This window comes from Nomascus leucogenys, chromosome 3, assembly GCF_006542625.1.
Source record: "Nomascus leucogenys isolate Asia chromosome 3, Asia_NLE_v1, whole genome shotgun sequence".
NCBI classification, from domain to species: domain Eukaryota; kingdom Metazoa; phylum Chordata; class Mammalia; order Primates; family Hylobatidae; genus Nomascus; species Nomascus leucogenys.
In genome coordinates, this window is record NC_044383.1 from 3442661 (window position 1) to 3514064 (window position 71404).

At 44.5% G+C, this 71404-nt stretch overlaps 2 protein-coding genes across 2 annotated transcripts; one reads left to right on the forward strand and one right to left on the reverse strand.

Annotated features, from left to right (window-relative positions):
* The first annotated feature begins 11673 nt into the window (after positions 1 to 11673).
* Positions 11674 to 55847, forward strand: C3H10orf143 (chromosome 3 C10orf143 homolog). Its single transcript, XM_030805308.1, has 4 exons — positions 11674 to 11800; positions 39862 to 40026; positions 40135 to 40197; positions 55360 to 55847. The coding sequence occupies exons 1-4, from the start codon at positions 11732 to 11734 to the stop codon at positions 55387 to 55389; spliced, it is 327 nt and encodes a 108-aa protein (XP_030661168.1). The 5' UTR covers positions 11674 to 11731; the 3' UTR covers positions 55390 to 55847.
* On the reverse strand, positions 14299 to 16772 carry LOC100584653 (melanoma inhibitory activity protein 2-like). The gene is made up of 2 exons (XM_012505667.2): positions 14958 to 16772; positions 14299 to 14828 (listed from the first exon to the last, which is right to left on the reverse strand). Exons 1-2 carry the CDS (start codon positions 16492 to 16494, stop codon positions 14299 to 14301), a joined length of 2067 nt encoding a protein of 688 aa, XP_012361121.2. The 5' UTR covers positions 16495 to 16772.
* Positions 55848 to 71404: the final 15557 nt, after the last annotated feature.

Sequence of the window (71404 nt, forward strand, 5' to 3'; positions counted from 1 at the left end):
CAAGTTCGAGACCAGCCTGACCAACATGGAGAAACCCCGTCTCTACTAAAAATACAAAATTAGCCAGGCATGGTGGCGCATGCCTGTAATCCTAGCTACTCGGGAGGCTGAGGCAGGAGAACTGCTTGAACCCAGGAGGCGGAGGTTGCGGTGAGCTGAGATTGTACCACTGCACTCCAGCCTGGGCAACAAGAGCAAAACTCCGTCAAAAAAAAAAAAAAAAAAAAAAAGAAAGAAAGTTGAAAAATGGTGGATTGTTACTTTCTTTTTTGTTTTAATGAAGTTTTCCTGGATTATTATACGGATTGCATTTAGAAAAGTCTTTCTCTTTTTTTAATCTCATATTTGTGAGCAGGTAGAAAAGTCTTAAACTGAGTCTTATAAAAGAAAATGCAGCCTAAGCTAAAATGATATTGGAACAAAACCATGACCCTCACCAAAACAAATGTGTGGCTTCCCTTGTAGGGAGAAGGGCATCCTTCAGGTTCTAATCCTCTTGGGCTGGAACTACTGCCCTGTCCACAGGGAGAGGAGAGGGCTAAAGACCGAGGCTAGACAGGAGAGACAAGAGACAGCAAAGCGTGAGACCCTCCGTAGACAGTCCTATGCAGCTATTCTTTAGTGACGCGATTTGAACATACAAGTGTCAGATGTCATGAGAAAATCACGAAGCAGCGCCTGTGTGGCTTGTGCATTCTCACCGACTTGTCTCACTTAACATCGAGCTGTGTCTGCTTCACTGGAGCCTCTCCTGCAGAGAGGGCGGGAGGGCAGGGGGACCCCTCCTAGAGGCCCCCCCGAGGGCTGGGCCTGAGCAGACACCCCACAGCTAACTGCTGAACTCACCCATCCCCTGGCCTCGAGCAGGCACCCACTCTGGGCCCTGCCAGTGCTGGGCATCAGGACACATAGATAAGCACACACAGGGCACCTGAGCTCCCTCAGCAAGTCCAGGTGAGCAAACGCGGATGGCTGGCAGAAGGGGGAGCTCCTTTGGAGGACCAAGTGCCAGGAGAGGTCAGAGGAGCAAGCCTGAGCCATGACGGGAAGTCCCCATGCAACACTGGCTGCACCTGGCAGGAGGAGAGAGGTGGAGAGGGCATGGCATGAAGCCAAGCCTGGAATGCACGGCCCTGGGGCCGTGCAGGCCCTGGCAACTGGCTGGTAAGCGGGACCAGCAAGGAGCCGCGTGGGGAGGCAGACAAAGCCCTTAATAGCACATGGCCCTGCACAAGCCACTTCAGACGCCGAATAAAGAGTACACAAGCGTGTGCAACAAGAGGCTCATGTCAGAAAGCCACGCCCTGGGCCTTGCACGTCACTCCTCAGCAGGGCGCCCAGAAAATGCCACTGGGAATTAGAGGCCTTTGGGGTAACTGACAAGCTAGAGCTGTGGGTTGCTGTTTTCGTTTGTTTTTGTCTAACTCACCTTGTTTTCAGGAAGACTTGCAGCTTAATAAGGGGGCTTTACATGGGAACGCAAAGGCTACTGGGTGCAGAAGGGTGGGAAACCAGATGGACTTGGTTGAATTCAGGTCTGCCACTTGGTGGCCTTGCAGCTGTGGACACCATGGGTAACTTCTCTCAGCCTCAGTTTTTTTTTGTCTGAACATGAGGATAGTCCTGTGGTATTTCTGTGATAATTAAATGAAATCAAAGGTGCCAGGCTAACTAGCAAAGTCTCTGTTGGCACACTTCTTTCCTGAGTGCCTGCAGTGTGCCTGGCTCTGGACAGCAGGGAACAAAGCACTCTAGGGGGTTGGGGAGAGAGTACAGAACATCAACTTGTGAACCCCGAATATCTGAGACAAGCCTCGGTTAATTTAGAAAGTTTATTTTTGCCAAGGTTGAGGATGCACGCCCGTGACACAGCCTCAGGAGGTCCTGATGACATGTGCCCAAGGTGGTCAGAGCACAGTTTGGTTTTATATATTTTAGGGAGATACATCAACATATGTAAGATGTACATCGGTTCAGTCCGGAAAGGCGGGACAACTCGAAGCGGGAGGGGGCTTCCAGGTCATAGGTGGATAAGAGACAAATGGTTGCATTCTTTTGAGTTTGTGATGAGCCTCTCCAAAGGAGGCAATCAGATATGCACTTATTTCAGTGAGCAGAGGGGCGACTGTGAATAGAAGGGGAGGCAGGTTTGCTCTAAGCAGTTCCCAGCTTGACTTTTCCCTTTGGTGATTTTGGGGCCCCAAGATTTACTTTTCTCTCACAAACCAGAAGAGAAACTTCCAGAGTGATGAGCACCCTGGAGAACTGGAATTGAGCCACACAGGCCAGCACCAGGTGGCTGCTTTAGCCTGGGTGGTCCACACGGCTTTGCTAGGAAGGGGACAGTTCAGTCAAAATCTAGAAAACAAGAAGCAAACGAGGTGTAGTTGAGGGATTGAGGGGTGATATGGTTTGGATGTTTGTCCCCTCCAAATCTCACGTTGAACTGTGACCACCAGTGCTGGAGGTGGGCCTACTGGGAGGAGCTTGGGTCTTACGGGTGGATCCCTCATTAATGTCTCCGTGCAGTCCTCCAGGTACCGAGTGAGTTCTGGCTCTAGGAGTTCATGCAAGAGCTGATTGTTTAAAGAGGCTGGCACCTCCTCCTCCCTCCTTGCCATGTGAGACCCCGCTGCCCCTTGGCCTTCTGCCATGATTGAAAGCTTCCTGAGGCCCCACTGGAAGCAGATGCTGACACCATGCTTCGTGTACAGCCTGTAGAACCATGAGACAAATAAACTGCTTTGTAAATACCCAGCCTCAGTATTCCTTTATAGCAGTGCAAAACAGACTAATCAAAGGGGGAAGCATTTCCAGGTAAAGACGATAACCAATTATTGTAATATCTAAAGAAACTGTAAATTTCAAAGGTGAAAACTAACCTTATTCTAGTGCCCAAGGAAGTGCTGGGAATGTTTAAATAAGAGGGCAGCAGGGAATGGAAGGAGCGTCTCTGAAATGCCTACTCCATGCCAGGCTCCCTACTACAGGCTTTACGTGTTATCTTGTACATCTCAGTAGTAAGATGAGCAGACATGGTGCTTTTTAAAAGACGTCATGGGAGTTTGAAAGGGGGAAGATTGGGTAAATGCAAGAACAGAAGTAATGGCTTTGCAACAGTTGAATCAAACTGCTCCTTGGCCCAGCCCCACCACACACACAGATCCCCCTTGGCATGGCCAAGATGAGTGTGTTCATTGGCAAATCAGCAGCCACTCTTGGAAGCTCTGACTTCTCTGGAAGGCAGATGACAGAAGCAGTCTATTTTATTCCTATTTTATACATGAGGGAACTGAGGCTCAGAAACAAACACTCATCATTTGAGTACAGGAGCCATTACCAAATCAAACCTCTCTGGAAACCTCCTGAACTCTATGTGATCCAGGAAGGGGAAAGACTATGTGCTCAGTTAGAGAAAGACTAGAGATAGTCACACCAGCTACCATTAGTTGAGAGCTTACCAGACACAGGGCTCACCACTCTGAAGTCACAGACAACATCTCACTTAAAACTCCAAAGTGGCCAGGTGTGGTGGCTCATGCCCATAGTCCCAGCACATTGGGAGGCCGAGGTGGGCAGATTAAGGGTCAAGAGTTTGAGACCAGCCTGGCTGACATGGTGAAACCCCATCTCTACTACGAATACAAAAATTAGCTGGGCGTGGTGGCAAGTGCCTGTAATCCCAGCTACTCAGGAGGCTGAAGCAGGAGAATCGCTTGAACCCGGGAGGCAGAGGTTGCAGTGAGCCGAGATCACACCACTGCACTCCAGCCTGGGCGACAGAGTAAGACTCGGTCTTGGGGAAAAACAAACAAACAAAAAAATCCAAAAGTATTCCACTGAGGTAGAAACTATTAGCATCCCAATTCTTAATTTTATTTCTCTAGTTTTTAGACAAGGTCTCCCTATGTTCTCCAGGCTAGAATGCAGTGGCCATTCACAGGTTACACCATAGCATACTATAGCCTCAAACTCCTGGGCTCAAGCAACCCTCCTGCCTCAGCCTCCTGAGTAGCTGGGACTACAGGTATGTGCCACCACGCCAGGTTTTATTATTCCAATTGTTGTGGGAAGTCAGGGACCCCGAACAGAGGGACTGGCTGGAGCCAAGGCAGAAGAACATAAATTGTGAAGATTTCATGGACATTTATCAGTTCCCAAAATTAATACTTTTATAATTTCTTACGCCTGTCTTTACTGCAATCTCTGAACATAAATTGTGAAGATTTCATGGATATTTATCACTTCCCTAATAATACTCTTATAATTTCTTATGCATGTCTTTAATCTCTTGATCCTGTTATCTTCGTAAGCTGAGAATGCACATCACCTCAGGACCACTATTGTACAAATTGATTGTAGAACATGTGTGTTTGAACAATATGAAATCTGATTGTAAAATATATGTGTTTGAACAATATGAAATCAGTGCACCCTGAAAAAGAACAGAATAACAGCGATTTTCAGGGAACAAGAGAAGATAACCACAAGGTCTGACTGCCTGCGGGGTTGGGCAGAATAGAGCCTTATTTTTCTTCTTGCAGAAAGCCTATAGACAGATGTGCGAGTAGGAGAAATATCGTTAATTCTTTTCACAGCAAGGAACAACCCTGGGGAAGGAATGCATTCCTGGGGGGAGGTCTATAGATGGCCGCTCTGGAAGTGTTTGTCTTATGCAGTTGAGATAAGGACTGAAATACGCCCTGGTCTCCTGCAGTGCCCTCAGGCTTACTAGGATTGGGAAATTCCAGCCTGGTAAATTGTAGTCAGACCAGTTGTCTGCTCTCGAGCCCTGTTTCCTGTTAAGATGTTGCCTGTTTCCTGTTAAGATCAAGACAATGCGTGTACAGTGGGACATCGACCCTCATCGGTAATTCTAATTTTGCCTTGCCTTGTGATCTTTATTGCCCTTTGAAGCATGTAATCTCTGTGACCTACTCTCTGTTTGTACACCCCCTCCCCTTTTAAAATCCCTAATAAAAACTTGCTGGTTTTGCAGCTCGGGGTCATCATCACGGTCCTATCAATATGTGATGACACCCCCAGAGGCCCAGCTGAAAATTTCTCTTTGTATTCTTTCTCTTTATTTCTCAGACCGGCCTACACTTAGGGAAAATAGAAGGAACCTACATTGAAATATCGGGGGCTGGTTCCCCTGATACCAATTTTATACACCAAAAAGGGGAAGGGGACTTAGAGGTTCAAGCAGCTTTGTCCAGGTGCTGGAAACTGACAGGGTGGGATTGAACTCAAATCACCTTCCACCTGAGACATACTTCCCTTGAAGGTGGTGTGCAAGATGACAGTTAGTGGTGCATAAACAGGTATTTATTTATTTATTTATGGCAGGGTCTTGTTGTGTTGCCCCAGCTGGAGTGCAGTGGCATGATCATGACTCACTGCGGCCTTGACCTTCTGGGCTCAAGTGATCCTCCCACCTCAGGCTCCTGAGTAGCTGGGACTACAGGTGCACGCCACCACACCAGTCTAATTTATATATATATATATTTTTTGTAGAAACCAGGCTCTCCCTATGTTGCCCAGGCTGGCCTAGAACTCCAGAGCTCAAGTGATCTCGCCACCTATTCCTCTCAAACTGCTGGGGTTACAGGTGTGTGTCACCATGCTGGGCCATGAGAAACAATTTTTATTTTATTTTTAGAGATGGGGTTTTGCTTTGTTGCCCATACTGGTCTTGAACTCCTGGGCTCAAGTGATCTGCCCTCCTCAACTTCCCAAAGTGCTGGGATTACAGGCATGAGCCACTGCACCTGGCTGAGAAACTTTTATTTTAATAATGTATTTTTTATTGTGGTAAAATATACGTAAGATGAAGTTTACCACCTTAACTATATTTAGGTATATGCTTTAGTAGTGTTAAGTACATTCACAATGTTGTGCAAACATCACCATCATTCAGCTCCAGAATGTTTTCATCTTCCCAAGCGAAAGCTCTGTACCCACTTAACAGTACCTTCCCATTCCTCCTCCTCCTCCCAGGCCCTGACAATCACCATTCAACTGTCTGTCTCCACACCTTTCACTACTCTAGGCAGCTCATATAAGTGGAATCATAGTTTGAACTCTTTATGATTAGCTTATTTCACTTAGCATTATGTCATCAAGGTTCATCCATGTTGTAAAATGTGCCAAAATTCCCTTCCTTTTTAAGGCTGTGTATTATTCTATCATATATATATACAGTAGAATATTATATATATACACATACAGACCACATTTTATTTATCCACTGATGGACATTTGGGTTGCTTCCAACTTTTGGCTATCGGGAATAATGCTGCTATGAACACGGGTGTACAAATGTCTGTTTTGAGTCCCTGCCTTCAGTTATTTTGTGTATATTCCCAGAAGTGGAATTGCTGGATTATATCATAATTTTATTTTTAATTTTTTGAAAAAGCACCATACCGTTTTCAACAGTGGCTACAGCATTTTACATTCCCACCAGCCATGCACAAGGGTTTCAATTTCTCCACACCCTAGCCAAAACTTGTCATTTTATTTATTTTTTTTTTGAGAGGGGGTCTTCATCTGTTGCCCAGGTTGGAGGAGTGCAGTGACACAATTTCAGCTCACTTGCAGCCTCGATCTTCCAGGCAATCTGCCCATCTCTCAGCCTCCTGAGTAGGTGGGACTACAGGCGGGAGCCACCATACCTGGTTAATTTTTGTATTTTTGTGTTTTTGTAGAGACGAGGTCTTGCCATGTTGCCCAGGCTGGTCTCAAACTCCTACACTCAAGTGATCCGCTCAGCTTAGCCTCACGAAGCTCTGAGATTTCAGGCACGAGCCACCCACCATGCCCGGTTTTTGTTCTTTTTTTGTTTTTTTTTTTGAGACGGAGTCTCGCTCTGTTGTCCAGGCTGGAGTGCAGTGGCACGATCTTGGCTCACTGCAACCTCTGCCTCCTGAGTTCAAGCGATTCTCCTGCTTCAGCTTCCCAAGTGCTGGGATTACAGGCCTGCACCACCACACCTAATTTTTGTATTTTTAGTAGAGACGGGGTTTCACCATGTTGGCCAGGTCTTGAACTCCTGGCCTCAAGTGATCTGCCTACCTCAGCCTCCCAAAGTGCTGGGATTACAGGCATAAGCCACAGTGCCTGGTCACTGTTTTTTTTTCTTTTTGATAATAGCCATCCTAATGGGTGTGAAGTGGTATCTCAATACGGGTTTGATTTGCATTTCCCTAATAACTGATGATATCTTCATGTGCTTATTGGCTATTTGTGTATCTTCTTTTGAGAACTGTCTGTTCAAGTTATTTGTCTATTTTTCTGTTTTGATTCTTTTTTGAGACAGGGTCTCACTTTGTTACCTCAGATAGAGTACAGTGGTGAGATCATGGTTCACTGCAGCCTCAAACTCCTGACCTCAAGTGATCCTCCCACCTCAGCCTCTCTAGCAAGAGGCTAATTTTTTGCTTTTTGGAGAGACAGGGTCTTGCTCTCTTGCCCACGCTGGTATTTGTCCATTTTTCAATCAGGTTTGTTGTTGTTGTTGTTGAGTTGTAGGCATTCTTTTTTTTTTTTTTTTTTTTTTTTTTTTTGAGATGGAGTCTCGCTCTGTCATCCAGGCTGGAGTGCAGTGGCGCAATCTTGGCTCACTGCAACCTCCGCCTCCCAGGTTCAAGCAGTTCTCCTGCCTCAGCCTCCTGAGTAGCTGGGACTACAGGCACACACCACCACGCCTGACTAATTTTTGTATTTTTAGTAGGGATGAGGTTTCACCATATTGGCCAGGATGGTCTCGATCTCCTGACCTCGTGATCCACCCGCCTTGGCTTCCCAAAGTGCTGGGATTATAGGAATGAGCCACCGCACCCGGCCAGGTATTCTTTATATAATCTGGATATTAACTCCTTTCAGATATGCTATTTGAAAATATTTTCCCCATTTCCTGGGCTGCCTTTTCACTGGATTATAGTGTCCTTTGATGTACAAAATTTTAAATTTTGATATAGTCCAAATTATCTATTTTTTTCTTTTGTTGACTGTGCTTTTGGTGTCATATGCAAGAATCCAATATCATGAAGTTTTCCCATATTTTCTTTACTTTTCTTTTTTTTTTTTTTTGAGACAGAGTCTTACTCTGTCACCCAGGCTGGAGTGCAGTGGTGTGGTCTCGGCTTACTGCAACCTCTGCCTCCCAGGTTCCAGAGATCCTCCTGCCTCAGCCTCCCGAGTAGCTGGGACTACAGGCACGTGCCGCCGCCACCACGCCTGGCTAATTTTTTGTATTTTAGTAGAGACAGGGTTTCACCATGGTGGCCAGGCCGGTCTCGATCTCCTGACCTCGTGATCCACCCGCCTTGGCCTCCCAAAGTGCTGGGATTACAGGTTGGAGCCACTGTGCGTGGCCAATTTTTCTTTCTTTTTTTTTTGAGATAGAGTTTTGTTTTGTCGCCTAGGCCTGGAGTGCAGTGGTGTGATCTTGACTCATTGCAACCTACGCCTCCAGGGTTTAAGCGATTCTCATGCCTCAGCCTCCCAAAAAGCTGGGATTACAGGCATGCGCCATCATGCCTGGCTAATTTTTGTATTTTTAGCAGAGACAGAGTTTTGCCATGTTGGCCAGCTGGTCTTGAACTCCTGGCCTCAGACAATCCACCTGTCTTGGCCTTCCAAAGTGCTGGGATTACAGGCATAAATCACTGTGCCTGACCTCCCATATTTTCTTCTAATAATTAATCCATTTAACATATTAAAATAGTGAGCATTCAAACCATCACTTTATAGATGTCACATATTATTTTTAAAGTTTTTGAAACTTAAGATATTGAGAATTTAAATAAATATACCATGTAAATAATAGGAGAGGTTTAGCATACATCTTGCAGTTACTATCCAAGTGACTGATGCTTGGTAAATACTGTGCTAAGCTAAACTGCATCCTTCTAAATATACCTATTGCTGTATCTTATTCCTAGGCTAAGTAGTCCCCCCCAGTACCGAATGGTTGCCTCGTGCATCCATTTAAGAAAGACAGCAGACCAAAACTGGAGTCACTAAATGCTAAGGATCCATGCCACCAAACTGAAATCTGGGTTGCTTACTTGTAAGATCTTCTGAGAAATGCCACTAAACTGAAATCTGGGTTGCTTACTTGTAAGATCTTCTGAGGAGAGAGATGAAAGCCAAATTACATTACACCAAGATTTCGCTTACACCTCTTTAAGGAAAGTAATCTTGAAATGGCTGATCTGCTATTTGTTCATTCTTCCTGCTTTCCTCCACTTTTTCCTGCCTGTCAAACTCACCCACTCGGTCCTCACTGGAGCACCTTTCTATCTTGTAGACTGCCTGGTGCATGCAATGCTAATAAAAGCCAATCAGATCTTTGAAACTAAATTTGTTGAAGTTTTGTTCTTATACACATCTGAAAAGCAGCCATAAGTATAAAGGCCAGTGATATAAAAAATGGGTAACAAAGCAAGTCATCTAAACTGCAAGACAAGCATTTTTAGAGGCCTACAACATACCTTATTTTCAATTCTGAAATGCAGAAAGTCCTCCAAATTAGTTTTTCCCCACTCTTGGAGTAAACTCATTTGAACTGATAAGAGACTATTTACAACCTTTATTTATTTATTGTATTTATTTTATTTGAGACAGGGTCTCACTCTATTGCCCAGGCTGGAGTGCTGTGGTGTGATCACAGCTAACTCACTGCAGCCTCAACCTTCCAGGCCCAAGCAATCTTCCCACCTCAGCTTTCTGAGTAGCTGGGACTACAGGTGGGTGCCATAGTGCCCGGCTAATTTTGTTATTTTTGGGGGTCTCACTGTGTTGCCTAGGCTGGTCTCAAACTCCTCGGTTCAAACAATCCTCCCTCTTTGGCCTTCCAAAGTACTGGGATTACAACTACTGTGCCTGGTCCTATTTACAACCTTTATATATCCCACTTAGGGTGAATATTTGTGAATACTCACACATTTCTGCTATAGAAACATTGTCTGACTATGGGGGCATACAATATATCTCACCTTTTTTAAATATTCAAAAAATTCTGAATTTCACAAACACATCTGGCCTGAAAGGTTTTTGATAAGGGACTGTGAATCAGTGGTGGCATAATTAGTCTTAGGAGTACTAATAGGAGAAATATAACATTTGTTGAGTACTTAGTTTGTGCCCAGCATTGTTCTAAGTATCTTCTAGGTAAATGCCTCATGTAATCCTCACAATCTCTATGCTTTATCATCCTATCCTTTATAAATGAGGAAACTGAGTGAGATTAACTATTTAATTTGCTGAGGATCACGCAGCAAATAGCCCGAAGAGGGATTCATGCGTTTCACCATAATGGTTAAGAACAGGGCTTTGTCAAAGGATACCTTCAACTGCAGCAGAATGATGGACTCAAATCACAGAGACACGACAAAGTGACCAGTAGTCAGTTGTGGGTTGGTTCAGAGGCTCAGGCTGTTCTGGCCCTAGATGCTTTCCTGCTTTCCTAGGGTTCCCACCAGCTGCCCTCATGGTGACAAAAAGGCTGCCGCAGCGCCAGGAAACTTACACTGGGCAAGGACAACAGGAAGAAAACAGTCCCCACCCACCCAACTCCCTTTTTAACTAGAAGATCTTTCCCAAAACTCTGCCTCAACAGATCTCGCTTACTTCTCCCTGGCCCGAACTAGGTCATGTGCCCATTGCTAGCCAATCGGTGGCGTACTAGGTCATGTGCCCATTGCTAGCCAATCGGTGGCAACGGACTGGCCCCGTTTTAATTTATCCAAAAAAGGCGCCGGTCTGGGCTGTTTGGAGCAGTCAAGGAAGCTCCGTGCTAAGGCAGGAGGGGCCTGGACATGCGGCTGCAGGAGTCCGGGCCTCGGTGCCCTACGATGAGGGCTCAGTGGTGCTCAGCACCGCGCCGGGCCAGAGACTGAGCCGCCGACGGCTGTTGGAGGGTTGGTTGGCTGAATCCCCGGCAGGGGCCAAGCGGAGCGAACATCACCGCGACAACCCCCTCCGGAGCACACGCTCCCGACAGTGGCTGCGCTTTTCCTATTCAGCACAACCCAAAGGCCCCGGCAGCTCAGCACCTGCGATTTCCTAGTGCTCTCCAGCCTACGGAGGAGCAGAAGTGCTTCCGGGGCCTCCCAACCAGCAGCCACCAGCCACCACTGCCGTGCGCCGCGCGGGGCTGGCCTGAAGGCTCTGCGTCTTCCCACCGCTGCAACAGCCTCTCCCACCCGGAAGCGAAGCAGCCTTATGGACCACAACTCCCAGAAACACCCGCTGTCTCGCTCAAGCTAATTGGCCCGCTGCGCCACCTATTAGCCAACCAGCCACAGGGAGACGGCTCCCCACGAGGCCTAATAACCAATCATAAGACAGAGGAGGCGGGCACTCCTCCTGCCGATCCACAGGCTGTTGTCAAAAGTTTGGCGGGATCCTGAAAGAATGCTTTCTTTAGAGCCCCACGGCTGCTCCTGTGAAGGGAGAAGCGACAAGCATGGATATGCAGGGACCTCTCTGCGAAGTAATGACTTGGGGCAGACGGACAACGCCCACAGCGTCCCAATAGTCTCATAAGACTCTGTTCTCTGCTACTCCTGCCTGCGGTCCTCGCCTTGGTGCTCTCGCGCTTCCCGCGGCGTCCCGCCCCTCCGTCTCCTTATTGGCTCCCCAGGGCCTTGTGCGGAAGAGGGCGTGGTGCGCGGGCCTCGGCCAGGCCTGAGAGGCCGGGAGGGTTTGACCCTGGGGCTTCATGGACAGCTTAGCGCTCGGCCGCTGGCGACGGCGGAGGGCGGAGGATCTGCAGGTTCCGGGGGACGTGGTGAGCCCCCGGGGCCTGGGCGTTAGGGACGGAAGGGCGGATGGCCCCTGGGCGGGTTCCCACCGCGCCTCGTGTTTGCCGGCGGGGCCCTGCCTGTGAGGAGGCCTGGCCCAAGACACTCGCACGCGCGCGCACCTCCCTGGGAGGGCGTGCCTGGGTGGGCGTGGCCCGTTGTGGGCGTGGCCTGTTAGGGCTGGGTTGTGACACCGCCCTCCCGGTTTCGCGCCTGCGCGGACGCGCGTGGAGCTCGGGCACCTTCCTGACCCACACGCTCACTGGGGCTCCAGACCCAGGCTCCCTAAAACATGGGCCGGGACTCACCGCAGGCCCTCGGGTGCTTGGTATCCGTGTCATGTCTTCTCCTGCCGTCTACACTTGACTGTTTCTGAGTCTCGTTCACTCAGCGCCTGCCGCGTGCCAGGCCCAGGGGCTGGGTGTTCGGGGACGGGTACGTGGGGAGCGAACAAGCGCAGAAAATTACCCGGCATTGAGCGTGTTAGTGCTTCTTGGGTTGAGTCCATTAACTGATGAGAAGAGGGTAAGATGAGATGGTAATGGGGAGACTTGCACAAGATCCCAGGGTGGGTGGGTAAGTCAGGTATGTGTGGGACTTGAAGGATGACCAGGGGGTAGGCAGGATGGGAGCTGACAAAAAACAGTGTTGGAGGAAGGAGCTTAGCGTCTTAGGGGAACTGAAAGAAGTACTGCAGGATTGGAGCTGGAAGACAGAGCTGCTTGGCATTACTGTATTTTATCTTCTACCTCTGCTTGCAAATTGGCCAGTTCTTACTCAACCTCATTTATTTCAAAGTTCCTCGCTAAGGGCAGCAGTGAGCAGCCAACATACCGCATATTTGCTTTTTTTTTTCTTCTAGAGCTACACAGGCTTGGTTAAGTGCAGGATCCGTCTTCCGGCACTTAAAAAATGCAGGCAGCATTTTTAAAGATGTATTTACTGCGCAGCGGGAATGACTAGCTTTCTACCCTGCACCATCTCTTTCCTCACCACCCACTGCCTGGCCGTGAAGCCAGTACCACTTAGGTTTCTGTCACAGCCGCACCCCTCCTCCAGGTACCAATTGTTATATTACTAGGGTGCAGGTTACCCCAGTAATATAGTAATAATATGGTATAGTAATGTAGTATAGTAATAGTATAGTACAGTAATATAGCAAGTTAGGGTATTTTTGTAACCAAGAGCCTTCAAAGCACGCTGGCCCTAACAAGATGGAAGTTTGATTCTCCTGCACAGAACAGCATGGAGGTGAGCAGTCCAGTGGGGTGGAATCCAGGGTCACTAAATATAGGCATAGGGCTGGTGGCACCCAGATCAGGGGACATGCAGGGACCTAGGTTCCTTCCCCTCACACCATCCCCTGGGTGTTACCCTCCTCTGCATAGCCAAGGGTGGCTCACCACTACTGTGCTACCAGACGGCAGGAGAACAAACAGAAAAGTGACATGATTATGCTGATGTGTTGAGACCTTACTCCACTGCCCTGGAAAATGAAAGGTGTGATCAGGGTGCAGGCAGGGAGGCAAGGCTTGTGGCTACAGTAGTATGTCAGAGGAGAAGTGGCAGAGGCTTGCACAAGAGAGGGCAGTGGGGTAGTGACACTAGACAGACGTGACTGTGTATTTAGAGGGAGAGCAGACAGTCTCACTGATGGAGTGGCAATGGCAGGGTAATGTGAAGGGTGGAGTCCAGGGTGATGCCGGGGTTGACTTGAGTCCTAGGAGGGCAGTACTGCTGTTCCTTGAGAGAAGAGTGGTGTGGAGGCAATGAAGAGCTCCTGTTAGGCTGTGCTGTGTTTTCTGCGACTTTGAGACATTTAGTGGAGACACGGCAAATACTGCTAGTGATTGAATGGTTATCATGTGGATTATCTGAATTTTTTTAATCAACTAAAATTTAATTAAGCATAAAGTTACTTTCACATTTGTCTACACCTACAGTAAATACAGTTGTTGGCATAAAGACACAGCCTTTAGAATTTAAAGCCTCCCACCTGCAGGATGACACATGTAAAACTCCCACTGTTGTTTCTATAATAGTGGATTAATCAAATTAAAATAGTTATACTATCTAGAATAAAATACAATGGAAATAATTTACTCATAAGATTCATATTTAAATAATCCTTATTTACAAAGTACTATCCTAAGAATTATAATTCCATTAAGTTTCAATTTGAGCAAAAGTGTAATCACTTAAGTAACAGCAGTTACTTAACATGAGATCAGTCAGAATTACTTTTGAAGAGAGCAAAAATATTGTCAGGTGTCTTGCTGCGGTTTTGGATGTTCAGTAGCAGGCTCATTTGAAGGCAGAATCAGCCCTGAAGGGAACTCACTTAAACCTTCAGAATGTGGGGGTTGGGGGGAAAAATCCAGGTCTTGAGAGGAAGGTAAGGAGGAAAACCCCTCGGTGGATAGACGTTTCTCATTGCAAATGGAGCGTGTGGCGGACCTGGGAAATCCCTTGGTGGACAATAACCTCAAGAAGCTCCAAACCTGGTTCCTGGAGGAGGTGGGGGGAAAGGAGGTCCTCTTCTCATGAACAGGCCCCTTGTATCCACCGGAAACAATGGGCCTCTGATTGGGGCAAGAGGTGGAGGAACAAAGCCAGGACCAGTTGCTTCATTTTCAGCAGGAAGAGATGAATCAGGCATATTTAAATTACCAAGATCATCTTTGGTGTCATTTCTACTGGATTCCATTTCTGAAGGCATTGACCCATCCATTTTATCCAAAGGAGGCATATTAAAACTTCTGAGTTCTGCTGCTCCAGACAGTCTACCAGAGTTAGAATAAAATCTGTCTTGCCTTTGTGGAGGAAGAGCTGAATCAAGATATGATTGCCCTGGTGGGGGAAACATCATCCTATGGTCCTGTTCCCTCGGAGGTGACAGGGACCCAGTGTCAGAAGGAGACCTGTGAGGATCGGTTAACCTCTCACAGCTTGATTCTCCTCTTTCCTTGGTAATCTGATGGTCCAGAGGATTCCCTGGGCCTCTTGAGCCTCTTCCTTCTCCCCCTGGAGGCAAAGGTGAGAGTCTGAGTGGACCCTCCAATAGAGTTGCGGGAGAGAGAAAAGCTCTCGTTTCAGATGAAGGCCAACCCAATGATGAAGGACCATATGGGGAATGCTCTCTGCCAAATGCTGTATTTGGAACATCAAGTACATAAGGACCTTTTTCTAAAAGTTCAAATTTAAACTCTGTTTCAGTTAATTTTTGTCTGTTGTGAGCATTTTCTTTCCTTAAATCATTGAGGTTTCTTTCAGCAGTCCAAGCTGCCAACCAATTATGATGTGCTTTTTTCCCATGGGAAATAACCTGCTGTTGATAATAATGAATAGTTATCTCCAATTCTTCTTCAAGATCTTTGGCTTGCTGTCTGTAGGTCTCTAGCTCTTTAGTGGCATGGCTGATCTTTTTGTCTACCTTAGAAAGTTTCTCTTCTTTCTCTAACTGGTTATTTTCCTCTACTGTTAATTTCCTGTAGAGTTTCATTTCATTTTCTTGATATGATTCAGTCATTACTTTAAGTTTCTGTTGAAGCTTCTGATTCTCACTTTCAAAATGTGTGTTTTCTGACTGCAAAGATGCTTGTTCAGTCTGAAGATTTTTAATATGCTCTGTAAGCTCTTCCTTTGTTTTATCAATTTCAGATAGCTGGATGTAAATTTGGTTTCTTTCTCCTTCTAAGGTTTTTAAAGAAGCATTTAACTTAGCAGCATGAATCAGTTTCTTCAAAGCTCCTTTTGGAGGATCATCTAAGTAAGCACCATCTTCTGATTCACTGTTCACTTCTAATTCTAAGTTATCATCATCCGTTACGTCTTCTCTAAGCCTAGCAGCCCAATCTTTCATCTTTAGCAAGCGTTCAGTCAGAGTCTTGATGCGATTTGCTTTATCATTTAGAACTTGTTCTGCATGTACTTTGGAGTCTTCACATGTTATTTTCTGTTTATTAAGTTCACTCACTTGTTCGTTCCATACTTCAGCTTCTTGGAAAAGCTGTTTCTGGCTTTCCTGAAGTTGAGAATTTTCATTCAAAGCATCTTTTATTGCTATCTTCAGTTGTTTTTCAGTCATTTGAAATCCCTTGAAGATCATTTTGGCTTCAGCTACTTGTGATTTGAGGGATTTTGACTTATCTGCTAGAGGCTGTATCCTTTTTGAAATATCCTCCATCAATTCATTTTGTTGAGAATGTTTAGATTTCTCTTCTTTTAACTCTTTTTCTAGGCAGAGGATTTCATGCTCAAGTTCAGAACTGGACCTGTTCAGCTTTTCACAGGTTGCCTCCAAACTTCGTGCTTCTGCTGCCGCCTTCTCAAAGCTGGCGTCCTCTAAAGATGACGCTACTTCATAGTCTTCATACTCTTTTTGAACAAGGCTAAATTTTTCAAGTAGTCTACATTTTTCTTCAATTAGTCCAGAAAGCATTATAGCAAGCTTTTTCTCTCTTCCCACATAAAGCTGACTCCTAACCGATCTAAAACTTCTCCACAGAAAAAGGAGAACAGCAAAAAATGCAGCAACAGCTGCACATATCACCAATTCACATGGAAAACCATGAGGATTCGAATCCAGTCTCATACTTTCAGGCAGCGCTGCCGCAACCCTGCGTAGCTCCCCCAGGACCAGCCCCAAGTACCGCTGAGGGGTAGCCCCTGGCTCCTCCATAGCGCCAAGGCTGCTCTGGCGGTCGCCGCAGTAACCCCGGCCACAACAAGCAGCGGAGACCTCGCAGCCTTCCTTCCATCCGGAACCCGAATCCGCAGCCGGCAACCGGAGCGGACCATTGTGGAGCCGGCTGCGGGGGGGAGCTGGGGGATGCGGGCCGCTCACAGGCCCACTCTGCCCACCCCAGCCCCCTTGTTACACTACATCCCGAGGTAGCACATGTTGGACCTGCGCAAGCCCCACCCCTCGATTTGGTTTTGGCCAGGCAGCCGTGGGGAGGTGGGGAGTTTTTTGTTTGTTTGTTTGTGTTTTTGTGGAGGGGGGACGGAGTCTCACTCTGTCGCCCCGGCCGGAGTGCAGTGGCATAATCTTGCCTCACTGCAACCTCTGCCTCCCGGGTTGAAGCGATTCTCCTGCCTCACCCTCCGGAGTAGCTAGAATTACAGGTGCCCACCACCATGCCCAGCTAACTTTTGTATTTTTAGTAGAGATGAGGTTTCACCATGTTGGCCAGACTGGTCTTGAACTCCTGACCTCAGGTGATCCGCCTGCCTCAGCCTCCCAAAGTGCTGGGATTACAGGCGTGAGACACCGTGCCCATCCTGGATTATCTGAATTTATAGCACAACACTGCTAAATTATTCCCATGATACAAAGGAGGCAACTGAAACACAGAGGGGGTAATTAACTGGCCTAAGGATACACAGCTAGTAAATGGTGGAACCAGGTCTTAAATCCAAGCCATCTGGCTCCAGAGCCTGCCCTCTTAACCACAGGGCTACACAGCTTCCCATGTGGCATTTGTGGAACTAAAATACAAAGCAGGCCGGGCGCAGTGGCCCATGCCTGTTATCCCAGCACTGTGGGAGGCCAAGGCAGGCTGATCACTTGAGGTCAGGAGTTCCAGATCAGCCCGGCCAACGTGGTGAAACCCTGTCTCTACTAAAAATACAAACATTAGCTGGGTTTGGTGGCACGCGCCTGTGATCCCAGCTACTCGGGAGGCTGAGACAGGAGAATTGCATGAACTCGTGAGGCAGAGGTTGCAGTGAGCCGAGATCACAGCACTGCATTCCAGCCTGGACGAAAGAGTGAGGCTCCGTCTCAAATAAAAAAGTAAAAATAAAATATACCCACAAAGCTTCACAATGAAGTCCTAAATTGGCCATCATAGAATGATGAAAAGTGTGATGCTGTGGGCTGTCAGGGAAGGGGAGCTAGAGGTCATTATTGATCAGAGCGAACAGGGAAGGTTTAATGGAAGACACCCTGAATGATCTATCAGGTTGGAATTGCTGAAATTGAGTGCCAGGCTTCAGGTTGCAATACTTCTTGACTGTTACCAAAGAATAATGAGTTGGGTATCTTATTGGCATGGTGTATATTGCCTCTTAATTTGATAAAGTTTTGTTTATGTTGTATTGTGTCCTAGTCTTTGATTTAATAATCCAGATTGAGTTCAATAAAGTATCCAAGTTCTACCAAGTTTTCTGTCCTCTCTCTGCCTCTCTGTGTATTTCTCTCTCACAGGCGTCTCCAGAATTTGGTTACTGAGGAACGGTAACTAGTTTCTTACTTCTGTTCACAGCCTAGAGGCTCTATACTCTGCACATAACCACCAGCAAAGTTTTGGAAAACACAGCAGCCAGGACCCATCTCTGTAGTGACTTTGCAGGTGATTCTCGGGCAGGGCCAGAGTGAAGCACCTCTGCTGTGATGTGAGTGTCTTATCACTGTGCATTTCCTTGCAGTCCAGTTAGCCAGCGTGGTCACATGTGTCATAGTTCAATGACAGTGGTGTTTTATCGTTTCCATTGGGCAGACATGTTTTGAGCACCTGCTGTGTCTCAAGCCCTGTCCTAGGCACCGGAGATGAGATGAAGAAAAGATGAGTTGAGGCCTTGCTTACGTTTATCCTGCAACTCATGACGAGGCTTACTCTGCAACTCCAGTGCTCGGCTTTTTACACAGTAAGTGCCCTGCTTACCACACCCTGGCCACACTCATGTGTTTCAGATTGAAAGTTGCCTGCCTAGAATGCCTGAAGCTCCATGTCCACTCAGTCTTTCATCTCTGCTGAGACTCTCCTCCCTAAAGAACTCACTGAAGACCAGGTTTCTTGGGTAGAGCAACATTTTAGATGGCTGGGCTGGAAAATCAAGTTGATATATTTTTTTTTCTGGTGTCATATGGGTTGATTCAAGATCCTTCTTTCTAGCTTTTTTTTTTTCTTTTTGAGACAGAGTCTTGCTCTGTTGCCCAGGTCGCAGTGCAGTGGAGCGGTGATGGCCACTGCAGCCTCCATCTCCTGGGTTCAAGTGATCCTCCTGCCTCAGCCTCCTGAGTAGCTGGGACTACAGGCAAGCATCACCACGCCCAGCTAATTTTTTAAAACTTTTTTTGTAGAGACGGGATCTTGCCATGTTGCCCAGGCTGGTCTCAAACTCCTGGGCTCAAGTGATCCACCTGCCTTGGACTCCCAAAGTTCTGGAATTACAGGCATGAGCCACTGCACCTGGCCTCATGTACAAGTATATATGTATGTATGTATGTATGTATGTATTTATTTATTTACTTATTGAGACAGAGTTTCGGTCTGTCACCCAGGCTGGAGTACAGCGGTGCCATCTGGGTTCACTGCAACCTCTGCCTCCTGGGTTCAAGTGATTCTTCTGCTTCAGCCTCCCACGTAGCTGGGACTACAGGCGTGTGCCAGCTAATTTTTCTAATTTTAGTAGAGATAAAACTAAATACCCAAAGGAAGAGGCAGAGAATAAAAAAATCAAGACTCAGCTGTGCGCGGTAGCTCAACACCTGTAATCCCAGCACTTTGGGAGGCCGAGGCAGGCAGATCACCTGAGGTCGGGAGTTCAAGACCAGTCTGACCAACATGGAGAAACCCCGTCTCTACTAAAAATACAAAATTAGCTGGGCGTAGTGGCGCATGCCTGTAATCTCAGCTACTTGGGAGGCTGAGGCAGGAGAATCGCTTGAACCCGGGAGGCAGAGGTTGCGGTGAGCCGAGATCGCGCCATTGCGCTCCAGCCTGGGTGGGCAACAAGAGCGAAACACAATCTTTAAAAAAAAAAAAAAAGACTCAATTATAAGTCCATCTATAAGAAACTCACTTTAAATATAAAGATACAATAGATTAAAAAAAGGATGCAAAAAAATCATGCTAATACTGACCAAAAGAAAGGTGGAGTTGCTATATTAATAAAAGACAAAGTCAATTTCAGGGTAAAGAATATTACCATGGATATAAAAGGTGATTTCATAGTGATTTAAAAAGTCAATTCACCAAGAGGACATAAAATTCATCAATGTTTATGCATCTAATAACAGAGCTTCAAAATACATGAAGCAAAAACTGATAGAACTGCAAGGAAAAATAGAAAAATCCACAATTATATTAGTAAGTTTCAGTATCTTCTCACAAAAATTGATAGATATATGAAGAAAATTATTAAGGATATAGAAAATTTAAAGTAAACTACTGGCCAGTGCAGTGGCTCACGCCTTTAATCCCAGCACTTTGGGAGGCCAAGGCAGGCGGATCACTTGAGGTCAGGAGTTTGAGACCAGCCTGGCTAACATGATGAAACCCCATCTCTACTAAGAATACAAAAAATTAGCTGGGTGTGATGGCAGGTGCCTATAATCCCAGCTACTCAAGAGGCTGAGGTGGGAGAACCACTGGAGGCAGAGGTTGCTGTGAGCTGAGATGGCGCCACTGCACTTCAGCTTGGGTGGCAGAGTGAGACTGTCTCAAAAAAAAAATAAAAATAAAAATAAAAACTATCAAACCACCTGACTTACTTGAAATTTATAGAACTCTTCACTCAAAAACAACAGAATACAAATTTCCCAAGACTAATTATATTTTGGGCCATAAAGGAAGCCTCAATAAACATAAGCTGGGACTACAGGCACGTGTCACCCCATCCCAGCTAATTTTTGTGTATTCTTGTAGAGACACATTTTCACCACGTTGTCCAGGCTGGTCTCAAACTCCTGGGCTCAAGCAATCTGCCTGGCTTCAGCCTCCCAAAGTGTTGGGATCACAGGCGTGAGCCACCGTGCCTGGCCTCAATTTTGTTTTCTGCCTGAAGGAATTTTTTTTAAACATTTCTTATAGGACAGGTTTGCTGGTGATAATTTTTTTTAACTTCTATATTCTGTAAAAGTCTTTTTTTTTTTGAGACGGAGTCTCACTCTGTCACCAGGCTGGAGTTGCAGAGAGTTCATTGCAACCACTTTCTCCTGGGTTCAAGAGATTCTCCTGCCTCAGCCTCCCAAGTAGCTGGGACTACAGTTGCCTGCCACCATAGCTAATTTTTGTATTTTTATAGAGATGGGATTTCACCATGTTGGCCAGGATGGTCTCAATCTCCTGACCTCATGATGCGCCCGCCTCCGCCTCCCAAAGCGCTGGGATTACAGGCATGAGCCACCGCGCCTGGCCAAAAAAATCTTAATTTTATCCTTATTTTGAAAGATATTTCCACTATGTGTGGAATTCTAAATTGATAGGTTTTTTTCTTTCAGTAATATAAAAATGTTGCTCCACTGTCTTGCCGCAGTTGCTTCCAATGAAAGATCTGCGGCCACCCTCTCTCTGTTCCTCAGTGTTGAACGTGTCTCTTGTCTCTGGCTGCCTTTAAGGTTGCCCTTGACCTGTGGCTTTGAACTGCTCATCACGTGCTCTCATATAGTTTTCTTCATGATTTTGTGCTTGGGTTATTGAGATTCTTGGATCTCTGGGTTTGTAGTTTTCATCAAATTTGGTACATTTTCAGCCTAGATAAATAGACAAGATTTTTTTTTTTTTTTTCCAGACAGAATCTCTGTTGCCCAGGCTGGAGTGCAGTGGCACGATCTTGGCTCACTGCAACCTCCGCCTCTCAGGTTCGAGTGATTCTTCTGCCTCAGCCTCCCAAGTAGCTGGGATTACAGGTGCGCTCCACCACACCCTGCTAATTTTTTGTATTTTTAGTCGCCACGGGGTTTCACCATGTTGGCCAGGCTGGTCTTGAACCTCTGACCTCAGGTGATCCACCCACCTCAGCTTCCCAAAATGCTGGGATTATAGACGTGAGCCACCATGCCCGGCCTCAGCTATTATAGCTTTCAGTATTTTTTCTGTCCCTTTTCTCCCCTCTCCTTCTACAACTCCCACTGCACATCTGTTAAGCTTCTTGATAGTTGTCCCACAGTTCCCTCACGCCATGTCTACTTTTAAAAATCTCTTTTCTGTGTTTGATTTCTGATAGTTTCTACTACTGTGCCTTCAAGTTCATGAATCTTTTTTTCTGCAACGTCTAGCCGTCCACTAATTACATCCAGTGCATTTTTAATCCCAGACAATATAGCATTTGATTTGGATCTCATAACATTTGATTTTTATCTTTTAAAAAATATCTTCCGTGTTTTGTTTAATATTTTGTACATATACAATTATATTAACTCTTTTAACGTTCTTCTCTGCTAAATTTAACATCTGTGTCTGTTCTTTGCCAGTTTTTGTTTTTGAGACAGAGTCTCCCTCTCTTGCCCAGGCTGGAGTGCAGTAGCTCACTGCAACCTTCGCCTCCCAGGTTCAAGCAATTCTCGTGCCTCAGCCTCCAGAGTAGCTGGGACTACAGGCACGTGCCACCACGCCCGGCCAATTTTTGTATTTTTAGTAGAGATGGGATTTCATCATGTTGGCCAGGCTGGTCTTGAACACCTGACCTCGTCATCCACCCGCCTCAGCCTCCCAAAGTGCTGGGATTACAGGTGTGAGCCACTGTGCCTGGCCCTATTTTGTCCATTTTTGGTCAGTTCATGCAGGAGAGTAAATCTTGTTGGTCCAGTTTGGCCCAAAGAGGAAGCTGGATAATACAGTTTGGGTCAGAGTTTAAAAGAAAATGAAGGCCAGGCTCAGTGGCTCACACCTGTAATCCCAGTTCTTTGGGAGGCTGAGTTGGGTGGATCACAAGGTCAGGAGTTCGAGACCAGCTTGGCCAACATGGTGAAACCCCGTCTCTACAAAAATACAAAAATTAGCCGGGTGTGGTGGCACGTGCCTGTAATCTCAGCTACTCAAGAGCCTGAGGTGGGAGAATCGCTTAAACCCGGGAGGCGGAGGTTGCAGTGAGCCCAGATCGCGCCACTGCATTCCAGCCTGGGTGACAGAGTGAGACTCTGTCTCAAAAAAAAAAAGAAAAAGAAAAAAAAATTAGGTCCAGCGTGGTGGCTGTAATCCCTGCACTTTGGGAGGCTGAGGCAGACGGATCACTTGAGGTCAGGAGTTCAAGACCAACCTGGGCAACATGGTGAAACCCCCGTCTCCACCAAAAAATACAAAAATTAGCTGGGCATTGTGTCACATGGCTGTAGTCCCCAGCTACGCAGGAGGCTGAGGCAGGAGAATCACTTGAACCCACGAGGCAGAGGTTGCACTGAGCCGAGATCATGCCTCTGCACTCCAGCCAGGCGACAGAGTGAGACCCTATCTCAAAAATAAAAATAAATAAATAAAAAAATAAATAAGCTGGGCACGGTGGCTCACGCTTGTAATCCCAGCACTTTGGGAGGCTGAGGCGAGCGGATCACGAGGTCAGGATATCGAGACCACGGTGAAACCCCGTCTCTACTAAAAATACAAAAAATTAGCCAGGCGTGGTGGCGGGCGCCTGTAGTCCCAGCTACTAGGAGAGGCTGAGGCAGGAGAATGGCGTGAATCCGGGAGGCGGAGGTTGCAGTGAGCCGAGATCGCGCCACTGCACTCCAGCCTGGGCGACAGAGCGAGACTCCGTCTCAAAAAAAAAATAATAATAAAATAAAATAAATAAATAAAAATAAAAGAAGAAGATTCAGAGTTAAATTTCCTTGTTTTACCCCATCGGTTGCAGATTTTATAGCTCATCTGCTGAGTAAGATCTTTGCCGTGAGAACTTAGTAAATAACCAGCTGATGATGATGCAACCCCTGACAGAAGCCCTTATTTTGCCTTTCTGTGGTCACTCTTCTCCTTCGAAATAATTATCACCCATTCCTCAAGAAACAAGGTATTTAATTCTCTCACCCATTTTGTATTTTGGAAACAATCTGTTGAGCTATGTTATACTGTTTGTTATACTCAGTTTAATGAGATTCCACTATCCTCCCATCTAGATATAGGAAATTGATCGATGATAATTCATCTTTGGTTACAACCCTAATACAGGTGTTCACTCTGCCAGTTATGCCTAGACTCAATCATTTCTTTTTTTTTTTTTTTGAGATGGAGTCTTGCTCTTTTGCCCAAGCTGGAGTGAAGTGGCATGATCTTGACTCACTGCAACCTCCGCCCCCGGGTTCAAGTGATTCTCATGCCTCCACCTCCCTAGTAGCTGGGATTTTACGGGCGTGCACTACTGCGCCCGGCTAATTTTTGTATTTTTAGTAGAGACGGGGTTTCTCCACGTTGGCCAGGCTGGTCTCGAACTCCTGATCTCAGTGATCCACCCGCCTCGGCCTCCCAAAGTGCTAGGATTACAGGCGTGAGCCACCACGCCCAGCCAATCATTTCTAATTTTTGGCAGGTTTCTTTATATATGACACAGAAAGTCACAATGAGGTTAGGATCGGCAAGGAGGCCATTTTCTGTGGTTAGCCACCTCTTCAGGTGTCTGTTGTGTCCAGCACTGACCCTGGAAGGACTCTGCCATGGTTTCTGGTTCTTTAATTACAAAGTGCCCAGAACTGAGTGGGGCACATAGTAGGTATTCAGGAAAGGCTTTTTGGTTGACTGACATGTGAGGGTGTGTGTGTGTTTAGCTGAGAATTGGTGAGAGGATGATTAAGCAAATGCATAAAATTGTTGGTATTTTCAAAACATCTTTGTTTAGGGAAAATTATAATTCATTTGGGGAAAACGCCATCAGCGTGCCACATGGTCACCCTTCATTATCATCACCTAGCTACCATCTTTTTAGATTGCGGTTACCAAGACCATGTTATTTAGGTTTAGAGTTTTTTTGTTTTTGTTTTCTGAGACAGAGCCTCCCTCTATCATCCAGGCTTGAGTGCTGTGGTGCGATCTCAGCTCACTGCAACCTCTGCCTCCGGGGCTCAAGAGATTCTCATGTCTCAGCCTCCAGAGTAGCTGGGATTACAGGCACATGCCACCATGCCCAGCTAATTTTTGTATTTTAGTAGAGACAGGGTTTCCCTATGTTGGCCAGGCTTGTCTCAAACTCCCGGCCTCAAGTGATCCTCCTGCCTCGGCCTCCCAGAGTGTTGGGATTACAGGTGTGAGCCACCGTGCCTGGCCAGGTTTAGAGTTTTTTTTTTTTTTTTTAAGTGTGTAATTAAGTGGTTTTTAGTAAACTTACAGCTGTGTAACTATCACCACCCAGTTTTCATTCTCTTCACTTCAGAAAAATCTCTGGCCATTGGCAGTCACTCTGTTCACACCCCTAGCTCCAGGCAACCACTGACTGACTATCTGTCTCTGGATTTGCCTTTTCTGGAACTTTCTTGTAAAGGGAGTCATACCTGATAGGGTCTCCTGCAGCTGGCTTCTTTCAGTTTGCATCACGTTTTCAAGGTTCATCCAGATAAAGCATAGATCAGTAGTGTGCTCCTTTTTATGGCTGTATAATATTCCATTGTGTGAATAGAGCACGTTTTGTTTATCCATTCATTTTGGTTATGAATAGTGCAGAAAATTCTGAAAATTCACATAGGTACCGATCTTGTGTGACCATGTCTCTTAGACTGATACTTAGGGCTAGAATTGCTGGTTTCTATGGTAAATTTATTTTTAACTTTCTAAGAAACGGCCAAAATATTTTCCAAAGTGGCTGCACCATTTTACATGCCCACCACCAACATATGAGGGCTCCATTTTGTCCGCATCCTCATATATAGTCATTCTAGTAGATGCGGAGCAGTATCTCACTGCAGTTTTTATTTTTACTTTTTTTGTAGAGGTGCAGTCTTGCTATGTTGCCCAGGCTGGTCTCAAACCCTGGCCTCAACTGATCTTCCAAAGTCGGCCTCCCAAAATGCTGGGATTACAGGCATGAGCGCCCATGCCTGGCCATCACTGTAGTATTGATATTGAACATCTTTTCGTATACCTATTGAGCTTTCATGTGTCTTTAGTGGGGAAATTACTCTTCACATCTTTTGCCACTTTAAAAAAATGTGTTGTCTTCTTGTCAAGTTGAGTTTTTAATATATTCTGGGCTTTGTGGTGTTGTCTGTATTTCCTGAATTTGAAAGTTGGCCTGTCTTGCTAGGTTGGGTAAGTTTTTCTGGATAATATCCTGAAGAGGGTTTCCAAGTTGGTTCCATTCTCCCCGTCACTTTCAGGTACACCAGTCAAATGTAGGTTTGGTCTTTTCACATGGTCCCATATTTCTTGGAGGCTTTGTTCATTCCTTTTCATTCTTTTTTTCTCAATCGTATCTTCATGCTTTATTTCATTAAGTTGATCTTCAGTCTCTGATATCTTTTCTTCTGCTTGGTCGATTCAGCTATTGATACTTGCGTATGCTTCATGAAGTTCTCATGCTGTGTTTTTCAGCTCCATCAGGTCATTTATGTTCTTGTCTAAACTGGTTATTCTAGTTAGCAATTCATCTAACCTTTTTTCAGGGTTCTTAGCTTCCTTGCATTGGGTTAAAACATGCTCCTTTAGCTTGGAGAAATTTGTTGTTACCCATCTTCTGAAGCCTACTTCTGTCGATTCATCGAACTCATTCTCTCTCCAGTTTTGTTCTCTTGCTGGCGAGGAGTTGTGTTCCTTTGGAGGAGAAGAGGCATTCTGGTTTTTGGAATTTTCAGCATTTTTGCGCTGGATTTTCCTCATCTTCATGGATTTATCTACCTTTGGTCTTTGATGTTGGTGATCTTTGGATGGGGTTTCTGTGTGGATGTCCTTTTTGTTGATGTTGATGCTTTCTGTTTGTTAGTTTTCCTTCTAAGAGTCAGGACCCTTTGCTGCAGATCTGCTGGAGTTTGCTGGAGGTCCACTCCAGACCCTGTTTGTCTGGGTATCACCAGCAGAGGCTGCAGAACACCAAAGATTGCTGCCTGTTCCTTCTTCTGGAAGCTTTGTCCCATAGGGGTACCTGCCAGATGCCAGCTGGAGCTCTCCTGTATGAGGTGTCTGTCAACCCCTGCTGGGAGGTATCTCCCAGTCAGGAGGCACAGGGGCCAGGGACCCACTTGAGGAGGCAGTCTGTCCCTTAGCAGAGCTCAAGTGCTGTGCTAGGAGATCTGCTGCTCTCTTCAGAGCTGGTAGGCAGGAACGTTTAAGTCTGCTGAAGCTGTGCCCATGGTCGTCCCTTCCCCCAGGTGCTCTGCCCCAGGGAGATGGGAGTTTTATATATAAGCCCCTGACTGGGGCTGCTGGCTTTCTTTTAGAGATGCCCTGACCAGAGTGGAGGAATCTAGAGAGGCAGTCTGGCTACAGTGGCTTTGTCAAACTGTGGTGGGCTCTGCCCAGTTCGAACTTCCTGGAGGCTTTGCTTACATGGTGAGTGGAAAACTACCTACTCAAGCCTCGGTAATGGCAGATGCCCTGCCCCCCACCAAGCTCAAGCATCCCAGGTTGACTTCATACTGCTGTGCTGGCAGGGAGAATTTCAAGCCAGTGGATCTTAGCTTGCTGGGCTCCTTGGGGATGGGATCCACTGAGCTAGACCACTTGGCTCCCTGGCATCAGCCCCCTTTCCAGGGGAGTGAATGGTTCTGTCTCACTGGTGTTCGAGATGCCACTGGGGTATGAAAAAAAAACTCCTGCAGTTAGCTTGGTGTTTGCCCAAATGGCCGCCCAGTTTTGTGCTTGAAACCCAGGGCCCTGGTGGTGTAGGCACCCGAGGGAATCTCCTGGTCTGTGGGTTGTGAAGACCATTGGAAAAGCATAGTATCTGGGCTGGAGTGCACTGTTCCTCATGGCACAGTCCCTCACGGCTTCCCTTGGCTGGGGAGGGAGTTCCCTGACCCCTTGTGCTTCCCGGGTGAGGCGATGCTCCACCCTGCTTCAGCTCTCCCTCCGTGGGCTGCACCCACTGTCTAACTAGTCCCAGTGAGATGAGCCAGGTACTTCAGTTGGAAATGCAGAAATCACCTGCCTTCCGCATTGATCTTTTTGGGAGCTGCAGACCAGAGCTGTTCCTATTCGGCCATCTTGCCAGCCTCCACTTTCTTAATGGTGTCATTTGAAGCCCCAAACCTTTGAATATTGATGAAATCCAAATTTTCAACTTGTTTCTTTTAGGGATCATTCTTTTGGTGTTGTATCTGAGAAATATTTGCCTATTCCAAGATCATAAGAATTTTTTTTCCCTATGTTCTCCTTTAAAAATTTTATACTTTTAGTTCTTACATTTGGGCTTCTGATCCATTTCAAGTTAATTTTTGTGCATGATATATGTCAAGAGCCCAAATTTATCTTTTTACATGTGGATGTTGAATCATGTCGGCACCATGTCTTCTAAAGACTGTTCTTTCTCCATTGAATTTTCTTGGCACCCTCGTCAAAGATCATTTGACCATAAATATAAGGGTTCATTTCTGGACTCTCAGTTCTGTGCCATTGACCTGTATGTTCATCCTTATGCCAATACCATATTGATTACTGGAGCTGTATATTAATTTTCTATTATATTAAGTTTTGAAGTCTTTTTTATACATTGTTTAGTTTCTAGTGCTTCTTTAGTTGTATTTTTCAGTCTTATTTCTCCACCTAGCCTGAAAGCAGACTCAAGACCCAGCTCGGTCATTTCATGTCACCAGACTTCAGGCAAGTTGGCTAAGGTTTTTTTTTTTTAACTTCTTTTTCCTCATCTATAAAATAGAAATAGAACTCCATATCCCTCCATTGTCACAGGATTATTGTGAGGATCAAATGAAACAACAAACGTGGAAACATCTAAACTAGTTTTCTATAAATGCAAAGGACATTTATTGGGCTCTGCCTGTTGCAAGTAAATGTGCATAACTGGTTTCCTTAAGATCCGTAATTTATTCAGGACTGTAACTTAGGTTTAGAGTGTGCTTGGTAAACCTTACAAGCCTAAAATTAATCCTCAACAAGTCTTTTTCAGAATCAAAGTAGAAGGGTGGTTTTTCTTTAATCTTCTCCATTATCTCAAGATAACTCGCTCCCCTAGAATTCAGTTGCCCTCTTACTTTGAGTGTTGGCTTGCTCATATCAGAACTTCCCTTCTCTTTGCCAAGCTAGACTTGGTCAAGAGTGTGGACTGAAATCTTGAGCATAGTAGGCCGAGGAGTCTTTTTTAAAACAGATCACAGTATCAAGATGTTAAGATCCAGTTGGTTAAAGCCCCAGTGTGCCCTGGTAATGCAGGAGTTCAGTGTGAGAATCCTAACTTCTGGCCCTCCTTAGTTGATGCAGTACCAAATGTCATAGGAAGAAAAATCCTAAGAGTACAAGGTCATTCTCCAAATGAAAATGTCATAGGGAAGGAATCTTTACTTGATGGAAAGAATGCTTTCTTTCTAAATGGCAGTCTGTGGCGCCTTCTTAATCTTGTTCCATCCAGCATTACCTGTTCTGTGTTCAGACCAATGGGCATCCGTATCAGCTGCTCCATCCTGCAGAAGTAACTTTATCATGGTAGGACTTGAACTAAACTGAACCAAAGAAACCTCCCTCAGCCGACTGTTCCTGGTACCTAAGACTGAATTACCCAGCATTATACACTTACACTACAAATGATCTTCAGCATAAGGGCCATTAGTCAATAAAAATTCTCAAAATACCTTCAAAATGAAAGATTAGATTATTTTATTTTATATAAAATATATTTTCTTGTGGACTTATTAATTGCATTACTGATTTCTAATGATTTCCTTTGGTATTTTATTTAAATAATTAATTTATTTTTTTTGAAATGGAGTTTCGCTCTTGTTGCCGAGGCTGGAGTGCAATGGCATGATCCCGGCTCACTGCAACCTCTGCCTCCCAGGTTCAAGTGATTCTCCTTCCTTAGCCTCCTGAGTAGCTGGAATTACAGGCATGTGCCACCATGCCTGGCTGATTTTTTGTATGTTTAGTAGAGACGGGATTTCACCATGTTGGCCAGGCTGGTCTCAAACTTCTGATCTCAGGTGATCCACCCTCCTTGGCCTCCCAAAGTGCTGGGATTACAGGTGTGAGCCACTGCACCTGGCCAGCTCCTTTGGTATTTTAATTTGCTGTATATTTGCTTAACTCATATGCTTGCTCACGTGTTAGCACATGTAATACATAGGCTTCATTCAGTGTGTTTGATGTCGAAGAGTGTGCCATCTTCTTGCTTTGCTGACTGAAGAGAGCACGTGGTGCTTTTCTGTTGAAGGGGTCAGAGAACCACGCCTCTTCTCTATTCTCCACCCTCCTCTTGAGCCCAGAGCAGGGGCTGCCAGCATGGCCGCGCCCCACTGGTGGCAGAGCTGGCGCTGGGCTCTGCTCACCCTGCTCCCTGTTCTCTGGCCCTGCTGTGTGTTTCTAGGGGCTTTGTGGAGATGTCCTCTGTCTGGTTTGTATAAGGGCTGGCTCTTCTCAGCACAGAAACCAAAGCTTTGAATCTCATCTCTGGCAAACTGTTAGGTCTTCGACCCCTATCCCTTACAGACACTTCACTCATTAAGTTCACTTGGGACCATCACCTCCAAAAAGGAAGAAGTCCCCCTCAACAAATGGTTGGTCTTGCCTCCTCAGGACAGGCAGCGAGGCTTCCTGAGACCTGTGGCAGCTTCGTGTGTTTCTATCATTGAGGCAGCACCATCCCTGTTTGCTATTTTAATTTAGCATCGTTTGAAACAGCGTCTGTTTCTCGGCCACGCTCCTGCTTCACCTTTCTCTGATGAGGATGCTGGTGACTTGATCTATTCTAGTTATTGTTATGTAGTGGGGTCTTTGTGTATACTTAGGATTTTCATTTTGTTCATATAGTGCAAGTGTCTTTTTAGCTTGGCATGAGTCTACATCTGCCTTTGCGAAGGCTGACAGATCTTCTCATTCAACATAAGCAGCCCCTGATGTAAATGCCTCTGTGGCAGTCATTTTTCTTTGGTCCAGGCCAATCCATGACAACTGAACTATTTCCCAAGTAAGTGTATAGATCAATATCATATGTGGTCAGCTCTCAATAATCCACAGTAAGTAACAGAAAATATGAATAAATTAATTCACTGTGCTGGCTGAGTGCCACTGAGACGTCATCCTCACATTCCCTAGTGGAACGCACGCTCTGCTCACCTTGATGGCAGAGTATGACTTGGCTCTCCTTTCTCCTACGACATGCTGTCGGGACCCTGGCCCTTTCAGCCACCTGTGCCCCTTGAAGAATGTCAGCTTTTCATTGCAGATAATCACAAGTCTGCTGACCTTAATGTGCCAACGGTCATTCAACCACACAGAAAAGGTGTAGAATATAGTTTCGTAAGTGTTGTAAATTTCATCCAGAAAGTACTGGTTCTCATTCATATTCATGCGTGCCTGTTTGCTTTCCTTTTGAGTAAGTCCCATGTTATTGAGAAAAGAGGAAGGGAAATAATATTATTGCTATTAGCCGACTATGGTGTTACTGATGGGGGGGAAAATTGAAACTTGTAAAATTATGTGGGGAATACTTAATATTTCCACTTTTCCCCTTTAATCCAGATGATTGAAAGTTGACAGCAAACCAGTTTTAACATAACACACCTCCTTTTGCACTGTAAGGATTGAGCAGATCCTGAATAACCAGAGATTGAAAGCCTTGGTCTTAGTTCTTCAAACTGTCATCCAACTTAGATGAAGACATAGAAGGCTGCATTATTTGCAAAAGTCCTAAAGATGATTAATACGATTACTGTAATATATGGCAGAATAAGGACTGAATATTTTTTATATGCTACAAATCAAATACATATTCCATGGAAATCAGATTTAACTAGTGTACATAGGAGAGCCTACAGTTAAATTAAAAGAAGAAAAAGAGGAAGACAAAGTCGAGTTAATAAGCCCCAGGCATGGGAGAGTACATTTGTGTGGAGAAGCTGAGGGGGTTGCAGGGGAGGTGAGCTTGCATGGACCTGTGTGTGATGTGGTTGCTGGGGCTGTTGACCTAGCGTGGGTTTCTCCTGTGGAAACACAGTGGCAAGTGGTGATTCTACTCTGCTAGTTACACGGCATTGAAAGTATTTTGCATGGTTTATTTTAAGTGGGATATTGGCAATTTAGAAACCCTGGACTAGGGTGTCTAGGATATGAAGAGTCTGAAGAACATCTTTGAAATGGAATAGTGAGAGAGACTAGGGATGTCTAGTTGGAGAGAAGAAGCCTCCGAAGTGTCTGAGAATGATCATCAAATATCTGAATGTTTATCTCATACACAAGGGGCTTTGTTTATTTTATGTTGCTCAAAGAAGAATAATTAGAAACAGTGGGTTGGGGTTGTGAGAAGGCAGTTTGGTTTAGATCAGTATTTCTCTCGCATTAGGGATGCAAGATATATATATATTTTCATTTTAAAAATCTTGTTATTTTGAAATAGTTTTAGGCATACAGAAGGGTTGCAAAAACATAGTATAGAGTTCATATACATCCTTCACTTAAGCTTGTTAATGATCTTAGTATAGTTAGAAAGCCATGAAATTAATGTTGGTGCAGTACTGTTAACTATAGACCTTATTCCATTTTACCAGTTTTTCCACTAATATCCTTTTTCTGTTGCAAGATCTAACCCAGGATCCCACATTGCATTTAGTTGTTGTGTTTCCTTCCTCTCTTCCAATCTGTGACACTTTGACAGTCTTTTAGGACCTCGACACTTAGTGATTATTGGTTAGTTATTTTGTTGTCCCACATTTTCTTATGATTAGAGTCAGGGTGTGCATTTTTGGCATGAGTACTGCAGAAGTGATGTTGTGCCATCTTGGTACGTTGTACGGAGGAGGGTTCCTGGTATTGTGTCCCATTACTGCTGTTGTTAACCTTGTCACTTGATTACAATGGTTTTATCCACGGTAAAGTTACGATTTTTCTCTTTATAATTAATACGAATCTTGGGGAGGATAGTTTGAGGCTGTGCAAACATCCAGTTTCTCCTTAAACTTGCCTCCTGATTTTAGCATCTATTATTAGATCTTGCCCGCAATAATTTTTACTGTGGTATTTACTTAATGCATTTCCCTCTTTTCTTTTGCATTTGTTAATTAGAATTCAACTGTAAGGAAGTCCTGTCCCTTCTCACCTATTTATTTACTCAATTATTTTTGATATGGGTAGACTAATAGGCATTTACATTATTCTGTGCATTATCCATTGCTGTTTTTATTTATTTTATTGCTTAAATTATTCCAGCTTTGGCCAACAGGAAGTCCTTCAGGTGGATGCCTTTGTCTTTTTGACATGCCCTCGTTTTACAAGAACTTTCTGAGTTTTTGGCCTATAAAGTGTTTCAGGCTCATCTTATATTTTCCCTGCTCCTTCCCTAAATCAGCCGCTTCCCATGGAGTCCCTATTCCTTTCATGGGAAAATGGTGTTTAGAAACCAATTTCTAGGTGCTAAGTATAATCTTGCTACTAGGATGCCACTGTCCTTAGTGGACACAGCTAGGATATATATACATGTGTATGTGTGTTTGTATATGTGTATATCACCCGCACACACAGTAACCCACACATACATATCTTTATATATTTCTATATCTCTGTCTGGATATGTATAAAAAATTCGAATCCAACACCACTGGGTTCATCGTAGCCTCTCCCTTTTCTGTATTTTTAGCTTATTTCTTCAACAGTGAGAAACTTAGCTCTTATTATTTACAATGTATTTACTTATTTATCCAGTGCCAATAAAGTAATTTCAAAATTGCTAACCCTGTAATAAACACATTTACTAGCTAGAGTACAGCATTTCTATACAGTGCTTTTTGTCTTTATTTAGCGTTTGAGTTTCTAGTCAAAATAGTATTTGTTTTGTTTTGTTTTTGAGACGGAGTCTCACTCTGTTGCACAGGTTGGAGTGCAGTGGTGCAATCTTGGCTCAGTGCAACCTCCACCTCCCATGTTCAAGTGATTCTCCTGCCTCAGCCTCCCAAGTAGCTGGGACTACAGGTGCCTGCCACCGGGCCTGGGTAATTTTTTTTTTTGTATTTTTAGTAGAGATGGGGTTTTACCATTTTGGCCAGGCTAGTCTCAAACTCCTGACCTTGTGATCTGCCCGCCTTGGACTCCCAAAGTGCTGGGATTGCAGGCATGAGCCACCACGCCTGGCCCCAAATAGTATTTTTTAAAGTTATTTGGGGTAGTTCTTTTCAGTGTGGCTATGTTACTTATTTGTAATGTAGTTAGTTCATTATTTTTGTATTCCACTTGGGTTCCCCTCCCTCTATGTCCTGGTTTACTTACATTTTTCCCTTACTTTTTGGCATGTGAAATGTTACTCTGGTGATTCAATGCAGAGCTATACACTCCCTCTTCATTTCTGTTCCCATGCCACCCTGTTCCCCAACCCTTTCCTACCCACTCTCTATAGGAAAGCAGTCTCTTTCATTTCTCAAATATCCTTCCTGTATTTCTTTTGCAGAAATGAGCAGATAGTGTCCATTTTCTTATAACCTCTTCTTTCTTACACAAAGGATAGCATATTATAGATACTCTTTTGCACTTCGTTTTTTTCATTTAACAATATATTCTGGAAATCACTCTAGACCAGTTCATGGAAATCTTCCTCTTCCTCTTCTCAGTTGCATAGTACTTCATTGCTTGGATGTGCCATAGTTTATCCAACCACTTGCCGGTGTAGGGGCATTTAGGTTGTTTCCAATATATTGCACTATTGAATAACTCTGTGCAAATGTGCTTTTTTCCCACGTTGTTGGAGGTGTATGTTTAGGGTAGATTCTAGAGTTGTAATTGCTGGGTTAAAAAATGTGCATATAGCTTTGTAAGGTATTGCCAAATTTCCCTGCAGGAATTTGCATTCTCATTAGCAAAGCGGGAGGTGCCTGTTTTCCTGCAGCCTCACCAACAGGGGCTACACCACATTCTACAATTTTTGCCATTCTGATGATAAATGATATCTTGATGTTGTTTTAATTTGTATTTCTTTAAATATGAGTGCGTTTGAACACTTTTTTCATGTTTGAGGACCATTTTAATAGCTTTTGTAAATTGTTTATGTCTTCTCCATTTATCTTTCCGGTTTTTGGTCCTTTGTTGCTCAGCTTTTGTAATAGTTTCTTATATTCAGGTTATTCACCCTTTTTCTGTGGTATATGTTGCAAACATTTTTCTTCCCCTTTTATCAGTTAGCTTTTGATATTGTTTAGGATTTTTTTGTTCGTTTGGCCTTACAGAAGTTTTTATTTTCATATAGTCAAACTTATCAATCTTGATTTTATTGCCTCTGTATTTCGAATCATAGTTAGAAAATCTTTCCCTACACCAAGATTAGAGAATTCACTCATATTTTCTCCTAGGAATTGCATAGTTCTTTATAATTAGATCTTTTGCATTCAGGTCCCTAATGCATCTGGTTTGGTTTTGTATGCGGTTGTATTAGTTTGTTTTCACGCTGCTGATAAAGACATACTGGAGACTGGGTAATTTATAAAGAAAAGAAGTTTAATGGACTCAAAGTTCCGTGTGCCTGGGGAGGCCTCACAATCATTGCAGAAGGTGAAAGGCACGTCTTACGTGGCAGCAGGCATGAGAGAGAATGAGAACCAAGCAAAAGGGGAGCCCCTTATAAAAACATCAGATCTCGTGAGACTTATTCACTAACACGAAGACCGTATGGGGGAACCGTCCCCATGATTCAATTATCGCCCATTGTGTCCCTCCCACAACACGTGGGAATTATAGGAGCTACTATTCGAGATGAGATTGGGTAGGGACACAGCCAAACCATGTCATGGTGTGAGGTACAGATCTAAATTTCTTTTCTCCGAATGGCTCCAAGTTGTCCTGGCATCGTATATTAAAAAGTCCATCCTGCTGAGCACAGTGGCTCATGCCAGTAATCCCAGTACTTTGGGAGGCCGAGATGGGAGGATAGCTTGAGGCTAGGCGTGTGAGACCAGCCTGGTCAACATAGTGAGACCTCATCTCTAAAAAAAAAGAAGATTATATATGTATATATAAAAAGTCCATCCATATCACAGTGATTTGAAGCCAAACTTTCATATATATTTGGATTTATATCTGGACTTTTAATGCTACCACACTGGTCTGTTTGTCTCCTTGTGTGCCACCGTGTTTAATTATGGAGTGTCTATGGCTTGTTTTCATATCCAGGAGTTGTTTTATTTTTTTGTTCAAGGTTTTCTTAGTTCTTCTTGCATATTTGTTTTTCATTGTGACCGTTAGTATCAACTAGTGTAACTCTATAAAATAGTTTACTGGGATTTTTACTGGGATTATATTGAATTTACAAATTAATTTTTAGGGAGAACTGTCATCTTTATAATGTTCGGTTATCCTATCCAAGAGTTGGGGATGTCTTTTCTCTTGTTCATATCTACTTTAGCGTCTTTCAAGAATGCCTTACATTCTCCTTGTATAGGTTTTGTGCAATTCTTGTTAAATTTGTTCCTAGATATTTAATCCTTGTTGCAATTTTTTTTTTTTTTTTTTTTGAGACAGAGTCTCGCTGTGTCGCCCAGGCTGGAGTGCAGTGGCGCAGTCTCGGCTCACTGCAACCTCCACCTCCCAGGTTCACGCCATTCTCCTGCCTCAGCCTCCCAAGTAGCTGGGACTACAGGTACCCACTACCACGCCTGGCTAATTTTTTGTATTTTTAGTAGAGACAGGGTTTCACCATGTTAGCCAGGATGGTCTCGATCTCCTGACCTCGTGATCCACCTGCCTCGGCCTCCCAAAGTGCTGGGATTACAGGCGTGAGCCACCACGCCCGGCCCTTATTGCAATTATTTTAAATGGAGTTTTCTCTGATTATTATTTTGTATTTGAAAGCTATTGATTTTTATATGTTAATTCTGTATTAGTGAATTCTTTTATTGTTTGAGTTAGTTTTATCGTTGATTCTCTGGGGGTTTCCAGATATATGTGGTTATCAACTGCAAATAGAAGTGGTTTTACTACTTTGCTCCTTCTTATAATGCTGATTGATTTCTCTCGTCTCAATATATTGGGTAATACCTGTCATACAATGTTGAACAGAAATGGAGACAGTGAGCATCTTTGCCCTGTTCCTGACAGTAGTAGAAATGCTATTAGTTTTTCCCCATTTAGTAATGAATTAAGGAATGTGTATTTTATTAATTTAATAGTATAACCCTCAATTCCTGTTTTCTGTAACTTTTATCATAAATAGGTTTTAAATTTTGTTAAAGGATTTTTCAGAATCTATGGAGGTCATCACACTATTTCCTTATGTTTATTAATATAGTACATTATATTGAGAGTTTCCTAATATTTCGAATATCTTAGACCTCATTTCATATTTTTACATTGATATCGAGCAATTGATTGGTATGTAGTTGTATTTTCTTGTCCTTTCTGTCTGGTTTATCAGTGTTACATTTGCTTCATAAAAGGAGACAGTGTGCTAGAATCTTCTTCATAGAGCATTGGCATTACCTGGCCTTCGAAGGTTTGGGAGAATTCCCCTGGGAAACCATCTGGTCCTGGGGCTTGTGGGTAGTTACTTAATAACTCTTCCTGTTTCTTCTGGGAAATCATCAGTTTAAGCTTTCTAACTCTAATGGGATCAGTTTTGGTAATCAGACTATCCTTAGGAAGTTATCAGTTACATCTACATTTTTCAAATTCATTTGCATAGAGGTCTGTGAAATATTCCCTTAAGATTTTTATAATTTCTTGTTTCATTGGTTATTTCCCCTGCGTCCTTTCTTATTTTCTATTTTTGTATTCACTCCTCCTTTTTCTTGAGTAACTTAACTAGTGGTTTGTCTACTTTTTTCCCTCCAAAAACCAGGATTTATATTTGTACATTAGATCTACTGTTTTTCTATTCTCTACCTCATTAATTTTATCTTATATATTCTTTTTTTCTCATTAATTTTAGCTTTTTTCTTCATTTTTTCTTTGTGTATTCTTTTGTTTTGCTTTCTTGTTCTTTTCCTAGTTTTTATGAGCTGGGAATTATTATTGTTATTATTTATTTTTTGAGACAGTCTCGCTCTGTTACCCAGGGTGGAGTGCAGTGGCATGATCTCAGCTCACTTCAGCCTCAGCCTTATGGGCTCAGTCTTCCTACCTCAGCCTCCTGAGTAGCTGGGACTACAGATGCACCACCATGCCTGGCTAATTTTTATATTTTTTGGTAGAGACAGGGTACCATGTTGCCCAGGTTGGTCTCAAACTCCTGGCCTCAAGCGATCTGCTTGCCTTAGCTTCCCAAAGTGCTGGGATTACAGGCATGAGCCACCGTGCCTGGCTGGGAATTATTAATTAATTTTCATTCTTTCATTTTTATTGATAAAAGTGTCAGTGCATTGAATTTTTCTCTGACTGCTTTAAATGTATTTCATGGATTCTGATATGTAGTGTTTTCATTGTAATTATTTTTTTAAAATTCTTTCCTCTCAGTTGGTGACCTAAGAAATAATAAGACTCTTAAATTTCCAGGTGGAAGTGCCTTTCCGTTTTTTTGTTTTTGTTAGTAATTGATAGTTTATTGCATTATAGTCAGAAAGTATTGGTTATGTTTCTACCCTATAGAAATCATTGTTTTTTCCTTTAATGCCATCAGTTGTGACTGTGCTGTGGGTTCTTGAGAGGAATGTGTATACTCTATTATCAGGGTACAGAGTTCAATATATATGTCCATAAGGTCAACCTTGGTTGATTATGTTGTTTAAATCTATCTCCTTGTTTTCTGTATACTTGCTCTGCCTTGTACTGAGAATGGTGTATGAAACCTCCTGTTATTAGTATGTTTCTAACTGTGTTTGCTCACATCTCCTGTAGTCTTTGTTTGATAAAGGTTATGGTTGTATTGTTTGGCTCATAGGTGTTCATGAGCATTATGTCTTCGCTATAAACTGTGGCTTTTAGCATTAAAAAAAAGTCCTTGGTTGTAGTTAACACTTTGGGGCTTATGTTCTATGTGATCTGCTCCTGCTCTCTTTTTGTTTTTATTTCTCTGTTATACCTTGGTCCATCCTTTTTATTTTTAGCCTTTCAGAATCACTTGATTTTAAGTGCATCTGTATAGTCGGGTCTTGTTCTTTGAAAATTTTGGATGTAGAATGATTTGTATTTTCTAGTGATTACTTGTATTTAAACCGATTTAATATCCTTAGGTCCCCTGGTTCATTATTTAACCCTTTATTGTCCGATTCTCAGTTTTTTTCAGCATCAGTTAATACTCACCTATTGCTTATACAATAATGAACTATACAATAATGAGAATTTGCCTCTCTTCCTTTTCCCTCATCTCCCATTTTTAATGCATCATTTCTAGTCTGTCATAAGGTTTCTATATTGTGTAAATGCATTAAGTGAAAAAAGTCCATTAAGAATATATTAAATAATAATAGTACGGATAATAAACACATTTTGCAAAAGTGATAAAGGTGGTTTGCAAGTGACTGCAGAGGTTGGGGAGATGCCAGTGTACCATGAAGTGTGTTCTGACATCGGGGCTGTCCAGCAGCAGGGCCTCTTGGGCTGGCCGCCAGGGCTCCTGGGGTGGATTGCCGGCCCTGGGCCAGGGTGGCCTCCATGACTGTTTACAGAGGTCCTCTTGCCTCTGAAACTCTGTGTCAGTTACAACATTGTTACCCTAAAAATACACAAAGTCTTGGGACTTTCAAACTGAGTACTTTTTTCTTTAGCATTAGAGGATTCCTTTTGTAATTATTTTCTTTAGCTCACATAGTAGTAAAAACCAAATGCTCACTTTCCCAAAGGTGGTCAGTTATGGACTGTGTGCAACCTTTGAAATAAATAAAATTAATTTGCCCGTCAGCGCCAGTGAGACACAGAAGTAGTCACATGTGAATTATTCATATTGTATTAAGAAAGCATGTAATTTGATACTAAGCACAAGCATATAACCAGTTTCTTGAACAAAATTTATAGGTTTTGCACATTTTCAATATCAATAAATTAGTCACCATAGTTTATTACAAGAGTTTCAGCCAAAATTATTTGAAATGACTATTTTAAATGTATAAAGCTAAGTAAATATCAGGCAATGCAAGAAATAATGAGGTTAAATGTAATGGATGATTGTTATTCTGAAGAGATAAAGTTTAAAGTCATCTCCTCAAATGCCCTATAAAGTTTTCCAGCTCCACAGGGCTCTGTACTTGCAGCTGAAGTTTTCTGAAAGCAAATTCAATTAGAGTGTTGTGTGCTTTATGAGACCATCTAAAGTGAAAATTTGTTTGTTTCAGAAACGGGCATGCAGGAGATTAGAAGCCAGTGGGCACGAGCGTGGCTGCCACCAGGCGAATGCCTGTGCCCTGGCATCCTGGGGCCCAGAGGACCAGGAACCTTCATCAAGAGGCTGCCCCCCAGCACCGAGGCCAGAGAGTGGCCAGGGGAGGCTAAGTACAGGGGTATGTTCCCGTTCCCACCAAACTAGTTGTGAGCATGTTGAAATATTTTAATAGAAAGTGTAAATAATCATTTTTCTGATATATCTGCAACTGTGATTTGTTAACTAGATTTCTCAGAATGGTGGAAGGAGCTCAGCCCAGCCTTGCCCAAGATGTATTGCAGGGGAATCTGTAAGTGCATTAACCTTCTTGCTGTGACATAAAAGATAGACTTCTTCTTAAATATTAGATCCATAAAACAAAGTTAATAAAAACTGCAATTACGTTTCTGAAGAATGAGGAACATAAATAAAAAGGTGAAAATTGATTTAAGCTTTTCTTAGAATTCTATCGGTGTACAAATTAATTTGTGTCCAGCTTCAGATTGGAAATAGAAATTGCAAATACATTTAAAATTGCTTCTAAAAAACAGGGTTTAGGAAAGGGACTAGGCCACTGGATTTGGTTAAAATAGAGAATCATTTAAGGACATCTTGGAGAAAAGATCTTCCTCATTTAATTTTCCAAACAGCAATCAACATTGCTCTTTTCTTTTCCCTGTTTATGCTTTTCTTGCATGTTTCTATCATAAACTTCACATAAATCACAGATTTCAGAAGGAAACACAGTGTTCACACCATTAATTCAGAGTAAAGGGAGGTCAGAAACTGCCAGAGTCAGATTCTCAGTCTTACTTCTATTGGGCAGAATATCATAAAGTATATATTAGCATAATAATACCTTTGTTATTAATTTTGAACTTACTCCAAGAACAAGTTAATATGTCTTTGATAACCTCTATAATTCTTGGGTTTCTTTAATTTTACATTTGAAATCTTAATATTGCAATAAAATAGAATTATATTTAAATTCCACCTAGAAACCAGGAATTTGTGTGTGTGTGTATGTGTATTTCTGAGATTGCCCCCTAAAGATCTTTAGAGAAATGTATTGCTGTTTTTGATAAGCAAAAGATTGAGTCAATAAATTATGGAGATCCTCAATTGACATACTGTAAGCTACTGTGTTTTACAATGATAAGCACTGATTTTGTTTCAAACAAAGACCTAAAACCATGACAGCCATCACCATGTCTGATGACAGGGTGAACCTCTAGCTATCTGAAGTCCTTAGACAAATAGGAAAACAAAGTTTAGTATGAAACTCATTCCATGAAGGTATACTTTGCTACTTTTTGTACTCTCTTTAGAAAAATTTTCATAGGTTATGTTGCATTCTCTGGTGTAATTCTGAACAATGGTGTAATTCTGAACAATGGTGAAATGAAAGATCCAGCAACTTGAATTTAGTATGCTTAGGTTGATTCATGTAGCTGTTAAACATACCCTAGAATACAAATGAATAATGCTTACTTTGAGAACTATGCCTCCATTGGGGTTGAATTCCTTGTTTGCCGATGACTGACCGGTGCCTTCTTTGTCCCCCATGGAATGTATCTTTCACATCCCCCCATCTGTTGGAAGCAAACACTTGGAATGTAGTACAGATTCTTATTGCTTTGAGAGCTTGTGTTCTGGCGTGAATGGCTTAAAGAAAAAAAAAATTTAGTTCAAGCAACTGATTGGATCATTTTGGCTAATATTCTGTTTGAACAACAGTACCTATTTGATTAGGGTTTTTCCTTTCTTTGTAATTCCCCAAGCCTGCCTCCGTTATGTTTCGTAGGAAATGAATCTATGAGCAGAAAACCTTCATTGATATGTAAATATCATTTTTTTTTGTTAATACTCAATATTCTTTCATCTAAATTTCAGAAACTGACTTTAAAAAATCAGTTTCCTTTTATTTGTAGTTATTCTCAATAAAATTTCACCCAGGCTTGGGCGTTTTAATATTTACACCCACTATTTCTGAAAGTCTAATGTAAATAAAGATTGAAATGTGAATTTGAAAAGTCACACCTCTTGATATTTGAACAGACTATAGCTGCATATATCTTCTTCTTCTAATAATATGGTTAGTTTCTCTCCTAAGCTTTTAAAATAATAAGACACTATTTTTGTATTATAAAACACCAAAGGTTCAGTGTTAAATAAAAAGCAAATAGTATTTTTAGAAATGCAAGATCCCTGGGAGTCGTGCTTAACAATAAATCACCAATGGGGCACAATTCCAAATTTCAGAAGACTTTATTAAACTTGCAGTTCCATTCACAAATGCCTGCTTACACATGGGCCTGCCCACTCTCCCATGATGCCCATAGGCGGCTCAGAATGGTTCTCTTGGTCAGAGAGAAGCCAAGGTGATGTGAGGGGTAGTTTGTGTGGAATTCCTAATGGGAAACTTACATGTGATTCTCATGTATTTGGTGGCTTTTCTCCAGTTAGCTCCTTTGCATCCTGAATTCTCTAGTGTATTTTTGACCTTCGTAGGATGTCAGCTAATCTGATCTGTTCTGCTCTGAATTCTCAGTATAACCCCGTCTGAGCTTGGTGGTCCTTCTGTTCCTAAGCTTTTTGTTACATTTATGATTGAATTGTTGCTCACACCACAGGGTTTTGACATTTCTCATATGCAAGGACTTCCTTGGTAGACCTCTTCAACCTCATTTTTCAAGTTTGCATTTCGGTCTATTTCTGTTGACCCCTTCTGGTGCATTGTAACCATTGTTACAATGGTTACTATTTCAGGAGTGGCTGAGGTGGCTTCTTACAGTAATTACTGTGAGGGTTCACCTCCTGCTGCTGTACATTATTATTTAGGAGCGTCACCTCGTAGCCCTGAATCACCCTGCTCATGTTACTGATGATCGAAATGAATGTGGTGGGACTCGGTCTTGCAGCGTCCAGGGCGTCCGCTCCTGCCCAGGGTCGGGCTGCTTGCTCTCCCTGTCGTGCGCTGTCCGGGGCTGCAAGTCTCGCAGAGGATGATCGCCATCGCTAGGAGGCTTCCTTTCCTGCCACCAATGGCTCCCACGCTCGGCCGTCACCTGGGCTGCAGGCTTCCGTTCCCGGCTCCGCGCGGCTTGCGTGCGCACAGGCCACACGGTAACCAAGTGTAAAATGGAAATGAAGCTGCACCTTGCAAATTCAAAGCAATTAAATGAAACCTTAGGGGGATGCCAGAGGTCTCCAAAATAATGAAAAGAAGGTACGTGAAAAGGGAAGAAAGGCTTATAAGGCAGAAAACTGTAGAAAGGATTTAGGATATTGGTTGAGGGGAGATGTGATGATATTTCGTCAGCACCGTGTTTTCCTAGTGGTCTCTGGTCTCTGACGTTTTGTAGCCTCTCAGTGCTGGAATCCTCTGGAGAAGGGGCCACCCTCAGTTCTTATTGGGTCACCGGTCAGCCCGTTGCCTGTTTTTTTCTCAGCTCCGACCTCCTTTGTCTGCCCTTCCTCTGTGTTGTGGAGACTGTGTTTCCCAGACTCCTTTGCTTCTGACTTCTGGGAGAATCCAGCCAACGTGGGGCATTGGTGGGACACAGGAATGTGGGGGAGAAGGAGGAGGAGGCCAGAGCATTTCTCTCTCTCTCTCTCTCTCTCTCTCTCTCTCTCAGCCCTCCCCCAGGACATAGCTCCTGCAGTGTAGTGCCTCTGGGCCCATCTCTTGCGAGGTCCACTTTCTCCTCCCTTTGTCCTCCTGGTGAGTGTTTGCCTCCTGTACTAGTCCATTTTCACATCACTATAAAGAACTACCTGTTGCCTGTAATTCCAGCTTGGGAGAATGAGGCAGGAAAATTGCTTGAACCTGGGAGGCGGAGGTTGCAGTGAGCCAAGATTGTGCCATTGCACTCCAGCCTGAGTGACAGAACAAGACTCCATCTCAAAACACACACACACACACACACACACACACATACACACACAAAAACTACCTGAGACTGGATAATTTATAAAGAAAAGAGATCTAGTTGACTCACAGTTCCACAGGCTGTACAGGAAGCATGGCTGGGAGGCCTCAGGAAACTTACAATCCTGGTGGAAGGGGAAGGGGAAGCAAGCATGCCTTACCATGGCAGCAGGAGAGAGAGAGAGAGCCAGAGGGGAAGTGCCATACACTTTCAAACAACCAGATCTCATGAGAACTCACTATCACGAGAACAGCAAGGAGAAGTCCGCCCCCATGATCCAGTCACCTCCCACCAGCTCCCCTCCAACACGTGTGGAGTATAATTCCAGATGAGATTTGGGTGGGGACACAGAGCCAAACCATATCAGCTCCCCCGTTTGGTTTCTCATCTCTTCCATCATTTGTGTAGCCAAATCCTGTTACAGTCCCTCTGTTTGAAATACACCTAGATTGGTTTCTGTTTTCTTACCTGTGCTAATCAGCTAATGAATGGACAGATTCTCCTGGGGAGAAAAGTTGCTGTTTCTAACAGAGGTCTCCAGGCCTTTGTTGTCCCCTGTAAGGGCCCAGTCAGTAGTCCGCAATCTTGGCACTCCAGAGTGCTAGCAGGGTTGGTCCTGGTGATAAGCCACATGAGTCCTGAGAGCCTGGACATGAAAGCTAAAAATACAGTCAGGCCCTTCGGTGTTGCCCATCGCTAATGCTCCTTCGCTCCCTTTCATCTGTGGTTATTGGTTTTTATTGCTCAAACGGGTAGGGAGTTACCACTGAAAAGCCAGCATGCAAAACATGGTGTTTCCTGGTGCCTTGGAGCCTCTGCTCCCCACCTTGATTCTGGATACCAGCATTGTCATTAGCCTTATCTTTTTTCTTTTTTTTTCATTGAGGGCAAATAGCAAAGGAGCAGTCTTAATAAGCCTCTGTATTATTCACTTTTTGACATTGAAATCTATTGCCTGACAACATTTGTGTGTGTGTGTGGTATATATGGTGTGTGTGCATGTGTGTGTCTGTGTACGTATGTAGTGTGTGTGCACGTCTGTGCGTGTGGAGTCAGGCAATGTAGGAGTAGAAATTGAGGGCAGGGGAAGGGAGGTGTTTGGTCCAAACCTATTGTTTTGGTTCAGTTTTCCCTTGTAGGGACACCAGGAGGAGCCAAAGTATGATTATTCTGATTCTAAATGGATGCATTTTTTCTTTGTATTTCTTTTTATCTCCAAATGGGTTACCTTTAAAGTATTTCTGTTTATTTTGTTTACATATCTGTACGTTATTGGTCATTGCTTTCTACATCATCTATAAATACTGCACTAGAATAGGAAGCCTGGGAACCCAGTGATCTCTGCCCTCCTCTGGTGCCTGCAGTGACGGCTGAGAACGCTGCCTGTGCTTGCTAGGGCGGGTCCGAGTGTCAAGCTGGGGACGGGACCGAAGATGGAAATGTAACGTTCTGACATCGATGAACAGAGATCGATGCGCAGTGCCCTGCTCTTTGTGTCCTGTCTCGGCCACAGCTGATAGCAAGCATCCTTGTCAGTCCTTTCTTCTTCTGTCCTGAGAGAAGAAAACACAATCATGGAGGGATCAGCGGAAACTTCACTGATCATTCTGTAAGAATCAAGTTGTGCTCCATGCATTTCTCCCCCAGGTTTGTCAAAGATCCTGGAGTTCATTGGTCTAACCCTGTCAATTTACAGATAAGGAAAGTGAGGTCCCCAGGGGCTAAGCCATTGGCCTGGCACCGTGGTTGATGGGGAGGCAGGGGCCTGAGCACTCGGCTTGGAGCCCCCTCTGCTTTCTGCTCTTTTTGGCTGATCAGTGTGTTTGCAGTTAAGACGCCGGCATCACTCCCCAACACTGGTGGCCCAGCGTCAGGCTCGAACACCCTCTGAGAAGTGTGGCAGTGACAGTGCGGGTTTTTGTGGACTTCATCCCCAGACACAGTGAGAAGCTCTTGGCTAAGACACAGAGCTGATTTACTCACACTGTGAGGGAATAAGCTGGGAACGGAAGAGTCTGGCTGTGTCGGTATAGCCAAACACAAATCCCAGAATAGACGGGTCTGAATAGACCGCTGACAAAATCTTCAGATTTAGCTTCTAGCAGTAGCTGACAGTGAGTACTTTCTCTGGAATATGGATATTGAAAAACTACCTTTAAAAAAATTTTTAACGGTTATTTAGGTCATTTTCTGCTGCCGAAGGAGCTGAGGGGCTTCAGATGACTAGAAGAAAAAAGTTCAATTTGGACTTCCTACAAACATGTTAGCTAAAACCAACACAGATGTGTCCCCGTCCTGCTGCAGAGACTCAAGGTAGACTGGGATAAAAAACATGCAGCTGATCATGTAATAGGTGAAGAGAAATCAAAAGTAGAGCCGTTGGGACCAACACACTCTTTAGTGGCCGTTCCTGGGTCTGGGTACTTGTTGGGTTTGGTCCTAGAATGCACCCAGGGCTGGGAACTGGAATGCCCATGTCCAGAGATAGATGTGGTTTTGGCCTAACAGGTGTGGGAGCTAGAATTTGGATCCTTGCATTAAGTTTAGAGCCTGAAGATCTGATTATACCCTAAAAGGGGACGGGAAATTACAATACCAGGCCATGCATGGGTGTGGGTTCCAAGTTTATTTTATCTCAATCGTATAGGAACCAAACGTAGAAGCCCTGCCATAAGAACAGTTGCAGCCCATTGAAGTCCTGAAGGCCTCAGGTGGTGGCAGGTGTGGAACTGTCCTGTAGGCATGACTCCACCACCCAGTGTGTAGGAGATTTGGAGATAAAACAGCCCCCACGGAGGATAAGATCACAATAGAAAAATAAGCACATAAACAAATCTACCAGCCTGGTGAGAAGAGGGGTCAGGAAATAAACAGTAGAATCGAAATCTCCAACAATCTGAAATAATTGAAGAACCTGAAGTTGGATATAAAGTACAGGCACAACTCATTTTATTGTACTTCACTTTATTGTGCTTTGAAGGTATTGTGGTTTTTACACATTGAAGATTTGTGGCAACCTTGCATTGAACAAGTCTGTTTGGTGCCATTGTCCCAAAAGCATATCCTCATCTCATGCTTCTGTGTCAGCATTTTTAAACAACAAAGTATTTTTAAATTAAGGTATGTACATATTTTTAGGCAGAATGTTGTTGCACACTTAATAGACTACAAGCATATTGTAAACAAAACTTGTATATGCACGAGAAACCAAAAAATTTGTGTGACTCACTTTATTGCAGTGTTCTGCAACCAAGCCTGCCATGTCTCTGAGGTATCCTGTAGTTATTTTATAAAATGATTAAAGAAGAAATAGAGCCATAGTAAGAAAGGAAGACAGTTTGAAAAAAATATTGGAAGGTTTTTTTTAAAAAGAACTAAAAGTGCATGATATGTTCATTGAAGTTTTTTTAAAAAGTCATCAGATTAGACACAGTTAAATACAGAATTAGTGAATTAGAAGATAGAGCTGGATAAATCCCCCAAGCATAGCAAGAGAGATAAAAAGATGGAAAGTATAAAAGTGTAATTAGGAGTCATAGAGGAAAGAATGAGAATGCCCATTAGGAAATCCAGAAGGAAGGACTTTAGAGAATGTTTGAGTAGAATAGTTGAAAAGATAATGGCTGAGAATTTTCCAGAACTGAAGAAAGGCATATGTGGTCAAACAATTTTGAAGTAGAATAACAAGCAAGGAAAATTATCCATCAGATATCAAGATATATTACAAAGCTGTGACCATTAAGACAATGTGTTAACTGGCCTAAGTGTAGACTAACCAATGAAATAAAATTTAGATCTTTAAATATGCATATATGGCAGTTTGAAGGCATTATAAATGAGATTTACATACACCTATAAATTGTGCCATGGCAATTAGTTATCCATGTATGAGGAAAGATAAAATTAGATCTCTGCCTCACACAAAATCAATTATAGGAGGTGGGAGGTGGGGGTGGGAGTTAATAAGAACCTATATATACATATAAAAAAAAAACAACCTTTGTTAGTAGAAAATATAGAATATGACGGCCAGGCACGGTGGCTCATGCCTATAATCCCAGCAATTTGGGAGGCCAAGATGGGCAGATCACCTGAGGTTGGGAGTTCAAGACCAGCCTGACCAACATGGGGAAACTGCATCTCTACTACAAATACAAAATTAGCCAGGCATGGTGTATGCCTATAGTCCCACCTACTTGGGAGGCTGAGGCAGGAGAATCGCTTGAATCTAGGAGGCAGAGGTTGCGGTGAGCCGAGATTGTGCCATCGCACTCCAGCCTGGGCAACAAGAGTGAAACTCTGTCTCAAAAAAATATATATATATAGAATATAACTGCGTATATTAAGACATGCTACATATCAGAATTCTTTCATCATTGTCTAAGAAAAGCTTTTTGCAGGAAAGATATTTACAGTGCACAAAATATAAAGATGGGTATCTTGAATAAATATGCAAATCAGTCCAGTAAATAAATGGGCAAAGTATATGACCTGGCAGTTCAGAGAAGAGGAAACTCAAAATAGCCAATAAATATAAATAGGTGTTCAACCTCATTAGTAATTTAAGGGCTTGCAAATTAAACCATCAAATTAGCAAAAATAAAAATGGTGCTATAAGTGTGGGCGAGGTTGTAGAGTGAAAAGATGTGTTCACTTCCTCAGAAGCCGTGTAAATGGGTAAAGCTTATGGTGGGCATTTCTGGTGAGCTAGAAGATATGGTCCTAGGTGTATACCCTAGTAGATGCCCAAGAAAGTGTATACAAAATATTTGTTGTATTTGGGAGGCAGAGGCGGGAGATCACTTAAGGTCAGGAGTTTGAGACCAGCCTGGCCAATATGGTGAAACCTCATCTCTACTAAAAATACAAAAAACATTAGCTAGGCATGGTGGCGTATGCCTGTAGTCCCAGCTACTTGGGAGGCTGAAGCAAGAGAATCACTTCAGCCTGTGAGGTGGAGGTTGCAGTGAGCCAAGATCCCGCCACTGCACTCCAGCCTGGGTGACAGAGCAAGACTCTGTCTCAAAGCAAAACAAAACAAAACATTTGTTGTAGCACTGTTAGTGTAAGAAAAGTCAGAAACAACCTAAATGTTCATCAATAGAATGGATAAATGAATTGCAATATATTTATTCAATGAAATGTTATAGAGAGCAGTGAAAATGAATCAAGTAGAGAAAAAAGGAAATTATAGAAGGATCTATGTAGAATGACACTATCTAGATACAATTTTAAGCATGGGAAACATTGACATATATCTACTAAAGGAATAAAAACATTTGTGAGAGTGGTGAACAACTTCAAAACAAGGGAGTTATTTCTACTGAGTGGAAGGGCTCAGGGTGCAGTGTTTTGGTGATATCTAATGTTTTATCTCCTAAGTTTTGTGATGGTTCATGAATGTGTGTTATGTTGTCATCTGTACCTTTTTTTGTATGTCCGAAGAATCACAGTACGTCTTGGGCGTGGTGTATCCACACATAAATAGGTCATCATGACATTGGAGGACATCAAAGGCAGAGAAACATCTGTAGAGCTGCTAGAGAGAAATGACTGGCTAAGCATGAAGGGATGATAATTTGACAACAGATCTCTCATTAGTAGCAATAGATGCCAGAAGAGCTTGGAATGCATCTTTGAGCTGCTAAGGGGACTGCACTGTGACATGCATGTGGACAGGCTGCACCAGGTCTGGGGCTGCGATAGCCACTGCAGTGGGTTCCTCTCCCCACCCCAGAAAATTCGGTTACCAAAACTGACTCAAGAACAGAGAACAGAATCAGATCAGTAACAATGGAAGGATCTGGGAAGGTTATCAAAAAGCTCCCATCACAGGGATTTTACAGATTTTAAAAACCCTGTATGAAAGAACACATGGATGATTTAACATTAGAAAAACGACTACATTGTCTGATCAAAAGGAAAAAAGAGATCATCTATTAGATGCAGAAACAGCATACAGTCAGATGCCAATCCCATTCATGATATATATTTAAAAACTCCACAAACCAGAAATAGAAGGCTTTCTTCTGGTAAAAACTAAGGACGTGATACTTAGTGGAAGGATCTGTGTTGAAGAGAAAAGGATGAGAATGCTATTAGCACTTCTGCTCGGTATGCTAGGGCTCCTAGCTGGCATAATGCGATAAGAAAAAAAAGAAACAATGGACATAAGAATTGGAAAGAGAAAAATCTAAATCGTTATTCCCAGATGGTATAATTATCTACATAAAATACCCAAGGCTGACCACAGTGACTCATGCTTATAATCCCAGCACTTTGGGAGGCTGAGACAGGAGCATTGCCTGAACCCAGTAGTTGGAGGCTGCAGTGAGCTATGATTATGCCACTGTACTCCATCCCAGGTGGCAGGGTGAGACCCCATCTCTTAAAAAAAAATTTCCAGAAAATCTGCAGATAGACTACTAGAACTAATATCCAGCAAGGTTGTTGAATGTAAGATAAACACACAAAAATAGATAGACTCTTATTTACTGGTAACAGTCAATTAGAAGAACAAAACTCCATTCACAGGGTTGCAGCGTGAGGATGTAAGTTACTATCTAGTGTTCTGTATTTCATCCTGAAGGACTCCCTTCAGCATTTCTTGTAAGGCAAGTCTTCTAGCGACAGATTTTCTGTTTTTGTTTATCTGGGGATGTCTTAATTTCTCTATCGTTATAATTTCAATGTTGTTTGGTTTTGCTGGATATTGAGGAAAGGTGTGTGTGGCCACATGGTTTTGAAGTAGAGTAACAGGTGCTGACAGTCTTTCTTCTGGCACTTGGAATATGTCATCTCGCTGCCTCTCACTCCATGATGTCTGATGAGAAATCAGCTGTTAGTATCACTGAGGCTCACTTGCATGTGGTATGTCGCTTCTCCCTTTCTGTGTTCAAGATTCTTTGGTTCTAGATCATTTTATTATGATGTGTTGAGGTGTGGATCCCTTTGGGTTCGTGCTAGTGGAAGTTACTTGAGTTTCTTGTATATATAATGTTTTCAAATCAAATCTGCGAAGTCTTTGGCCATTATTTTAAAAATATTCTTTCTGCCCTTTCTCTGTGTCCTTTTCCTCTGAGACTCCTGCTTACAGGTGTGTTGGGACACCTGATGGTGCTGCACAGGTGTCTTCGAAGCTCTGTTCATTTTCCTTCGCTTTTTTTTTTTTTCTATTCCTCAAACTGGATAATCTCAATTGATTTCATGTTCACTGGTTCTTTCTTCTGCTTGCTTAAATCTGCTGTTGAGCCCCTTTAATGAATTTTTAATTTCACTTGTACTTCTAAACTGTAGAACTTCTGTTTAGTTTATATGTATAAAATTCTCTCTTTATTGATAATTATCTGTTTGGTGAGACATCATTCTGCTTTTCTTTAATTCTTAATCATGATCTTCTTCTTTTTTTTTTTTTTTTTTAGATGGAGTTTTGCTCTTGTTGCCCAGGCTGGAGTGCAATGGCATGATCTCAGCTCACTGCAACCTCCGCTTCCCAGGTTCAAGCGATTCTTCTGCCTCAGCCACCCAAGTAGTTGGGATTACAGGTGTGTGCCACCACACCTGGCTACTTCTGTATTTTTAGTAGAGACGGGGTTTCACTGTGTTGATCAGGCTGGTCTCAAACTCCTGACCTCAAGTGATCCACCCACCTCGGCCTCCCAAAGTGCTGGGATTACAGGCGAGAGCCACCATGCCCGGCCATGACCTTCTTTAGTTCTTTGACCATATTTAAAATGGCTGAGGTGATGTCTCTGTCTGGTAAGTTCATGTCTGGGCTTTGTGTTCTGTTTGCCCTTCTGGGTCAGATCCACTGCCCACCTTTCCCGGCATCTGCACAGGAGGCCAGCCTGCGTGGCTTACATCCAGGGGTTGCCTGGGCTCTCCCACTTCCCTTTGGGCTCAGCCACTAGGGGGATTTGGGGCAGGCAACAGGAGGCTGGAGAACGAGGGCAGGGTATGTGGCCATGTCCCCTGGCCAATGTCACTCAGCAGCATGTGTCACCTCCTCCTTCCAGGTTCTGGTAGCCGCTGCTGCCCTTTATCCCTTGGGTCTGGACCCTGCACTGTCCCTCGCGGCTCCCAGGACAACTTTGTGACAAATCCTTTTGTAATAACCCCTTTGTGAGGTCTCCTGTTCGCCCATGTATCTGTTTCCTTTTGGGGCTATGACTGGTACAGAAGGGTGCACGCCCACTTTCGAGTGTTGACGCCTCCAAGAAGGAAGGGAGGAAGATGAGGCAAGGGTGTGACAGGTGTCCATCGGCACAGGGCGCAGCAGGTGCTCTAAAGACATTTCATCATACAAAGATGCATGCGGGCAAAGACAGATGATTGTTTTAGAGGTCCAAGCTTTTACTTTAGGCCTCTGAAGAATTCTCTTGAGAAGGGACAGTGTTTTGTGGCAGTAAAGACGAATATGCTGTTAAAGGAAGAAAAAGTGACTCCTCTGGCAGATGGTAATGGCAGGAATCATCAACATCTTTAACCCACAGAGGGCTACTGTCATTCTGTCACACAGGTACTCGGGGAGAAGCAGAGAGCTAGCCACAGCCAGGGCTCTGCCCATTAAGGAAAAATGGCTTCAGCAAAAAGGGAAGGGGATGCGGGGTGCAGTTCTTTCCTCCCCCAGTCTACAGGGATGACTTGCAGCTAGATGTACCGGAGGTGAATGCATCAATCTGCATGTTTCACGTGATGGTCCCAGATGGAGTGAGGTGTGTCCCTGTTGGCCCTGCTGTCCTTGCTGGCTCCACAGACAGGTCATGGAGAGCCCAGCGAGGAAGGCTTCCAAAAAGGAAAGGGGGACGTTTTGAGGGAGTTCATTAGTGGTGTTAAACCCCGCAAAGAAGCCATTGCAGTGAGAGATGAAAGAAGGGCTGAGGCCACACATGTGTGCCCCAAGGGTGTGGAGGAGAAGGCGCTGGGCAGCGGGTGCAGCCAGAAGCAGCCAGCCCCGGGCCCTTTTCATCCCAGGGTTAGAAGCAAATAAAAACTCCCTCTTCACAAACATCGTTCTCTTGCTCCGTGGAATTGTGTTTTACCAAAAGTGGAAAAGGGTTTCTCATTATTGCTGATCAAATCACTTTTCAAGCCTGACCAAACAGGAGGCAAGGCATTTTAATTGTCCACAGTAAGACTCACAGTCTCGGCACAATGAGCCTGATGCTTCTCATCAGACCTGCCTCTGGTGGCTGGTGTGGGCCATCTGTGAGTCCCAGAGTCCGAGGGCTTGAGGTCCCACTGGCCCAGCCCCGGTCTAGATTGCGGTCAGTACGAGGCTTCTCTTTGGGTGTTACTGGGGGCTGCTTGCTTTGAGAGAGACAGAGACAAACTGGGACGTGTCAAGAAGAGAAAGTAGGATGATGCGGGGGCTTGAGATCATGCCAGGGCAGAAGGTTTAAACAAGCAATTTCGAAAGGTTCCTTTGCGCCTAAGATTCTGGGTCTTGGCCAGCTGCGTTGGCTCACACCTGTAATCCCAAGACTTTGGGAGGCTGAGGCGAGTGGATCGCCTGAGGCCAGGAGTTCTAGACCAGCCTGGACAATATGTTGAAACCCTGTCTCTACAAAAAAAAAAAAAGAAAAATTAGCCAGGTGTGGCGGCAAGCACCTGTAGTCCCAGCTACTCAGGAGGCTGAGATGGGAGGATCTCTTGAGCCCAGGAGGCTGAGGCTGCAGTGCACCATCATTGTGACACTGCACTCCAGCCTGGGTGACAGAGCCAGACCCTGTCTCAAAAAAAAAAAAAAAAATTCTGGGTCTCAGTCCTCAAATTGATGTGGCTCTTCGTACCCAAATTTTATCCTTTCTGTCTCAAACATGTCTTCCAGATATACCCCTCCTTGAACACAGCAGGGAAGGATGAGTCAGGAGAAAGTCACCTCAGTGAATAGCTTTTTTTAAAAAAAAAAACATTGTGTTTTTCAAGTTATGTGGTTGGTGATGATGAAATGAATTAAACAGCATTTCCCTGCAGTGCCCCTGTCTCTCCCCTAAGAGAGGCCCACTGTCTCCTGGGCCTGCACACCCCACAGCACCTCCAACTGAGCCTCCCAGGCTTCCGCTGACTGCCCCTTCAGTGCACAGCCCAGAGCCACGATTTGCCAGTTGGGTTCCTGTGCTCAGAGTCTCCCAACAGAACAGGTTCTTGTCCAAAGAAGTTCAGGAAATGCTACATATTCCCCTACCTCTTAGAGATTTGACGTCCATTAGACTATGAAAGACCTCGAGAATTGCGTGAAGAAACTTGTTTCCAAAATGTCCTTTTGTAAAGGGATACCCGCTGTACATGTGATTCCGGCAATGTTCTGGGAAGCGCAGGCCTGTTGAGTAAATGTAGCACCTGTATTCACCATGGCATCCAGGGCCCTTCGAATCTCAGTGCTGCTTGACCTCCCAGACAGCGGCTCCATCCCTGCCATGTGGGCCACAAGCCCCTGCTCCAGCTGCCACAGCTTCTCCGATCCTGGAACAGTCTGACCTTGTGCTGTTCTTACTGCTTGGGGTATACCTTCCCACCTCCAAAGATTCTCTTGCTCCTTCATGGCCCATCCGAGATTCCTCTCTTGTGTGAAGCCTTCTTCAGGCCCCTCACCAGGTAGGGTCACGTGCTGTCTTCCCTGGCTCCTGTAGCATTTCATTCTGATCACTCGAAGGAGCCATCAGTATCTCACATCAGTACTCTGCTGTCTGATAGTCTCTCCAGGCAAGTCCAGAGTCTCTCCTGTCTGGTCCCTGTGGGTCAGGGCAGCCCCTGCCTTCCAGGAAGCAGGGACATCATCAAGGACTGGACTGCTTTGTCCCCCCACCACCCAGCCTACTCCACCCTTCCTGGGCTGCAGCCAGATCAGGAGCCTGTTGCCCTGATGGTGGAGTCCTTGCAGGACAGGGAGGCTGTGCCTGTCTCTGCCTGTGGGCCAGAGTGCCGCACTGCTATGTGCCAGGATATGTGGCCAAGTGTGACAGAGGTTCCTAGATGCTGACGAGCCTCTCATTGCACAGTGATACAGTGTCTGGCCAACTGTCTATCCCCAGCCATCTGGTTCTCCCAGTTACTTCTGCGGGTGAAGGTGAGGAGATGAGAGGCCTGCTCCAGGAGATGGGTGGGGGGCCGGAGGGGCCCTGGTGGGGATTGCCGTGAGCCTCTGTTACTCCAAGATGTCCCTGGTGAGAGGAGCCACTTTTGTGTTGCTTTTGTGCTGAATCCTGATTCAATATTTAAACATTTTTTAAAAATTTATTTTATGAATATATGAATAGTACTTTCATTCTCTTGCTATTCCTCAAAGTACTATAGGAAAGAAGGGAAGTAACATTTATTGAAAGTGTTCCGTGTACCAGTCACTGCTGGAAATGCTTTAAATATCTTAATTATAAGCAATATATATTAATATGTCTATAAACAGATACCTCAGGAATTAAGATATCACTTATAAGTAGTCATTTTAAATGTAGTGCTTTGTGTTGGCAAATGTATAGCCAAGGTGTATTAATTTGGTCAAGGTAAATTAATTCCCACAATGTGCTATTTTATCTTTGTAGGGACATTTTAACCATACCAAGAATCATTAGAAGATGCAAGCTGGAAAAAAGAAGATCCCAGTTTTGGTTTCGAACCCTTCATGTTCCAGCAAATGTGAATCTCCTACAGATGGGTTTGGGGATTTACCTGTTCAAATAGCAGCCCGGTGTCCTCTGTGGGTCGGGGGAGGTTTGTCTGTCCTTTCATTCTAGTAAATCCACCATCCTCTGCACGAGAGCCAGGAGAATCCACGTCACTTCAAAAGAGCCCCCAAATCATTACTATGTACTACGGCCTCCTTTCGAATGTTCCTGGTTGAGAGGGAGATCAATTGCATTATTTACAAGTCAAAAAGTTTTGTATCAAACTTCCTATGAGCTTGGGCACTCATAGCCTATGGAGGCCCGCCCAGACGCAGCCCCGCCATCATGCTTTTTCATTGTTTTGTGGATGTACCCAGGGCTATTTACACACTCTTTCATTAAAAGGCTTATTTTTATATTTAAAATGTTCTAATCTTGGAGTGAATTTTATTAAATGCTAGTGTCCAATCTGTTCCCCAACTGAAGTTATCAGAGACAGAATCCCTGTGAGTGGAAATTACTCATTTTCTCTTGGGTTTTCAATGTATCATCTGACTGTGAGGCTGGCATTTTCTCTGGGTTTGAAAGCTTCCTGAGCTGTTCTGTTTGTAAGCTCCTGTCTGCATCACGTTATCTGCAGGGAACGTGCTCCCTCCAGGGAGTGTCCCCGGCACTGATGTGGGAAGAGCCCCTTCTATAAGTCATCATGGGGTGCGGTCATGGGGAGAGTTCCGTACGGCAAAGATGGAGCAGAGGAAGACAAGGTGTTGAAACCAGTACAGCGCCACCTGGGATATGGATGATCCGGAATTACAGGACACTTCTTCATTAACCCTGGGTAAGATCCCAGAGCTGTGACTCGATCAAAAAATGCCAGTTCGTGCCAAACAACCAAAGCCGGGAGAGAGGGAGAAGGTGTTGGTGTTCGTGGCTTTACGAAAGATTTTTACAAAGAGCTTTAGTTTGTTCTCTTTTCAAAATGAGATACACATCTAATTTTTATGGGAAAAAAAGAAAACTCTTAGATTCACAGCATGTTCTTTTTTGTGTGTAAACTCTTCCTTCTCACCCTCACTCATGGAGAGAGCAGGTGTCCACGCGGCATCGGGTGGGTGTTTTGTAGCTGATGTGGCGCGTCCCTCCAGCTGTTCATACGAAGCTGGCTTTTGTAGAGAACAGTCCCCAGGCATCCTCCTGCCCCAAGGAAAATGCCCCCGCTTCAGAGTCAGACAGATGTGAGTTCCCATCTCATCTCCACATGACCTTGATGAGTCCTTGGACTTCTTGGAGCCTCTGGTTCCCATCTGTGTGGTAGGGAGGTTGCCCTCGGGGTTTGCTCTTAGCCCACAGTGCGAGTCCTTGGTGTCTGTGCCCTCTCTCCCTGTGCACAGCCCCTTCAGCCCAAAGCAGGCCTTCTGTTCTGGAAAAGCAAAGCTCACAGAACATGATGACCCAGGTGACAAGGACAAAAGGGATGAGGTGTAACTGGCTGGAATGTGGGTGTATTAGGGTTCTCAAGAGGGACAGAATAGGATAGGTGTATATGTGAAGGGGAGTTTATTAAGGAGTATTGACTTGCACGATCACAAGGTGAGGTCCCACAATAGGCTGTCTGCAAGCTGAGGAGCAAGGAAGGCAGCCTGAGTCCCAAAACCTCAAAAGTAGAGAAGTCGACAGTGCAGCCTGCAGTCTGTGGCTGAAGGCCCAAGAGCCCATGCAAACCACGGTGTAAGTCCAAGAGTCCAAAAGCTGAAGATCTTGGAGTTCGATGTTCAAGGGCAGGAAGCATCCAGCACGGGAGAAAGAGGAAGGCTGGAAGACTCAGCCAGTCTAGTCTTTCCACATTCTCCTGCCTGCATTATTCTGGCCAAGCTGGCAGCTGATTAGATGGTGCCCACCCAGATTGATGGTGAGTCCGCCTCTCCCAGTCCACTGACTCAAATGTGAATCTCCTTTGGCAACACCCTCACAGATACACCCAGGATCAATACTTGGCATCCTTCAATCAAGTTGACACTTGATATTAACCACCACAGTGGAGAACCAGCAGCTTTATCCAGGTGCCGGAGTTTCCAGACTGTGAGGGGAATGGAGGAGCTTGTGACTGGGTACCTAAAAGGGGGGATGGCAACATTTTCTTGATGTTTTCAGCCATTTTAGTGCAGGCCATGAAATAGAAGGCTCAGAAATTCCAGATTTTCCTAGGTGTGGTCCACACCTCAGTCCCATCCTAGTCTGGCCTTGCGTGGACAGAGGTCCTGCCCGTGGCCTTGTCCCCTGGCAGGCGCCCCCCGCCCACCCCCCCTGACTTGCTGTCACAGCTGCCCTGGCATCCATCCTGGCCTTCACCCCCAGCTCCCGGGCTCCAGAGTCATCCCTGGCCACAGGACAGTCTCTGCGCTCCAGCCCAGCCGCCTCCTGCTGGGATTACCTGGAGGAGCTCGCCCTGTTTCTCCCTGGCAAATTAATTTGTCAGCACCACAGGTACTAAAACAGATTAGCTAATAGGCAAAACCTGCATGGATTTCACTAAACTGGGTCTTGATGCACCCATGACGAGCGTGAAATGGGATTATCCCTTTAAAGTGCTTCATCTTTGTATTCTTGTCAAAAGAGGAGGAAAAAGACATTTTCTTACACCCTGAGGAAACAGACTGGGCATTGATGTGTGTGTATTTCCATTAGATAAATTTTCAATTTGTTCTTTAATTATAATCTGTTATTGCTTTTGGGGGGATATAGGGGCTAAAAATGTCAAAACGTACCTTTAATAATTTCACAAAGTAAGTTTGTAATGGTTTCTAAACCAACAACTTACGAAACTCATTTTAGAACATTCAAAAGCATGGTAAGTGGTTAACAAAGATGTGTTAACACCATTTGACATGTTTTTCCTCCTTTAAAAATATAGTTTGTTTCCAAATTTGTTTTTAAAACAATAAAAAAGTATACTTGAAATCCATACTTATTAAAGAAAAAAATTTTTAATTATAAATTTTAGATAAAAATGAAACGAGTCGTCCATAATCCCATTACTCAAAAGTAACTCATGTTCACATTTTGATGTGCGTCCTTTCAAAGTTTTTTCTATGTGAATATATGCTCCTAAGCATGTACTTTTAAAATTTATATTTTATTTTATTTTGAGACAAGGTCTCACTCCTGTTACCCAGGCTGGCGTGCGGTGGTGCAGGCACGGCTCACTGCAGCCTTGACTTCCCCGGGCCCAGATGGGTCCCTCCTCGGCCTCCTGAGCAGCGGGGACCACAGGCATGTGCCACCATGCCCGGCTAATTTTTGTATTTTTTGTAGAAGTGGGGCTTTACCATGTTGTCCAGGCTGGTCTTGAACTTCTGGGCTCAAGCCATCTGCTCATCTTGGCCTCTCCCAGTGCTGGGATTACAGGTGTGAGCCACCGTGCCCAGCCTAGCATATACTTTTTTTTTTTTTTTTTTTTTTTTTTTTTGAGACGGCATCTCACTCTGTCGCCCAGGCTGGAGTGCAGTGGCACGATCTCGGCTCACTGCAAGCTCCACCTCCCGGGTTCACACCATTCTCCTATTCTCCTGCCTCAGCCTCCTGATAGCTGGGACTACAGGCGCCTGCCACCACACCCGGCTAATTTTTTTGTATTTTTAGTAGAGATGGGGTTTCACCATGTTAGCCAGGATGGTCTCGATCTCCTGACCTCGTGATCCGTCCGCCTCGGCCTCCCAAAGTGCTGGGATTACAGGCATGAGCCACCGCGCCCGGCCGCATATACTTTTTAAAGTTAACATCATGTAAATCTTTTAATGTCAATTAATATATATTAGATTACCATTTTAAGTGATTACACAGTATACCGTTAAATGGAAATGCTACATTTACCCAGTTCCTTCATAATGAGTGTTTAGGTTGTATCTGTCTACTTGCTATTATAGAAGTTGCTGTGTAAACATCCTTATATTCTATAAAGTTTTGCAATTATATTCAAAAGAACATTCTAGAAGTTGTGCTGCTGGAGCAGAGGGCACCTTCTGGTTTTCTGCCCTCTGGAAAGGTACCAAGAGCCCATGTCCTGTCCCTGTGCACCAACATTGGCAGAAACATTTTTTTTTTTAGCATGGAGCATTTTGCACCCACAAAAGTAGGCAGGACAAACAGACCGGACAAGGAGCCCCGTCAGCTCTCATCCAGCTCCAGTGATGATCGGCCACTGCCAGTCCTGCCTGCCTGTTCTCACCTGGTCCCACTGTTAGATGCAAATACGAGACAGAATATGACTGCAGCTGTGCTTTTTTTTTAATGTCTCTCCTAAAGAGACATTTAAAAAAGCAAAACCACAATACAATTGTTACTCCTAACACAAAATTTACAGTAATTCCTTATATCATGAAATAGCTAGCTTTTAATCAAATTTCTACATGCTTCATCAATTTCATGATGATTTTATTTTGTTTTGTGTTTTACAACTTGTGTCTGAGTCAGGGCCACATACTGTGACAAGCTGATGGGTTCCTAAGTCTCTCTCTCTATGCAAGGATCTTCTCTCTCTCTTCCCTCTCCAGAAACTGGATTATAGAGTTTGTGCTGATTTCGCTAATTATGTCTCCCTGAGGTTTTATTGGCTTCCCTGACCTGTGTTTCCTACAAATTGGCAGTTGATGTAGAAGCTTAAGCGGATTCTATTTTGATTTTTTAGCAAGTCTTCTCTTTTGATTGATGCCAGTATGGTCTTTGCTAGTTGCAGTTTTAATTTGCATGCCACACACTGCTTTTCGGAGATGCTTACTGGCCGTGTGTGTCTTTTATAAACTTTCCACCTTTGCCCATTTTTCTATTGGAGCATGTGTCTTTATTTATTTTTAAGAGTTCTTTATATATTAAGGCAATTGAATCTATTTTTCTCTCATGTTGGAAATATTTTTCCCAGTTTATTATTTTTCACTTTCTTTTCAATGATATTTATATATCATTTGCCACACAATTTTTCTCTGTCATATCTGTCAGCCTCTTTTTTGCTGGCTTCTAGCCTTACAATCATTTGAGAAAGGCCTTCCTTTCCCCAAAGTCATGTACATTACATGAGTTGATTGTAACGTATACATCTACATTTTTGCACAATTCTGACATTTAAAACTTTAGCTACAACTTTCTGGTGGGTAAAGAGTGATATATCTAACTTTATTTTTTCCCCAAATATTAACCAGTTATTCTAACCACATCTTTTCCATTGACTGTCCATTCCATTTTTATCATACATGGAGTAGTTTCTGTACGTGCTTCTCTGTTCTTTGATCTTTCTCATGCAGTGGCCATAACATTGTGCATGTGTGTGGGTGGCCTTTTTATTAAAATATAACACACATATTGCAGAAGAGTGAATAAATGTGTGCCCAGGTCTAGTGCACCTGCATGGGTATGATCAACTTTAGGATCATTTTGTCAAATCTCAAAAAAACCCCACATAAAGTGTTGATGGGGTCTGTGCTGATTATTGATGAATTGCAGCATAAGGGGTAGCTTTACAGTATTGAGACTTATGCAGACACATGGTACATTTTGCTCTGATAAACATTTTCCTGTTTTGTTATAGGTCCTGCACTTTAAGCTCATCCCAGATCATCTTTGTTCAGTTACTGTTTCTATGTCTAACTGTTATACCAGATTATTTCTGAAAAAAAAAAAAAAAATGCTGTTTGAAACCTGCTAGTGCATTTTCCCCAGATGCAAAGGGAAATTTTGATCAAATTTCTACATGCTTCATCAATTTCATAATGATTTTGTTTTGTTTTGTGTGGCCATCCTGAGGAAGCCCATCCTTCCTGAGCACACTGTCAGACACCGTGCTGAATACTTGACTTACGTTATCATATTTAACCCCCAGAACTCCTGGAGAGAAGAAGTACCTTCATTGTACTAGGAAGAAGAGAGGCCCAAGGAGGCTGCATCACTTGTCCACAGTCAGATGCTGGGGTCAGACCTGGCCTCCACTCCAGCATCTGCCTCCTCCAGACCCTCACTCCTAGAACTGCACGTGGATTGTGGGGTGGCAGAGTGGGGGTGGGTGTCTGGTTAAAATGCAGACTGTCAAGTCTGAGGCAAGGCCTGGGATCCTGCATTTCGAATAAGCTCCCAGGAGATGCCACAGAGCATGCTCAGGACTGTTATGGCACATTGCCTGCCCACATCATTTAGAATATGGTAACATGGGATCTTGTGGAGGTGCAGACAATTCCCCGGCTCTACAGTGGAAAGCATTCTGTTTTGGGAAATAATCTGAACAATTTACCTTGCCAGTCTAGGAAGCCCCTCACCTTGGTGCCACTTCGTGGAGTCATGACATCTGGGGGCCCGGGCAGGCTGCCTGTCTGGGGCTTCTCTGCCACTTACTCAGTTTCCTTATCTGTGAAATGAGAATAGCAACAGTACCTGCGTCCTCACTCACTGAGGAGTCAGTGACATAGGTCTATATTTGAGGCTCTTGGAATGCAGCATGGTGGCCGTAGCCACTTTTACTGCGCGCACTTGCACAGGCCTCAGAAGCCGCCACTCCAGTGTGCAGGGCCACAGTGGCAGAGGATTAAAGCCAGCCCTCTGCCATCCACATGCTGACCCTGTTGTGAAGCCCCCCTTCCCCCACAATCGCAGGCCTCGTGGAGAGGCTGTCTCAGACCTCGTCTTCTCCACCCGCTGCCTTTTAGCTAGGATTCGTGATTTTTATGCAGTTTTTTGAGGACCTTTGGGAACTTCTGGCCCCCTAGTTGCTTACCAATATGTCAGAGTATTTGGTGAGGATTTCCTGGCCTGGGTTTCCATGATCACTGTCAAGTCTTCGGCAGCTTGGTAGAAAGACAAGGTGGTCCTAGTGCAAACTTGGAAGGGCCCAGAGGGGACAGCAGGGAGTTAGTGTTTAATGGGCACTGAGATGCAGATGGGGAAGATGAGAGTTCTGGAGATGGATATGGGGATGATGGTTGTACAACAGTGTGAAAGCACTCAATGCTGCTGAACTACACACTTAAAAACGGTTTAAATGGTGAATTTTATGCCATGTATATCTTACCACCATGAAAAATTAAAAATTCAGCTGGATGTGGTAGCTCACACCTGTAATCCCAGCACTTTGGGAGGCTGAGGCGGGAGGATCACATGAGCCCAGGAGTTCAAGACCAGCGTGGGCAACACGGTGAAGCCTCATCTCTACAAAAAAAAAAAAAAAAAAAAAATAGCTGTGCATGGTGGTAGCATATGCCTGTACTTTCAGCGAGTAGTGAGACTGAAGTGGGAGAGTCACTTGGGCCCAGGAGATCAAGGCTGCAGTGAGCCATGATCGAGCTACCTCACTCCAGCCTGGGTGACACAGTGAGACTCTGTATAAAAAATGAAAGAAACTGGCCGGGCGCGGTGGCTCACACCTGTAATCCCAGCACTTTGGGAGGCTGAGGCGGGCGGATCATGAAGTCAGGAGATCGCGACCATCTTGGCTAACATGGTGAAACCCCGTCTCTACTAAAAATACAAAAAATTAGCCGGGCACGGTGGTGGGCGCCTGTAGTCCCAGCTACTCGGGAGGCTGAGGCAGGAGAATGGCGTGAACCCAGGAGGCGGAGCTTGCAGTGAGCGGAGAGAGTGCCACTGCACTCCAGCCTGGGTGACAGAGCCAGACTCCATCTCAAAAAAAAAAAAAAAATTAAATTAAATTAAATTAAAAAAAAATGAAAGAAATAAGAAACTCTCAATGGCTCAACCCTTCCCTTTCTCTGTAAAATGACCTTGTTTCTTTTCCTCATTTTTCACTGACTATGGACCAGCCAAGTACGAGTTTTCAGTCACCCACATGAAGGTCCTGGGGTATTCACTGAATGCTCGACTCGGCATGACCCTTGCTTTTGAGCCCTGTGCATGCAGCTGCTCTCAGGGGTGCTGCCCTTGTCCTGCTCATGACAGCACCCTCACCCCTAATCTTCTGGTACAGCCACTGGAGCTTGGAGCCATGAGGGGCAGCACTTCCCTCTGGGCAGGAGCGCAAAGACCACCAGTGGCCTGCTAGGGTCGGTAAGGGTTAATTGCACATTTACTAAATACACGGCGATGTTTTCAGCCCTAAATCAGGACAAACAAGATTTCCTTTCTGACATCTAACTTTACTTACTTTAAATTGCATTTAATCATTTATTCAGTGACCATTATTAAAAAGAGTAAAGTTATTTAAAAAGTTAACAACCATCAGCCACCAATGCATTTTTCAGTTAAAATGTTCTATTTCATCACTCTTCTGATGAGGCCCGTTTTTCTTTTCTTTCTTTTTTTTTTTTTTTTTTTTACTTTTCGAGACGGAGTCTTGCTCTGTCACCCAGGCTGGAGTACAGTGATGCGATCTCAGCTCACTGCAACCTCTGCCTCCTGGGTTCAAGCAATTCCCCTGCCTCAGCCTCCCAAGTAGCTGGGACCACCAGCCCGCACCACCACATCCGGCTATTTTTTTTGTATTTTCAGTAGAGATGGGGTTTCGCCATGTTGGCCAGGCTGGTCTCAAACTTCTGACCTCATGATCTGCCTGCCTCGGCCTCCTAAAGTGCTGGGCTTACAGGCATGAGCCACCGTGCCTGGCCAGGTGAGGCCCATTTATTCAGATTTCAAGAAAGCCAATTCAGTGGTTATTCATAATTCTTAATTTTTTCAAACATTGTTGACAAGCCTTTTAAAAATTAGTTTGAATCAGTAGAAGAAATTAAATCTCAGGAGTCATAAATGCCTTGGGCAATCACTGCAAGTTGTTGATGATCAAAAATGACCCATGGCCATTCCTATGTCTCCTTTGGAGAAATGTCCAAAGCCCATTTTTAAATTGGGCTATTACTTTTTTTTGCTTTTGAGTTGTGTGAATTCCTTATATATTTTGGAAATTGACCCTTTATCAGATATGTGGTTTGCAAATATTTTCTCCCATTCTGTAGGTTGCCTTTTCACTCTTGATTGCTTCCTTTGCTGTAAAGAAGCTTTTCAGTTTGATGAAATCCCACTTGTCTATTTTTGCTTTTGTTGCCTGTGCTTTTGGGGTAATATCCATGAAATCAATTCCAATGTCATGAAACTTTCTCTGTTTTTTTTCTAGGAGTTTTTTGTTTTTTGTTTGTTTGCTAGACATTAGCCCACTTGGTGAAATCTGGGAGTTTTATATTTTTAGGAATTACACTGAAGTCTTTAATCCATTTTCAGTTGATTTTTTTTGTACGGTGTAAGATAATGGTTCAATTTCATTCTTTTGCATTTGCATATCCAGTTTTCTCAATACCATTTGTTGGAGACTGTCTTTCCCCCATTTTATATTCTTGGCACCCCTATTGAAGAGCAGTTGACCATATGTGGTTGGATTTAGTTCTTGACTCTATTCCATTGGTCTATAGATTTGTCTTTATGTCAGTACTGTACCATTTTTATTACTGTAGCTTTGTAATATATTTTGAAATTAGAAAGTGTGATGCCTTTAACAGATATATGAAAAGACATGCAGTGTTACTACTCATCAGGGCATTGCAAATCAAAATCACAATGAGATACCACCTCACACCCATTTAAAAAACAAAAGACAAGTGTTGGTGAGAATGTGAATAAATTGGAAGCCACGCCCACTGTTGGTAGGAACGCAAAATGGTGCAGCCACTATGGAAAACAGTGTGTAAGTTCCTCAGAAAACTGAAAATAGCACTACCCTATGATCCAGCAATCCCACTTCTGAGTATGTATCCAAAAGAATTATAATGAGATCTCAAAGAGTTATTAGCACTGCTGTGTTCATTGTAGCACTATTCACAATAGCCTGGATGTGAAAACAACCTGCGTGCCCACTCAAAGACAGCGGATGAGGAAAATGTGATGTATACATATGATGGAATATTACTCAGTTTTTAAAAAGGAGGAAACCCTGTCCTATGTGACAACATGGACAAAGCTGGAGGACATCATGCTAAGTGAAACAAGCCAGACACAGGAATAAACATACTGTGTGATTCACTTCTCTGTGGAACCTGGAAACTTTGAGCTCACAGAAGCACAGAATAGAATGATGCTTGCCAGGAGCTGGAGGGATGGAAAACGGGCAGTTGCAAGTCAGCCAGTATAAAATTTCACTTACGGCAGATGCATAGGTTCCTGAGATCTGCCAACAACACTGTGCCTGTAGGTAACGATGCCATATTGTACACTTAAAACTCTGCTAAAAGGGCAGATCTGATGGCAAGTGTTCCTGCCACAATAAAATTTAAAACAGCATACTGGCCCGTGACCCACGGTGGCACTTGGAGGGAGGGCTCATGCTTGCTGTCGTCCTTTCCATTTGGGTTCAGATACTCACTCTCCCACGTGAGAATCTCCCCATCCCAGGATGGTCCCTAAGGGCCCTTCCCCCACTCTCCCGGGGACCCACAGTTTCTCCTTGAGTTGGTGCTGGGCCAGCCTCCTGGCAACAGAGTGGGAGGAGACTCTGACAAAGCTTCCTTTTCTTTCCAGATGGTTCCACTTAAGACGCAGTTTCGCTGGCATCCATAGTAATTGACAGATGTACTCGGGATCCCTTGTCCAAAAGTCCTGGCTTTCGAGGAGCCCTCTTGGCTGCTGTGCTACCCACAAACTGCGCCGAGTCCCAGCCATTCGCCCCCTTGAGTCTCACGCCCCACAGCACGCTCCTGATACAGGTGAAAATATTCCTGTGGGGGTCTCACATGCCTGGGGCCTTGTTCTGGAAAACACCATCACAGAGGTAGAGGCAAGAACAAGCGGGTCTGACTCTGTGGTCCCAAAAACCTTAATGAATAACAGTTTTGTTTTAGCAGCTTAAAAAACATCCTGAAGTATTTTTTATATTCTTTCAAGCTCTCCATCAGTATAAAAACTTAGCAGCTTTGGCCAGGCATGGTGGCTCACGCCTGTAATCCCAGCACTTTGGGAGACCAAGGCAGGCAGATCACGAGGTCTTGTGATATATCAGGAGATTGAGACCATCCTGGTCAACATAGTGAAACCCCGTTTCTACTAAAAATACAAAAATTAGCTGGGTGTGATGGCAGGGGCCTGTAGTCCCAGCTACTCAGGAGGCTGAAGTAGGAGAATTGCTTGAACCCTGGAGTCGGAGGTTGCAGTGGGCCGAGATTATGCCACTGCACTCCAGCCTGGGTGACAGAGCAAGACTCCATCTCCAAACAAACAAACAAACAAAAAACACTTAGAAACTTCTAGCGTAACAAAACCCAGCATTTTGCCACTGCCTGCCCATAGTTCCTCTGTACACACAATTCATAGAAATGTGCAAGACTCTGCCCCACACTTGGTATTCCTGTTTGGCTGCAAAGGTTTGCTGTACGAATGACCTCCACCAATATTCGGCTAGAGTTAGCTGTGTTTGGAAAACATTCTTAGAACATGCATTGTTTTTCTCTTCAGAGTGAATGCAAGAATTTTCAAATGGTCTACTAATAATTTTCTTTATCTTCAAGGGTACTGAGAGGCCCACAAAAGAGCAATGCTGATTAGTTGGCCAGTAGTCTTATTCGCTGGTGTCCTGGTCTAAGCTCTTCCTTTAATCCTGTATTTTTATTAAAAAACTCCTGATATTAAAATAGGCAGCTTACGTTTGTGATTAGATAGGTACAGTCAAAGCCTATGATGACGAGGTGAGGGGGTCCAAAGATTCAGCTGTGTAACCTCAAGTGTACCATGGGGCTGACGAAGGCTGGGGCAGCCTCCTCAAAGCCAGCTTGCACCTCACGTGTCCTGGCTGTGTCATCTGGGGGCAGTAACTATCACGGGGATGCTTCTGGGTGTGGGGGACTGTGGTTGGTGCTCCCAGCTCCCATGGCTACCTTCTCCAGAGATCGCCCTGGTGGTTCAAGCTGCCTCACCTGGAGGTGCCTGGAGTCACCCTCCATGATTGGGTGGCCCAGGGCTGACCGCTGTCCTGTGCAGGGTACATGGCCACTTCTTTGCCTCAAGGAGCTCCATAGAGCAGCATGTGATCCCCATCGGGCTCCCATCCAGGTTCCTAACCCAGGGCAGAAGTGCATTGTAGAGAAGCTATTTTATACAGGCCGGAAGGATGTATGGTGGTGGCCTCCTGAGGTGGGGGCGGGAGAGGGAGATGAGACTCTTAACTAGGTGGGGGCGGGAGAGGGAGATGAGACTCTTAACTAGGTGGGGGCAGGAGAGGGAGATGAGACTCTTAATGAGGCGGGGGTGGGAGAGGGAGATGAGACTCTTAACTAGGTGGGGGCAGGAGAGGGAGATGAGACTCTTAACTAGGTGGGGGCAGGAGAGGGAGATGAGACTCTTAACTAGGTGGGGGCAGGAGGGGAGATGAGACTCAACAAGGTGGGGGCGGGAGAGGGAGATGAGACTCTTAATGAGGCGGGGGTGGGAGAGGGAGATGAGACTCTTAATGAGGCGGGGCGGGAGAGGGAGATGAGACTCTTAATGAGGCGGGGGTGGGAGAGGGAGATGAGACTCTCGACAGCCACTGAAGGAAGGTGAGCACAACGGTCACCGTTTACTAAGTATTACAAAAGCAAAAGCAAGTATGACCAAGTGTTAACAGTTAATTCTGGTGAGAACATGGATGTTCGCTATGTATTGTAGTTTTCCATTTTTTGTGTGTTTCAAACATGAACCTTGAATAAATGACAAATTGGCTTAGCAGTGGAATCTAAGGACTGTAATCGCAGCCAGTGCTGCATCTGTCCACGCATGGGCTGGCGTGTTTTGCACATAACAGCTCAGTGGTCCCTCCACAGCCTGAGATGGGACCATCATCCACGTTGGAGACAAGGAAGTCAGGGCACTGGCCAAGGCCACACACCTGCCTATGGCTGAGGTCGGTGCTCCAGCACGAACTGACTCCAGACAGAGAGGCGCCAGGGTTTATGTCCTGTGTTAAGAGTTGATTCGGTTGCCACATGCTCTTTATATTCAAAACGATCTCTTAGAATAATTTCTTAAATAGCATCTGAGAGATAATGCATGCTTCTTTGTTTATGTGAAATGAACTCAGATGCTCCCTATTGTAATTGAGGTAGAAAATGGCACGTATAGATGTTCAAGTTTCTTTAAAAAAAAAAAAGCACACATTGTTTTAAGGCCTTGCTACCTGTTATTTTCCATTTTGCCTTTATTTTGTGACGAAAGTGATTCTGATTATTTTATTTATGTATGAATGAATGGACAGGGTCTTGCTCCATTATCTAGGCTGGAGTGTGATGGAGCAACCAGGGCTCACTGCAGCTTTGACCTCCCATGTAGCTGGGACCACAGGCACATGCACCCACGTCTGGCTAATTTTTGTTGTTGTTGAGGTGGGGTCTCGTCATGTTGCTTAGGCTGGTCTTGAACTCCTGGGCTCAAGTGATCCTCCTGCCTTGGCTTCCCAAAGTGCTGGGGTTACAGGCGTGAGCCACTGCACCCGGCTGAACCTATTCTTAATGAGCCTCAGAACTTCGGGAGCCACAGCCACAGTTGTGCACTTGGCTGGGGCTGGCCAGAGTGCAAGTTTGGGTGTGAGGCTGGCCCATTCCTGCTTCTCGGTCATGCATCTGCAGCCTGCCGGGAATGTCTCGCTCAGGCGGGTCCCACCACCTGTTTTCTGTTTCTGAATCCTGCCCCAGCCTCTCGTTTTTCCATTATGGCTGATGGTTTTCTCCTGGGTATAAAAGCTATCCGTGCACACTGTCGAGGCCCTGAAAACACAGAACACTTGGAGATGAGATTTTAAACCACTCAGTTTCATCACGGATGGTTTTTACAGCCATGTTTTAAATGTTGCTGTATTTTCCCTCTTTCTCTCCTTTGATTCTGTAGCAATACCATCTACAAGGATAGAAATTCAAATTAACATCTTGAATTTTTCATTTAATATTTAAATCATTTCCTTTGACTTTTAAATCTCCCTAATTGTTATTTTGGAGAGGTCTTCAAATTCTAAAAACCCAGACTCAGTCCTGCCAGTGGAATGGTCTCCCTCCTCGGGACTCAAAGCGGCTCTTTCTACATGTTGTCTGCAAAAGAACTGTCACTGGTAGCAGTGACAACAAAGTGACTGCGAAGTCAGCGCGAGTTGGCCACAGCGTGAGCCCAAAACCCCTGTAGGTTCCCTTCCTGGGACCCACCTTTGAGCGCCCACTGGTCTGAGTGGGGGATCCGGTCCCCAAGCCCCTGCCCGGGACCAAAGGGTACTCCAGCATCTTCCCAGGGCTGGTTCAACAAGGGCCCCTCCAGATGGAGGTGATCTGGCTGGCCCAGGGGCTGCCTGGTTTGCTGCACACCATGCTTGCCCCACCCTGGATGGCACCCGGGGCATGTTTTCCACCTGGAATCAGTCGTTTGGTGCTCTGGCTCTGAATAAATGAGCCACAGAGTCACAACACACCAGGGTGGCGAGGGGCCCCTGCACGGTGTTCCCTCCAGTGGCAGAGGGGGAGCTCGCCCGAGCCCCCGTTGCTCCAAGATGCCTGCTGTCTCCATGATCACCACTGGATGATTTTCCTGTGGATGGAGATCCAACGTAGGAGGTGCAAACGCGTGAGCCCAGGCGCTGCACCTGACATTGCAAAGGAAGCCTGGGCAGTGGGCTGGCAAGGAGCACAAGCTGGGGCTTGTCCCTCAGGGATCAACCTGGGACAGTGCTGAGAGAAGGAAGCCCCGGAGTCCTAGGGGCCAGCTGCAGCCTTGCACATTTCAGAGCCTCTGCATTCGGTTATATTAAGAAAATGGAGCTGGACATGGTGGCTCACACCTGTAACCCCCAGTGACTGGGGAGGCCAAGGCAGGAGGATCTTCTGAGACCAGGAGTTGGAAACCAGACTGGGCAATATAGCGAGACCCTGTGTCTAAGAATAAATAAATAAATAAAACTAACTGGGTGTGGTGGTGCATGCCTGTACTCCTAGCTGCTTGGGGGGCTGAGGCAGGAGGATTGTTTGAGCCCAGGAGTTCAAGATGACAGTGAGCCATGGTTACACCACTGCACTCCAGCCTGGGAGATAGAGTGAGATTCTGACTCTTAAAAAGAAGATGTGTCTCAAGCTCATGGCTTCCTCTGCATTGTGTGGTCTACAGGAAGACTTGGTGCACCAGAGAATCTGGAGCTTTTGTAGCCGTGGGGCTAGTAGGTGGCCCTTGGAGCCTAAAAGTGACCGAGGTCCCTGCACATCTCAATTCCTTGGGCTCCCATGGATCTGGAACCGCCAAATCCACTTGCCCTGTGACGTGAGATGGGGACTTGCAGAGACCCTGGTGTCCCAGCAGAGGGTACTGGGGACTTAGGCGAGTGTGTATCCAGCCAGTCACAGGCTAGGTAATGATGGGGCTAAGAAGGGGGGTGCCAGAGAGTGGGCACCCCAGGAGAGTGGGAACCTACTCTCAGCCAACCTGGCCAGTAGGAGGGGCACCCACAGACTGGGGCTCTTACCCTCTGTCAAGGCAGGTGGGTCCAGGGAGGGACCACAGCCAGGTCATGTTTCCCCTGGGCCTGCTGTCCTGCAGCTGTAGGGGTGAGCTGGACAGCTGGCCCCCAGACAGCCCTCATATATCCACAGAGGGCTGGCAGGCCTGCTGTCCTCCCTTTCCTGCCTCCTCCTCCCTGATAGCTTCCATCTGTCTGCTTACTGGGCTCCAGGGCACCAAGATGATAGGGGGCCTGTGATGCCCCATGACTGGGATGAAGTCCTGCAATGAGCCACAGAGGCAGAGGCAGGAGACAAATTGCAAATAGTATTGAGGGGGAGACACTTGGACCAAAAGTCAGGCTGCCAGACTGGAGCACTCGATTTTTGTCTGGGCTTCAAAGGCAAAAACAGCTGGCCTCCAGAAAGGAAGCACATCTGTGCTTTAGGGGAAGACACATTACTTTCTTCGTGCTAAATCCGGAAAAAAAAAATGTTTCCAGTGGGTCTTTATGGAAATGACATTGATGGGAGGAGGGGAAACCAGGTTTGGGCATCTCTTATGGGCACTA

Coding starts and splice junctions, on each gene's coding strand:
- LOC100584653 (XM_012505667.2), bottom strand. CDS start 16,494: ATGGAGGAGCCAGGGGCTACCCCTCAGCGGTACTTGGGGCTGGTCCTG. Junction 14,829..14,957: donor TGTTCCAAATACAGCATTTG/GCAGAGAGCATT, acceptor CAGGGGGAGAAG/GAAGAGGCTCAAGAGGCCCA.
- C3H10orf143 (XM_030805308.1), top strand. CDS start 11,732: ATGGACAGCTTAGCGCTCGGCCGCTGGCGACGGCGGAGGGCGGAGGAT. Junction 11,801..39,861: donor TGCAGGTTCCGGGGGACGTG/GTGAGCCCCCGG, acceptor TGTTTGTTTCAG/AAACGGGCATGCAGGAGATT. Junction 40,027..40,134: donor AGGGGAGGCTAAGTACAGGG/GTATGTTCCCGT, acceptor TTTGTTAACTAG/ATTTCTCAGAATGGTGGAAG.